Source organism: Lycium barbarum, chromosome 4 (genome assembly GCF_019175385.1).
Source record: "Lycium barbarum isolate Lr01 chromosome 4, ASM1917538v2, whole genome shotgun sequence".
NCBI classification, from domain to species: domain Eukaryota; kingdom Viridiplantae; phylum Streptophyta; class Magnoliopsida; order Solanales; family Solanaceae; genus Lycium; species Lycium barbarum.
The window spans coordinates 35,133,411-35,205,499 of record NC_083340.1 but is presented as its reverse complement, the minus strand read 5'-3'; the positions used below and the strand labels follow the sequence as shown (position 1 = coordinate 35,205,499).

Here is a 72,089-nt window from a genome sequence, read left to right as displayed (position 1 = left end):
TGATGGTAGGAGAGTCAATGCCTTTCTAAAAAAGAACATCTTTACTAGATTTGGCACTCCTAGAGCTATTATTAGTGATGGTGGTTCTCATTTCTGCAACAAACCATTTGCTGATCTTCTTGAAAAATATGATGTGCATCACAGGGTTGCCACTCCCATCATCCTCAGACGAGTGGTCAGGTTGAAGTCTCCAACAGAGAGATAAAAAACATCTTGGCAAAGAAGGTCAACGTGAATCGCACTGACTGGTCCAAAAAGTTGGATGATGCTCTATGGGCATATCGCACGGCGTTCAAAACGCCTATTAGGACTTCACCGTATAAGTTGGTATTTGGGAAGGCATGTCATTTGCTTATTGAACTTGAGCATAAGGCCCTTTGGGCATTGAAGAAGCTAAACAAGGATTGGCATGAAACAACAAAGCTGAGGTTGTTTCAAATCAACGAGATGGATGAATTTAAGTACAATGCCTATGAAAGTGCAACACTGTCCAAGGAAAAGATGAAATACTATCATGACTCGAAGATCCTCAAAAGGGATTTTCAGCCGAAGGACTTGGTCTTGTTGTACAATTCGCGCCTAAAGTTCTTTCCGGGCAAGTTAAAATGTCGATGGTCAGGTCCGTTTGAAATCACAAGTGTTTCCCCAAATGGAAGTGTCATTGAGGTGAAAACCGAGGATGACACTCGAACTTTTAAAGTGAATGCACAAAGAGTAAAGCATTACCATTGGTGTATTGATAATGGTAAGGTGGTTGATAGGTATCGTTTGAAATACGATTCCTGAGCTGGAAATGGAGTTATCACGTCGAGTCGTGACGTTAAACCAAGCGCTGTGTGGGAGGCAACCCACATTTAATGCTTTATAAGTAGTTTAAATTTTGTATTTCCTTTGTTTTCTGTTATGTTTTAATGTTTGTTGATGTGTTGCAGTACCTAAGTATTGAACCCAGAAATTGCCAGGACATCAGTTACACGACACATTCGACGGACCATCGATTTGATCGACGAAATGTCGAATGCACCGTCGAGTGGATCGCCTAAAATATTGGTCACTGGAAATAATGGAAATTCGACGACAAGTTTGACGCTCCGTCGAACTGATCGACGGTCAGTTCGACAGGCGTTCTTCTCTCTTTTTCATTTAAAAAAAAAACAGTCGACAGAGGGGGTGTTCACTCGACGGAACGTCGAATTAATCGACGCTCCATCTTTTAACCGCAAAGGTTCAAAGACGTGGGTTTATAACCCACGTCCGTTCCACTGCCCTCATAGTTTTTTTTAAAAACGTCTCTCTCTCTCTCTCTCTCTCTCTCTCTCTCTCTCTCTCTCCACCTCTCCCCATTTTAAAAATCGTTCCGCACCCACTTCTCCCTTTCCTTCACCACCCCACAACTGCCATTTCCCCCCTGCCTTACTACTCTGTCCCTCTTTGTGTGTGCTTCTTCGGGTGTTTTTCCATTCTAATAAGTTGAAACCATATTTATTCTACTTCAAGGTATGTGACTTACTAGATTGTGTGCTCCCTTGTGTTGTTTGTTTTTGCATTCCATGGCTTGTTTTGCTTATTTTTGATTGTTTTCCTTGTTTTTGCATCATTTTATTGCTTTATTTTCGCCTGGTATGCTCATAGTTTTTGCTGGGGGTGGTTTGTTGGTTTGTTTGTGGTTGTTGGGTCATTGATCTTTAGCCAAGTCGGAGGGCATTACGACAAACACACCTCATTCATGAGGTTGTTGTTGTTTTGCCCACCAACTGTTCGATGAAATGCCAAAGTAAGGCATTGTGGGTCACGATGGCTTGGAGGGCATTACGACCTTCGAGTTATTTTGCCCGCCAAATGTTTTCCCTATTCTAACCCAAGCCAACATGGGGTGATGTCTGAGTAACCCCAAAATACGTGACGATTGGCACATCGGCCAAAGAAGTGTATGAGATCTGTAGTTTTAGCATGCGAAAACATTCGACGCTCAGTTCGACGACCCTTCCATTCAATCGACGGACCGTCCTACTCAACGTCGAATGAGCCTTATCAAAAGTTCTTAACAAAAACACCATCGACGGTGGATTCGACGACCTGTCGAATCGATCGACGGGGCGTCTTTTCCACCGTCTTTCAGTTGAAATTTCTAGTGGCTAACTTGGTGCTGTAAAGAGATCGACGGCCCGTCGAATCGATCGACGGGGCGTCTTTCTCACCGTCTTTTGGTCGAAATTTCCAGTGCCTCACACGAGATTGACGATGAGATCGACGGCGCGATGATCAATTCGACGGGAACTTCGACGCTTCGTCGATCTGTTCGACGACTCTTTAGTATATCGACGGACCACTGGCAGCTTTAACAATTATCGCATGTCTTGTACTTTTGACTGATTCTGTTAGGTTTCTATGGTTGTCTTAACAATGAAGTGTGTTCTTTTCTCAGGTATGCCTCCAAAGAATCCAGTCAAGCGGGGTGGTGGTCCCAGAAAAGGCTGAGGTCGGGGTCAAACAGTCCTTACTCTTAGGGATGAACCCTCTGACTCTGACCGTCAAGCGGTAGTCCTAATGACTAGATCGAGGGCACAGACCACCGTACCCCAAGCAGAATCACCCAATTTACTCTCCTCTCAGTCTACAGAGGGGACTTCATTCTCTACATCCGCTGATTCTAGCGATGCAGCAACATAACAACCAGACGCTCCTGAGCGAAATTCAGATGAGGAGCACTAGCGGCTGCGGCTGCAAAAGATGGAGATAGCGGCAATCCGTTTTCCCTATGAAGGGTGCCGAAAGTACTATGTAAAAGGGGCCACTACAGTCGACGGGGGTAATCCGAGGAGAAATATTCAAAAAGAAGAAAAAATTAGTATGAGCGGCTTAGAGAGCTACCCTCGGATTATCGATCTCATCCAACACTACCATCTTGAGGCATTCACATAGCCTCCAGGGGATTATTGCCCGACCATGGTTCGGGAATTCTATCCTACTTACAGGGTAATGCTCGAGCAGCGCCACAAGAACAAGAGAGCTTTGAAAGCTGCCCCTCCATTGGACACAGTGTATGTTCGGGGTGTCCATGTTGACATCTCAGCCCGCATAATCAATCGGTTTTATTTTGGTGATGACTTCGTGGCACCGACCACAGTGGAATATGATGATAAATTTGAAAGAAGGGCTGAGCAATATGTACAAGAATGGTTTGCAACAGTGATGGCTAGAGGGCCGGCGGACCAGGCCCCATGGGTGAGAAACTTGGCTGCCAAAATCCATAAGGCAGATATCAGCTTGGAAGCAAAATTTTGGTAGAATTTCGTCATATATCGGGTTCTGCCCACGGGAGCAGATAACATAGTCACACCGGACAGAGCAGTGGTTGTGGCTGCTATGCTATCCAGGTACCCAATGAACTTGGGTGATCTGATCAGTAGAGCCATTCGGGCACGCGTACCACAGGAGGCGACAACCTTGATATTCCCGTGCCTTATCACGCAGTTGTGTAGGTTGGCCCAGGTGAGGCACATTGATACATTTGCAGCTACTCTTGAGGTAACAAAGGTGTGCGACATTACACGGAGTAGGGACGAGACCCTCCGTACATATCAGGCCATCAGTACTTCATTGCTAGAGCTCATGGGTGAGCAGGCTGAGCATGTCACGGATTCAGTACCACAGGGCACAGTAGATATAGGCACAGAAAGATTGTCCACCACAGAGGCCTCCACACTATCTATAGTTGATGCTACCCCTTCTTCTGAGGCACCACTTCGTCCTGCTGTTCTATCTGCATCTCCTATTCCTCCATCAGCCGCAACATTAGTTTCCGAGGATCTCTTTGTCCTCAACAGAGCCAACTTCAGAGAGTTTGCAATCAAGGCAGAGCGTGCTGATTAGCAGGTGACCCGAATATTACAGCAGTTGGGTAGGTTCGTCCGGAAAGAGATTGCACCGGAGTTGGAGCCTCTTCAGGAGGATATGGAGAGGCATCATGCTAGAGTCAATGCACGACTTGACAGTTTGGAGATGCGGATACTCACTATTGAGAAGAAGAGTGAGTCTGGTACTTCGGGAGATTTGAAGACCGAGCTTGACCAGCTTCGAGATGAGGTTGCGGCCCTTCGGACGAGAGAGCAGGTTATTATGGATGACCCGACACCACCTGCACCAGTCGCCAGCATTTCAGATTTGATCAGAGTAGTTGATTTGGTGACTGAGGATGAGCCTAGGGAAAGTTGCAAGAGAAAGAGACCTGTCACATTGGCTGATGATAATGATGAGGAGGAGGATAATGAGTATGAAGACCTCGAGCTTCAGGAGGGTATTCGGCGGTCACGCTTGGACATGAGGTTCACCGACGCATCTTCCAGCACTAGTGCTATCCCATCGCTAGTCAGGCCGATCACGATAGCTCATCAGGACCTGCAGCCACAGAGCCCGTCAGCTCCACTGCTTCAGTCCACCGAGCCAGCAGCAGAGAGGGCCCCCATTCAGACTGTTGCGGGGGAGACACCTCAGCAGCAAAAGCAAGATTAGAGTATTTCAGGTCGGCACTACCACCATGGGGTGATGGTATGATTTTTGATGCATTGGGGACAATGCATCCTCTTTTTGCTGGGGGTGGGGTAACCTGATGTACGTTTCAGTATTTATATTTGTTTTATGGATTAAAGTAATTGTGACTTTCATGGTTATTGCAGTTTGAACTTATGGCATGAATTTTGGATGAAAAAGGATATTTATGATGTGTTTTATGGATTGATTTGAAATTGACCCCTCCAAAAGTTTATTGCGTATCTTAGGTTATAATGAATTGACATGTATGGTTCTTTTTGTGACATCATAGATATTATAGTGTGTATGAATTGAGTGTTCAAATCCTTATGCCATTGTGAGTGTGAGAACATCTTGTGTTCATTATTAGCATATATGGATCCAGAACTTGCCTGGTAGGTCGTGCTATATTGCTTAGGATAGTCGGTTGTGAAGTGATCATAGGCTTTCCTTCTGAATAGTCACGTCAGCCTTAAAAATCCCAAAACCTGTTCTATATGAATATCACTAGTTCCCACGTTGAGCCTTTGACTTTTTCTCTTGATTAGCTGTAACAAACCTTTTCCCCATTTCATGAATTCATTCCATCTTTGCACCAATTCCCTCCTTGACACTACTAGAGAAAAGAGGCAAATCGCCTAAGCTGGGGGTGGTATACGTGTGAAGTAAAGGCCAAGAGCCTAAAGCTGGGGGTGTGTGAGTTGCATAGTCGAGAACTGGATGTGATAGTGGATTAAATTTGAGAAAATTATATATATATATATATATATTTCTCATGTACATATGTATATGTATATATATAGTTTTATAACAATAATAATATTGTCTCATAAAAAGATCGTAAATTCTAGTAAGAGTAAAATCACATCTTAGTGATGAGTTGAAGAATGAATAGATTGGGCATGAGAAGAAAGGTCGAAATCTGTAGTGTCGAGGAGGATGAGTCACTAATTCCCAAATGAGTATCCTACCCATCCCCGAGCCTACATTACAACCCAAGAACAAGTCCTATAGTGATCACAACTCAACCATCTGAAAGTGTTAGGCATTGAAATTAAAGGCAATCATATGGTATATGCACTTGTAAATCATGAAATTCTCTGTGAGCGTGAGTGCTTTCTATTCTCATTCATCCTTGTCCCGATTCTGATTGTAAAATTGTTTGTGGGACATTCTCCAAGCTAAGTGAGGGCATAATGGTGAATACTCGCACGCATAAATACTTCTAATAATGTGATGTCGTCAATTGAAGCGTCATGGTCAATTCTAATAAGTTTGTTTTGAAAGAACCCTGTTTGGGAATGAGGAAAGAGGGAGTTGATTTGAAAAATGCACATGCCGGTAGCGATGAGCAAGCACCATTGTAGTCACTTTTACTTTATTTTTAGCATAGTTGAAATTTCATTTTGTAGTCGTTTTGTCTGACTTGCTTGAGGACAAGCAAAGATCTTAAGTTGGGGGGTGTTGATGTGCCGTAGATTTTTGGCACATTCGACGCCTTTTTACTATGAAATTTGGTTGTTTTCAAGTAAGTCTGGTGCTCGTTAATATGTTTTGTTGTGTTTTAGGAAAACAATGGCTCAAAAGCAAAAAGCAAAGAACAAAGGAAAAATTGGCCAGAAATGAAGAATCGACATTCCGTCGATCAACCGACGAACAGTCCTTTGAAGCGTCGATAAGCTCGATTTTTCAGTGATGACAAAGTTGAAGACGACAAAGGACGGAGGCCTCGACGAAGCTTCGAACTGATTGACGTTTCGTCGTTTGTGTCGTCAAGCAGGATCTCTCAACAAGAGGAGAAAAAGACGGAATACTCGACGGAGCGTCGAACTGGTCAACGACACCGTCGAATGGAACACATTGCTGAAGGCACAAAGGACGGAGAAATAGAGGGATCGTCGAACGATCGACGGTCCGTCGATCTTGCTATCGGGGGCAATTTTGTCAGTTTCTGCTGTGCGTTTTTGGAGCCTATTTAAAGAACATTTTAGGTTTTTCTTTGCATCCATATTTTATTATAACCACTTAAAAAGTTCCTTTGGTGGGTGAGCATTGAATTCTCCCCTTTTGGAGCTTAGTGAAGACAACAAGATTCCATTTTCCATCATCTTTATTACACTTTGTAAGCTTTATGTGTCATTTATTGCTTCCTACTTTTGAGACCATAATGTGTGAGTAGTTTCTTTAATCAAAGTTGTGGACCCAAATGATGGGTGCTATGTAATGGGTATCTAACATTGCATATATATATATATATAATGGGTTGTGATGTGTTTTATTATTTCTCGTATTCATTGTTCTATAAGTGATTGCAAACACTTGTTCATGCACAAACCCTAGTTTATTTGGAAAGATGAACTAGGGTGTGATTTGAAATAATATAACAAGGACTCGGGGCGCTAACCCTCGTTTAATGAACTCGCTTAGGGATAAGATGAGTTCTACTTGGCATATTTAATCAACCTTATTTATAACTTTTCTGCATTTGGGAAAATCATGAAAAGAAATACTTTCTAACTATGGGAAAATATTAGAAAGTGTATTAGAGATTAAGTGCATACATAACCTTGACCCATTAGAAATATATCATATTGACACCCATAGCATAACATCTAATCATCAGGGACACAACTTTGGTTCTAAAAAATCTAAACAAATTCTAAACACTTCAAAATAGCTGTTCCAAATCAAATCTCTTTTTAAAACATTCGGAATAGGATTAAAGCCTTTAAAGACTAGTATCGCATACAATTAGTATCCTTTTCTCTTCATATTCCCTGTGGGATTCGACCCCAACCTTGTTTGGGTTACTATATTTGACAACGTCCGCTTTATGTCATTAATAGGTGTAATTTGAGCGTATCAAATTTTTCGCTCGAGCGGTCCAAGGCTTTTTGCCTTGACCGCTGAAGCGGCACCGCTTGGGCAGTCCCAGTGCCGCTGAAGCGGGTGACGGGCAGTTTGTAATATTAATAAAGTGTTAAAAGCCCTTAGACTCTCATTATTTCCCATCTCAATATTTGGCCCTGAGGGAACTGTTCTTAGGAATATTTGGAGGATATTCTTGGAGGTAAATCTTGCCCATTACTTTACTTTTCCTTAAATCATAATCATCTTAGATTCCCCTATTCCCTTTGATAAACCCTTAGTAATGGAAGTTGGCAGAGGGTTTATGATGAACACTTTCTCTAGGCTTGGTAATGATCAATTGATGATGTTTATCTTAGATTTTGATGAATCTAAGCTTATTAATCATATACTTTCCATTCCTAGCATTGAATTTCGGAATCAAGGAATTAGGGTTTATACCCAATTTGGGGATATTTGCTTGAAATAAGAAATTAGGCTAATCCTTGAGTTAAAGTAGCAATTAGTGGTTGAGTTATGATCACCTAGTGCTATTTTGGTAATTTGCTTTCGAATTTCCCGTTTTGCCCTTGTGGGCCCATTTCCCTAATTTCTAGGGCTAGCATTGACCTAATTTGAATAATAGCAATATTAGTATCATTCTTCATGATTTCTAATCTAGAATTCGATTATGATTTGATTACTTTGGTTCTAAGGTTCAGCGGAAAGGCAAGACAAAAGAGTGAGTTGTTAGTGTTGTGGTTCGGCCATCCAGGTAGGTTATCGCTTACCTTTGGTTAGACTTCGTGTAGCGAAGCACATATTTAGATTATATTGTTGGAGATTGCATGTGAACCTTCGGGTATGAAGTCGGGATGGATATTGCCTTAGGTTGGGCCCTGTTGTGTGTTGGGGCTAGCCACCCCGTTATGTGTGATTTGATTATTCGATTGTGCCGGCTTGATGCCATGAGTTGTTAGTCGATATTAGATTATGTTTTATCATTCGTGATCATGATATAGTTGACATACCCACTGTTGGTATTTGTACTCGGATATATTGTTGGTGTACCCACTGTTGGTACTTGTGATTCGGTTATATTATTGGCATACCCACTGTTGGTATTTGATTCAGATATATTGTTGGCGTACCCACTGTCGATACTTGTGATATTGAGCATAAATGTTGATGTGATTCATACATTGCACGCACTCTCATTTTCATGATACACTATTGAAATATTGATGATACTTGATGAGATACTTGATGAGTTGGGCTCAGTTTTACTTGAGTAACGTGAGAGTTCGATATCCGATGTTCGTCCCGGAATCATGGATTGAGTGAATTTATACTTGATGAAACTCTTTTACTTGAGTGACGTGAGAGTCTGATGTCCGATGTTCATTCCGGAATCGTGGATGGAGTGAGTGCATGGACTCTGCAGGTCCCCGAGAGTGGTGCCGGTGAGAACCCCCCGTGGGCAAAGATCTAGGGTCCCGTCTGTCTATTGGGCAAAGATCCGGGACGGGCGGCACTTAGACTTCGCAAGTCACACTGGGTGGTGTTACTGGGATGTCGATATTTCCGTCCGGAGCACATGTGTACACCACATTTGCATAGCATTGCATTGCATTCATACCGTTACTGCATTGCATTGCATCATGACTTGATTGTGATGTTTGGTGTTGTATTGGATTGGATACCTTCAGACTTGGCACATTTGAGATTAGATGCTCTACATAGGTGATGACGGATAATTGGAATTGATTGCATTGTCTTATACTTGCTGGTTTATTTGCTTATCTGCTTTATTATCTGAATTGTGTTAGTTATGCTTAGTCGGCCGATGATGCCTAGCAGTACTGTTGTTTGTACTGACCTGCACTTGCTGCATTCTTTTATGAATGCAGAGTATGAGGTTGGATCCACTTCCGTGACCCGTGGCTGATCGACGCTTCAGCTTTCTCTCGAGTTTCCAGGGTGAGCATGGTCATCCGCCGACCTTGAAGACTTTCCTATCACATGTCCTATTTTATTCAGAGACATAGACATTTTATGTATTAGTATTCCAGATTATATTATTCTCTTTAGATGCTCTTGTATTATTCAGACTAGACCCTGGGGTGTTTATTGTCATTCCGCACTTTATATATATATATATATATATATATATATATATATATATATATATATATAGGCCGTGACAATTTCGTTCCCTATATTCTATGATTAATGATTATTTAAGAAATACGTGTGACAAAACTTGCTAAAAATTCGAATATCAATATTATATCATTCTTTGAGAAGGACGAAACACAATTTTAAATGAGACTAGTTATTTCAGATGTCTATGTTAACCTACGACCCACAAACTCTTGTCGTGACATGTGAGTCCATACAAATATATACAGGGTTAGTAGAGAAATCAGAAATGTGGAAAAATGAGGAATTATTAAGTCTAATTGACTATGATCGATCAATTTGAATCACAAGAAAAATAATTGATCTTAGAGAATATTGATTTGATGTGCGATTGAAACTTTTGAAAAAGATGGAACCACTTCTGATTATATTTTCAATAAATCCACCAGAAACTTGATCCTTCGCCCTAAGGCAAAACTCAAGTATTATGGGGAAATTTTTTAAAATATACGATCCAACACAATAAACTGTATCTATGTAGTTATATTTTCAGTTTACACCCATATATTAACATCCTTTTTGCAACAACTTTTATATACTAGGTGTACAATATATTTAATATTTTATACTTACTGTAAACAATGTATCAACCTTATATAAAAGCGCATAAAAAGTGTTTTTACATACTTTTACTCTATTGTATAAGATCATACAAAAATTGATTTGGTCTCCTACAAACTTCAACCACGAACTTTCACTTCATCAAATAGTCTCAAATTTTAATCATAACTTCAAAATAACATATCCAATGAACTCCAATTACCTATTTGTCAAAAATCTTAACAAACCCAGTTGTGAGTTTTCAAGTTCTTTATAAACCCTCAACTATGGAGTTTTTAGTTATTCACTTTAATCCATTCAACAATGTTTTAATCTGCAATGATAAATATGAATATCACTCTCAATCAGTTTCTAAGTAAAAAAAATAAATGAAAAGTATCACAAATTAAAAAATTATTTATTTATCCTAAATATTTCAAATTATATATAAAATAGGCTAAATATAATAAGATCTTAAAATATGGACTCATTTGATTACGAATTTGAACGAAATGATATAAAGTGTAATTCTCTAAATTTTATATGGGGGTTAGTTCCCTCCGTGACTTATGCCAAAATTTAAGGTATAGTAGCATTTCTTTTATATAGATAAATCACCTCATGTTGTTTTATAATAACCAAACAAATAGAGGACACACAAGCCGCCTTCCAGAGTGGAGAATTCTCTATCATCTTCTCTAATCAATGCTTTAAATCTTTTGTCAGTTCTCTTCTCATCTTTTACTACTACTAACTTGTATGTACGTACCAAAAATAGAAGATGCTTCTTCGTAAAATTTGTCACCTTATGAGTGCGTTAAATTGGTTAAATTATAATGTAAGATGATAGAAACTAAGAGTTCACAATACAGTATAGAGAACCGGGTGTTCTTTGTCTGCTCCCTCAAGTAAACAAAACAGAAAGTAAATGCGACAAGATATTTACGTGGAAAACTCGTTGCTCAAGGGATTAAAAATCACGACCCACCGGAGTAGAATTTCACCTTTACTAACTGAGCAACTTTCAGATTACAACCTTTGCAATAGAACTAAAACTCTTAATCCCTCATCCCTTACAATAATTCTATTGTAAGCTACAATCCTTGACCAACTCTAGCCAAGTGACCAACTACCTTTGACTAACTCTAGCCAAGAAAACTACTGCCCTTGACTAACTCTAGCCAAGACAACAAAATAACAAAGGTTGAGAAACTTCCTACAATGACAATTCTCGAAAGTAGTGTAGGATTACAAATGAAGAATGAAATGACAAAAGACTTAATAAAACTAGGACTTAATTCATCTTCAATTGTTGGGATCTGGTCCTTGAATTTGATGAAGCGTTTGTTCTTGAGAGCACCTAGAGAGCAGTGACGGCTACACTTGAGAGAATATGAATTTATGATTTTACAAGTGATAGCTTGAGCAATGTAACATGTTGTATATGTATTAGGGGGAATGTGACCATGGATAGGACATTTCACCTTTTGATATTGGCCTTTAGCTACATGTTTGGCCTCTAGCAAACTGCACCTATGCTGCTGCGGTTCTGCCAATCGGCATACTAACAGTACCGCAGCTTTACAGTTGTAGCGCGTTGGTTGTACGACACTCAGGGAACCTGATCGAGTACCTGGTCCCTCGAGTGTTTGTCAAATTATCAAAACACAAAATGACATAACTTATCAATTTTTCCCTTTTTGATGATGACAAACACATAAATGAAATTCCTCCCGAGAACTAGGTTCCCCACTTTTCCCCCTGCGGATCAGACTTAGACAACATGTTAGCATCCATTTCATTTGAAATTTACCCCTTGAACTTTCAGCATCAGCATATCACTTTACTCCCTAGAAAACTTCCCCCTTTTGGCATATTGAAAAGAGTTATAAAAGCGGAACAAACACAAAGAAGTTCAGTAACATTAGCTCATGGCCACTGGGGCAACACAACATGAGCAAAAACAATAATCAACAGATGGAAAACATTGCATAAACCAGAGTAATTGCCCATGACATATAGTAAACATGATAATATTCAAGACATAACAGTCAAAACAATACAAATTAGGATACTTAAGATGTCAAAAAAACCAATGTCATCAAAAGGATAGGATTAAACAAAAAAAGAGTTTAACAGGGGTGGAATGGGCTAATGGGACATAGAGATTTTATCACATCTTTCACTGACAGCCCTTTGATCCTGGACCATTTGGTCACGAAGCACATCAAGCTTTTGCCTCAACTTAGCATTTTCAGCCCTTAACACAGCATTAGCAGTCTCCATTTCATTACTGGGACAAGGTTCCTATGCTCTTCTAGCCAGCTTTGCTTTCAGGATGGCATTCTCAGCTTGGAGCCTTTCAATTTCTGCAATGTCCTGCTCCCGAGCCTCAATCAGGATAGAAATGGTTGAATTGCAGCCAATACTCGCTTCTTTTCCAAACACTCACATTCTTCTAAAGTTCCCATGGTGAACATCTGCTTCCTAGTCCCCATAGTGTCCTTTTCAGTATTAACATGGAAGTGCTCAAAGACCTTAGTCAAGAAAAAGCCATATAGGAGACCATGCTTGCCCTCTCTGCATTAACCACTTTGATCATAGGCTCAATCATTAGAGAAGGCAGAATGATAGATTGAAAAATTTACTAGAGCTTCAAGAAGGACCTGGTCCGCAATAGAGGCAATGCATTTCTTCTTAGCCCTTGGAAGCAGCACTCTGTTGACAAGCTCAAAAAGGAGCTGATACTCAGGCTTAAACAACTTCTTATAGAGCCTCTCATCAGCTGCAGATACTCCCTTATTACAATCAGATGTTTGAAGGCTTGTGATGCTTTCCTTTCTACTATTTTTAATCCATCAGTTGGGACACAAAGAATTTCACCCAACTTTTCTTCATCCATTTTGAACTCCAACTCATTTACAGTCATGGCCAAAGTGGAGTCATCAGTGTACATTAAGGAGGCATAGATCTTTTCCACCTCAATCTCAAAGACACTAAGAGTAGGGGAGACAAACAGATGCTCCTACTTCTGAAATTTAACAATCTCCAGCAGCTCTTTTATTCAATTTTTCTCAGCAACTTCGGGGTCAAACACCCTATCAAGTAACACTTTTTGCTTTTTTAAATTTTCTTGCCTCTGGAATTTTAACTCCTTGATCTTTTTCCTTTTCTTTAAGGAACCAGGTTCCTCACTCACAATGCTTTTTCTTTTCTTAGAAGAGCCAAACACACTCTTCTCCTTTTCAACATTCTTATCAACCTCTGTTTCATCCCCCACAAATTTCTTTCCTTTTTTTTTCTTAGAGTTTTTCCTCACTAGTGGAGATTGTTCTACTTCCTCATCATTATCAGACACGGTTACCACATTCTCCTCAACTCTCAAACTATGCTTCACCAGCCTTCTTCTCTTCTTTCTAGCACTCTTTTCCTTACTAGCCTTTAGAACAACCTCACATTGAGCCTTGCTCCTTTGCCTGGCGGCTTAGCAGCAATATGCTTTCTCACACTTTCACCACTTTGGTTCACGCGACTAGATGACCTTTTGAAAACTATTCTTAAAATGACTTCATCAAAGTCAACCTCTTGAGAAGGATTGGGGGAACCAGGTTCCTTCTCAGAAGAGGGTTCCTTCCAGGGTACGATGATAGTAAACACAATACCAGGGTCAACAACATCCAAATTTTCCCTTGACGGACCAGGTCCCTCATTTACTTCCATTGTTTCCTGAACACTAACCCTTTCCCCCTGCCTCACTTTCCCTTGAGTCTTTTCCCCCTGACTCTCTGCACTAACGCCTTTGGCATGCATAACATCAACAAAACCAACAATAATTTCTACTTCAGTTTCCAAAATATTAGACATACCCAACCCCTTTTCAGAAAAATTTCCATCAAAATCTATGGTAAAGTCCTCTACCCTTTTATCACTATCCAAAGGGTTGGAGTTACCTGATTTTTTAGGGCTTTTCTCAGAATCTCCTTTATCAGCGGCCTTTTCTTGTCCCTCTACACCACCTACACTTGCAGACTCATGCATGACCACAGGACTCATCTGTTCTTCAACCCTGCTTGGTTCCTCTGTACCCATAACTTCAGCACCTACAGTTTGGCTAAAAACCTCAACTCCATCATCTTTTTCATCAAGCTCCTCAGTGTTTTGGAAGAATTTTGACACTAACAGAGTTTTACCACTTTCCTTTGAGTCGGGTTGTTCAGTTGGGCAGGGTTTAAGGAAGAAGGCACAAATTTCTTTGGGTTTTGATTTTTTTCGAGTCCTAAAAGGAGTTGAAACAGTTGGTTATGGTAGTGTTGCAAGTGGGTTTTGGTTAGTGGAGATTGGGGATTTTGGTTGTGAATCTTGTGATTTTGGGTCTGATGAATGTGGTTTTTGGAAAGTGAAGATGTGGGGTTCGTTTCTGGGATATTTGGAGAGGAAGAGTCGTTTAGAGACATGGTGATTTTTAGGCCAAGATTGGAAGAGAGACAATAGATGTTATGCGAGAGAGAGAGAGAGAGAGAGAGAGAGAGAGAAGATAAAATGTATTTTAAGTAAGGAGAGAGGAGAGAAGATGAAATATATTACCCGATATTCAGTTTCAACAGAAGTAATGAAGGGACATGATTCCTCTGTGCCTTCTGGAGATTTAACTGCATCTTCTTCATTGCCCTACTTGACTTGACTCATCAACTCAGTCTTTCCATTGGAGATTTCAATGGCTTCATCAGGAACCTTTGAAAACTCCCCATCTACAGCTTCATCATCGTGTGTTCCCTTGTCATCAAATTCATTTGATTCATCAAAGATCAAATGCACACTTTCTTCCACACACTGAGTTCTTTTGTTGTAGACCTTGTATGCCTTATTGTGAGAAGAATACCCAAGAAATATTCCTTCATCACTCTTTGCGTCAAATTTTCCCAAAGCTTCCTTTCCATAATTGAGAACAAAGCATTTGCATAAAAATGCTCTTAGGTAGGTCATCTTAGACTTTCTCCCATTTAGCCATTCATAGAGGGTTTTCACAAGCAAAGACCTGATCATGCACCTATTTATCACATGGCAAGCAGTGTTGACAGCCTCAGCCCAAAAACTTTTTGACACTCCACTTACTATCAACATTGTTCTGGCCATATCTTCAAGTGTTCTATTTTTTCTTTCCACAACACCATATTTCTGAGGTGTTTTGAGAGCAGAAAAATTGTGACTTATACTATTTTCAACACAGATTTCTTCAAACTTGATATTTCAAACTCAATACCATGATCAGATCTAATGCTCGTCTCTTGATTTCCCAACTTCACTTGAATCTATTTCACAAAGGCCACAAACACAGGGAATGTTTCATCCTGGGTTCTTAGAAACAGAGTCTAAGTGAACTTGGAATAGTTATCAACAATCAAAGATATACTTCTTTCTTCCTCAGCTTTGAATCCTCATTGGTCCACAAAGATCTATGTGAAGAAGATCTAGCAGCCTTGAGGTGCTCACTTTCTTCTTTGGTTTGAAGGAGGATCTCAATTGCTTTCCTATTATGCACACATCACACTCCTTGTGATCTTTGAAATTAACATTTGGCAGCCCACTGACCAGGTCCTTTGCAGCAAGTTGTTCAACAAATAGAAACTTGCATGTCCTAGTCATCTGTACCACAGCTCAACATCATCATCAACAACACTAAGGCATGTCAAATCACCGCCATTTAATGAATCAAAATCTGCAACATGATGTTCTTGAATCTCTTTTCTATAAGCACTACTTCACCAGTTTTGAGTTTGGTGACAGTGCAAGAACAGGACAAGAACTTCACTTCATTTCCCTTATCACAGATTTGGGATATATATTAAACAAACTGTACTTCAATCCATTTACATAATAAATATTTTCAATTGCATGGAAAAGTATCTTGCCAATTTTGTCAATGCCAAAAATATATCCTTTCTTGCCATTTTCAAAGGACACAATCCCATGTTGGAAGGCCTTAAGTGAAAGGAAATCATCCACTCTTCCAATCATATTAGGGGTGGGCATGGTACGGTATTTGAAACTTCGGTTCGGTAACTTCGGTATTCGGTTTTTGAAAATACGATACCATTACCATACCAAACTAATTCGGTATGGTTCGGTATTTTTAAGTTCGGTTTCGGTATTTCACGGTATGGTATTTCGGTAACCATAATTTATTTAACTTCGACTTACGTATATATCATCACCAACCGGACACTCACAAACCCAAAATCCAACAAGATCTAACAGATCCTGTCGCCATTGCAATTTGGATGCTTTTTGAGTTGCTTGAGTACCACTTGCTTACACTTGTATGCCATATACTGATCGCTGCCTTGGCAGTCCTTTTCCTTTGGTCCAATGCATCCACCTTTATAAACAAGTCTCCACCTCAAATTTCAGAAGTCATTCTGCCTAAGGGTGTTGCTGCTGCATTGAGGATTGAAATCAACAGAGCTCTTGAAATCCTTCGGGATATTGCCTCTGGGAAGGAGTTGTAAATATAGTCTATATATTTAGCAGTAGTAAATATAATATATATGGATTGTATAGATGTAGTATAAACTTCGGTACGGTATACGGTATTTCGGAATCAATTTTATAAATACCAAATACCGTACCGAATACCAAAGAAAATTTAAATTCATACCAAATACCGTAATACCAAAACCGCGGTATTAAAAATTTCGGTATCGGTATGGTATTCGGTATATACCGTACCGTGCCCACCCCTAAATCATATGCTTCGAACAACCACTATCTAGGTACCATTTTTTGCTACCTCCTCTCACTTCAACCTCATCTTTCACATTGTCATCATCATCTTTAGATTTGGCCATGAGTGTAAAGATTGACTCATATTCTGAACATTCACTATCAATAGCCAGCATGGATGTATCTCTTGCATCATCTCCATCTTCAGATTCACTGGACAAATCTCCCTAAGCAGCCAGAGCTTGCTTTACTAAGTTGTTAGCAACTTCTTTCTTGTCGAACTTCTTATCAGGGATCTAGTTCCTCTTAGCCGCCTTATCAGCATTTTTGTAATAATCCTGCTTGTGAAGAGGACACTCTTTAAGTTAGTGTCCAGGCTTCCCACACTTGTGACATCAATCATTTCCTTTGAAGTTCCTGCTGAAGTTTCCTCTCTTTGGGACCCCACCATTTCTTCGAATCGTCTTGTGAAATCTTCGAGTGAGGTACGCCATCTCAGATTCATCACTGCTTGTGTCACTTTTAGCAGCTTTGAGAACCAGGCTTTTCTCCTTCTTTGGCTCTCTTCTTTAAAGATCCTTATTTCTCTTCATCTCATACATATTAAGGTTACCAATAAGCGCGTCAATAGTCAGTATCTGCAGGTCCTTAGCTTCAGTGATGGCATTCACTTTGCTTTCCCATGAACCTGGTAGAACATAGAGTATTTTCTAGACTAGCCTGTTGGTTGAATTATTTCTCCAAGATTATGGAGCTCATTGATTATGGAGGTGAAACGAGTGTGCATATCACGAATGAACTCATATTATTTCATTTTAAACAGCTCATACTCAGTGGTAAGCAGATCTATTTTAGAATGCTTTACCTGAGTAGTTCCTTCACGGGATGTTAGAAGAGCTTCTCATATTTCCTTAGTAGATCCACAAGATGAAACACAATTGTATTCATCTGGCCCAATACCACAAATCAAGATCTTCTTTGCCTTGTAGTTCTTCTCCACAGATTTCCTGTCAGTTTCAGAGTATTATGTTCTTATTTTTAGAACTGACTTTGAGTTCTCCGAATCATTCTTCATAGGGATAAAAGGACCATCACAGATGATGTCCTAAAGCTCCGAGTCCTCAGTCATTATATAATCATGAATCCTTGTCTTACACCACCCATAATGCTTTCCGTTAAACCTTAGGGGTTTTGTAGTTGGCTGACATGATCCTAAAGAGCATAAATGGCACAAATGGTTCAAGGATGCTAAGAAGGACGTTGGAGCCTCTTGTGGACCCACATAAGATAGCATATGGTGCTAAGAAGATAGCTTGGCAAGTGGATGAGGATGCTACTACTCAAAGTGGTTAGGAGCGCAAAACGGCTAGAAGCGCAAATTAAGGCTAAAGGGTGCAAGCTTGGCTAAGAATTCAATTCAAGGCTAAGACTGAAAATGAGATCATAATTGCAAGTAACTCATTGAATTCAAATAGTTTAAGTTCCTTGGTTGAATTCCAATTAGGAGGGTTTAGGTCTAGAATACCTAAGTTTGCCTATAGAATTCATTACTAAGTGAGTCTAACTACTAATTTCTCATCCCCAATTCTTCATCTATCCTTTTATTTCCTTTTTTTTTTTTGAATTTCTTAGAGTTTCAATTAGGTTTCTATCATTTGGTATTAGAGCTTAGGTTAGGAGATTGTTCCTACAATTTCTAATCCTAGGTTCTTCTTAGTTGAACTAAAAAAAAATCCCAAAAAATTCAATAATCCAACAATTTGTTGTTGTTTGTTGATTTTGATGTTAGATATTAGTTTGTTGACGTGGAAACCCCTTGAATACGAAATTTGAAGGTGTTTGGAAGGGTTTTGAGGTTTTCACCATTGAAAGATCTTCAAAGCTTGAAACATTCGAAGTGGGTTTGTTGATTGAGGGTTTAATTGGTCCTAATTACTATTGGGCTTTGTTCTCCTACTCATTCAGAGTCTAGATCTACAATTTGAAAGAAAAATGAGTTGACTTAGAGTTGATTAAAAATTTGGGTGTTCTTGGTGTTCATAAGCATCTTCATATCTTCATAGTGAAGAAGAAAACCCAAAAAGTAGCTTTGATCCAAAAAAATTCCAAGTACAAGTGAAAATGGTGTTATACTAGCCCAAAAAAGGAAAATACTAAGTTTATAGGGGGCCCACATCATCAAAAGTCAGAATAATCAGCACAAAGTTCAAGAAATTCGGGTAGAGGAGCGCGTGCGTTGAAGGCGTGTCGCACCTCCAACTTGCGGTTGACGTCACGCGCTGCACCCGCGATGCGTGTGCGATGCGAGTGGGAATTTTTTCTGCATCTGATCAGGCAAGTGTTGCACAACTTCAGAAATTGTTTTTGCGGGCGTCGGGCCCGCGACGCACAAGCATCAGAAATTTTTTGAAAATTTTTCTAAGTGTCTAAAACGGTTTGGATCATTCCTAACTTTTTTTCTATGATTCTTCTAACTAATTAACAACTATTATTCAATCTTACTTTTTGTTAACTAGTTCTTGAGTCCATTAAATTTGTTCGTGCTGATTCTTCTTAAGTTTTTCCATTTATTTAGTTGAAACTTTATTAACTCTCGTGCGTTTGGTTTAAGTCATCATTCTTTCATTTAAACAAGAATACATTCTTCCACAAATGATAAGCGTCCGTGTGAATTTGATTGATTAAGTGATTCATCAACAACTTTGAAAGAGCACGGGAGTGTGGTAAGGATTGAGAGTTCAATACGAGTAGAGTGAGGCTTTTTGCTACTAACATCGTTTGCTAGTTTTGCAGGTTATAATGTCTAATAAAGGAGATCATACTCAAGAAGTAGATGACCCAAATACCTTGAATATGATCCTTAAGCAATTGATGGAGTTGTCATCGAAGGTAGTGGGGATAGAAGGGAAGATAGGGAGTTTGGAGAGTTCAAGTAGAGTGGGACCTCCCCGCTCTCAAGTTGAAGGAGATTTGGGTAAGAATACGGAGACTACCCCGACTCTTACACCCGGGGAAGCATATGCTGTGTGCTATCCCCTGATCACATCTTTACCTGCCCAAAGAGCTCCACAAAACCAACCACCCACCTTCCAAAACACCAATCGACAAACTTATCCCGAAGTCTACCAAACCAATCAAAATGAGCAAATACCGCAAAAAACCCCAAAAAATACACTACCACAAGTACCTCCCCAAAACCAACAATAAGATCCCTACAAAACTAATACAAGGACCCGTTGGATGATGTGGAGTATGAAGAGATGCAACTAAAGAGGTGGTGGGATTAGAATCGTCAAGGAGGAAGACGTGGAGAGATGAACAACCGGGGTAGAAGAAGGCAAGGTGTATTTGCTAGGTTCCAAGGCCATGTGGAACAAGGCAAGGCAATGAGGCTCGTGAAGACAATGATTGGAACTTGAATACCATCAAGGTCACCCTTTCCAAGTTCACGGGAGTAGTGATCCGGAGGAGTTTCTTGAATGGAAATTTCAAAGTCAGAGGATATTCCTCACCAATAATGTATCGGAGGCTTTGAAGAAAAGGTATGCTCTCACTCAATTTGAGGGGTACACATCAACTTGGTGGGAATCCAAGAAGCTAGAAAGTGCTCAACAACATATTTTTGATCTTCCCACATGGAATGACTTGATTGAGCTCATGGACACGATGTACTTACCTCTTACCTACTATTAAGAAGTCCTTAATAAGGTACACATGTTGAATCAAGGCTCCAAGAGTGTTGAGGAGTACTTTGATGAGTTTGAAAATTTGAGGATAAAGTCCAAAATAGAAGAGCACTTGAAATACACTCTCATAAGATTTGTGGCTAACTTAAATCAGGAGATCTCCAAACCTATGAGGCTACAAACTTATAGGAGTCTAGAGGTAGTGTTTTATTATGCTTCTAAAGTTGAAGCGGATTTAAAGGAAGAGAGAGATTACAAGGCAAAGAACACTACATCTTCAACATGGAACAAGGGTAAAGACAAGTGGAAAACTTCCACTTGGGAGAAGCCCAATACTACCACTCAAGCACCTCAAGACAAGTTTGACTACAAGGCCAAAGAAGATGATAAGGTCAAAGGAGGTAACAATGCTAAACCTAACTATCCTCGTCCATATACCATTCAATGTTTCAAATGTTAAGGCAGGGGACACATTGCAAGTGAATTCCCCGATAGAAGATCAATTATGGTTCTACATGATGGGTGCCGAACCAATGAGGAAGATGAGGGTGGGATTGGTAGTGATAATGAGGGAGAAAAGAGTGAGCATGAGGGTGAATTCGAATATGATGTTGAACAAAGGATGGAGGAGAGATGAACTTTGCCATTGTAACTAGGAGAGCCATGGGTGCATTAGATAGAGAGGAGAGTGATCAAAGGGGGAATCTATTTCATGCTATATTCAAAATAGTAGACAAGGTGTGTTCGTTGATTATTGATGGTGGAAGTTGTACCAATGCGGTAAGCTAATTTTTAGTTGAGAATATGAAATTCGCCACAAGGAAACACCCTAGTCCCTACAAGCTCCAATGCTTCAATAAGTGTGGTGAAATGAAGGTAAACAAGCAAGCCATTATCAAGTTAAGCATTGGTAGGTATCAACATGAAATCTTATGTGATATGGTACCAATGAAAACGTGTCATTTTTTTGCTTAGGAGACCGTGGTAATTTGAAAGAGATGCTCAACATCGTGGACAATCCAAAAAGTACTCGTTTGTGTTGGATGGTAAGAAATTCACCCTTGCTCCGTTGACTCTCTATGAAGTGAGTGAAGAGTATAGAATCATAAAGGAACTTTGTGAGAGGGTACAAAAAGAGAGGGGGGGGGGGGGGGGGGGGGGGGGAGGACGAAGGTGAGTGTAAACGAGACCTTGGTTGCTCAAGGAGGACAAGGTTCAATTCAAGAGAAGAGAAAAAGGTGTATGATTTCCAAACCAAACCTTTTGTTCGAAGGGCATGTTAGGTGAGAGGTTATGTGTAGTGATGTGAGGGAGTTGTCACCAACTCATGCTAACCCTTCTAACCTTTCAACTTCTTCTAGTTGTCTTGTTTCTTTTATAGGTACACATGAGGATGATCATCCAAAGGAAACCTCCTCCGAAGGTTACCAAGTTTCTTAGGAAAGTGAAGTTGTTCAAACCTCATCCAAAGAGGAAGGCCAGTGAAAGGGACTTGACTAAGGTGACAAAGGTTATGAACATGAGGAACAAGGTAACAAAGCTAATACTTACACTCTAATGAACTTGAGAGAACATGTTGTGATTAATAACCAATTGAGTAAGGATAAAGTTTTGTATTTTTTTGAACATGGTGGTTCGTTGCTAATTCATGAAGATGTCCTTGTTAAGGATGCTCACATATTAGTTGATCCTTATGATGATCGAATTGAGTCTTCTTGCAAGATCAATTTGCGTCCACCTAGTGTTGACACTTGTGCTTCTATTGTTCCTTTAGAGAGTGGATTTGCTTTCCTTAATTCCCATCTTTTAGTTGCATATTCTATGTTTAAGGATAATGTTTTGTTTGATAGTGACATGATTGTTTATAGTGATGTGCACAATTATATGTCTTGGGTTGGGAAGAATATAGTCACATTCGGACATCTCAAGTTCTATGGGAAACCGCCATGGGAAGATGACCCTTTTCCTTGTGATAGAAACCTCCTTTTGTGGGATTATAACACTATGGATGAGGAGGTTGTTTTATGTGGTTCAATTCTTTACTACCTTCGTTCACGTGAATCTTACTTTCTGCCACTACTTGAATTCATGATGGATTGAGTATACTTTATCCTCATTTCATGATCTTTGGAGGGACCAACTTCTTGGTACCTTATATGTGGAAATTTAATTGGTGATCCTTATTGATACTTGGTTGTACCACAAGTTTATGTGTCCTTGGCATGAAAATGAGATTATTTCTTTGTGTGTTAACCCTCATGCCTTGAGGAATATGTTTTTATCTATCTTTCCTTGGTTTTTGCAAGGTTTGGATTCGAGGACGAATTCTTTTCAAGAAGGGGAGGATGATATGATCCTAAAGGACATAAATGGTACAAATGGTTCAAGTATGCTAAAAAGGATGTTGGAGCCACTTGTGGACCCACATAAGAGAGCATATGACACTTGGAAGATAGCTTGACAATTGGACAAGGAGATTACTACTCAAAGTGTCTAGGAGCTAAGGGGTGCGAAACTTGGCTAAGAATTCAATTCAAGGCTAAGATTGCAAATGGAGGTCAGAATTGCAAGCATTAGACATTTGGAGCATTGAAGACCCATGTGGGGGTTATTTTCGCAAAGAGCCACTTTAGGGATTTTGTTGGAAGAACACTAGTATAAATAAGACACTTAGTCTTTCATTTGCACTTAGCTTGAATATTGATAAAAAAACTCATTTTGAGAGATTGTTTAGTTATTTTAATATAGATTGTTTGGTTGCTTCTAAGTGTGATTTCTTAGTTGCTAATTGAATTGTATTTTCATTGGGTTCATAGTGTGTTGCTCATTTGTGAATTTCATTTGGGTAATTCATTGAATTTAAATAGTTTAGGTTCCTTGGTTGAATTCCAATTAGGAGGGTATAGGTTTAAAATACCTAAGTTTGCCTGTAGAATTCATTACTAAGTGGGTCTAACTTCTATCTTCTAATTTCTCATCCCCAATTCTTAATCTATCCTTTTATTTCCTTTTGTTGTTTTTTGAATTTCTTAAGTTTCAATTAGATTTATATCGTTGACTTTCCTTCCTCGAGGTTTGGTGGAGCAACCATGATGAAGATCATTTCTAGGTGTTAATCTTTTAGAAACAACTGGCTCTGATACCAATTGATAGAAACTAAGAGTCCACCAAACAGTATAGAGAACCATGTTCTCTATATGTTCCCTTAAGTAAACAAAACAGAAAGTAAATGAGACAAGATATTTACGTGAAAAACTCCTTGCTCAAGGGATTAAAACCCATGACCCACCGGAGTAGGATTTCAACTTCACTAACTGAGAAACTTTCAAATTACAAGCTTTGCAACCCAGGAGTTAAAACTCTTAATCCCTCACCCCTTACAATAACTCTAATGTAGATGTTCCCTTGACTAACTCTAGCCAAGTAACTCTAGCCATGAAAACTACTGCCCTTGACTAACTCTAGCCAAGACAACAAAATAACAAAGGTTGAAAAACTTCTTACAATGACTTTTCTCGAAAGTAGTGTAGGATTACAAATGAAGAACGGCATGACAAAAGACTTAACAAACCTAGGACTTAAGACATCTTCAGTTGTTGGGATCTGGTCCTTGAGTTTGATGAAGCTTTTGTTCTTGAGAGCACCTAGAGAACAGTAGCGGCTACACTTGAGAGAATATGAATTTTTGATTTTACAAGTAATAGGTTAAGCAATGTAACATGTTGTATATATATTGGGGAGCATGCGAGAAGCATGTGACCATGGATAGGGACATTTCATCTTTTGATATTGGCCTTTAGCGCATTGACTGTACGATTCTCAGGGGGCCTGATCAAGTACCTGGTTCCTCGAGTGTTTGTCAAATCATCAAAAGACAAAATGGCATAACTTATCATATGAAATTTGGACCAACACGAGAAATATGTCAGGTGATTTGAAATACTATTAAGAAATTGAAAATTTTGTTTGTCAATTTTCGAAATTTGACTTGCGCAAAAAACTATAAATATTTTGTATAATTTGGACATCGATTTCTCTGTTAGTTTAATTTAAAATGAAAATATCACTTAAAGAAGATCAAAACGCACATTTGGATTATACATTGATTTTTATTTAATAACTAAAAATGCTTGGAAAACGTTAGCGTTGACAAAGAAATTAAGAGTTTAACATTTATATGACATAATCTCTACAATATTTCTTGAAGTTTCCACTTGAATATTTCAACAATATTAATAAACTGTTTCTTCCTTCCATTTTCCTTTAGTTTTTCTTCCTATTGACATTTGATGTAGAATATTCGACTCTCTTTAAGGCACAGAGGATATTGTTCTTATACTGCTCTAATTTACCTCTTTCATCACGAAAACTACGCACTTCTCTAGTTCATCAGTTGGATCTTAACAAGCTACTGCTTTGTAATTAACCAATACTCCATTAATAATAACAGGTCATAACAGTAGTATATGCATTATTTAGCTTAATCCCGTATGTGCACTACAATACTAACTTATTATTACTCAACATCAACACAACATGTAAATGAGGAGTTGATATTAGTCCAATAATAATGTCTTGGAATATATTTTAATCTAGGACGTACAAACTTGGTCCCACATTCTAAGACAAATTCAATGTTGTTTTAAGTTAAAGACTAACAATCAGGACATCTTACTAGCTAGCATTATTATTATTATAGGTAAATCTTCACGTCTTTGTTAATGTTTGTATTTTTAGTGCTTACAACGAAAAAATAAAAGAAAAAGAGGACAAAACTGTTGGCATAAAGAAATCTGTCGGGTTTTGATGATTGACAAAGCGAACACAAATTGAATCTACGATGTAAAGAAAACTAGGTCTAGAAATGTGATAATTGAGAAAGTAATTGAACAAAGCTAGACAACTGGTTGAGATAAAACAGAGGTTCTAGACAATGAAAAAGGTCTGAAAACACAAGCACGGGATGGGTAGAACAGGTCCATAGACATGTTCTAAGTTAAAGAAGCTACCAAAGTCAGTATACACATGTTTTATGTTGCAAACATGTGTGTCAATACAAAGACAAGTGCAAGGATCAGATCAAAGAGAGTGAACCAATACATGATCAACAATGACATATGCAGAACAAAGGAGATGAAGGTGACTCAGTCACATGAGCAGTTCAGGGAAAGAATAGAACAAGTCTAAAAACATGTTCTATCTCAGAAGTCTTCAGGTACAGTTGGTGAATGAATCAGACAAGAAGAGATTAATGCAGAAAAGGTGAAGATGACTCAGAAGTTTTCTGTTCGAATAAAGATAGTTACAGACAAAGCAAATGAACCAGGTCTGCATATATGTTCCAACACAGAGCAAGAACATGGTTGGAGTCACAGAGTTGATACAAGACTGAAGACGTGATTTTTTCCAGCAATGAATAAATCTAAGTAAAGAAATACAGACACAGAGCAAAGAGCATGATGCATGAAACAGGTCTGTCAACGTGTTCTATCATTCATCACAAAATGAGGCTCAAGATAAAGTCACAGGATAGAGTCACAAGAATGAACGAGAAGGGGATGATGAAACAGGTTAGTGAACATGTTCCATCTCAGACAGTGCAGGGATTCAGAGGTAGACGAATCTGGTGAATGGAACAAGTTCATGAACATGTTTCAGCGCAAGTCCTGCAATAACTAGGATTTGCGGAGTTATGGTAAGTGTTGTAGGCTGTGTGCTCACCAAACAGTATATGAGAAACCTGGTTGAGTACCAGTTTCCTTATGCAATGCAGTATGTAAAGGACACAGGATGTTACCATGGAAAAGTCCTTGCTCAAGAGATTAAAAATCACGGCCTACCCCAGTAGGATTTCAACTCCACAACACGAGCAACTTTAGGTTACAACTCTATCGCAAGCTAAGAATTAACTCCCATAATCCCTTACCCTTACAATAATGCTTATGCAGTATAGGAAATAACCCCTGTAGTCCCTCCACACTTGCAATACTCCGATTGCAAGCCACTCCACTTAGTTAACTCAAGCTAAAGACCACTAAGGTTGACTACCTCTAACTAAACCCAACTAATACACCTCAGCTACACCTAGCCGAGGGTACCACTTAATAGATTGAAAGGTAAACTACCTAACAAGTACTAAGAATTTGATATACCTACAATAGCTTCCTTTTTGGGAAGAGTAGGTTTACAATCTAAAGCACATGAACAAAGACTTACGACAACCTAAAAAACATAGACTAAACTCATATCAGGATCTGGTTCTTCAGCTTGGAATTAACTTTGTTCTTGAGAGATCTTGAGAACTTGTGTCGACAGCTTTGCAAGATTTAGATTTGGTTCTCAAGTCTGTCATCATATTATATATATATATAGTGGGAGCGTGTGGGGGTGAAAAGAGACCATTCTTCAATTTTGACCTAAAGCATGGGCTAGCTTACTGCTGTACTTGTGTGTAGCTAGTGGCTCGGCTTTGCACTTGTCTGTGCCGATAGTGCAAGGTGCACAGAGAGCATATTACAGACCAGGTCTCTATCTGGTTCTGAAACAGTTTGACAATTATCAAAACACGAATCTACTTGGAACTATCAATTTTCCTCTTTTTGATAATGACAAACTTATAGACTGATATTCCCCCTGAGAACCAGCTTCCCACTTGTTCCTCCTGCGAAGCAGACCATTATTTTTAAAGCACCTGTAACATGTTAGCGACAACGCAACACATTTCTACAACATATCTTCTAGCACATCCAGTGTACTCTCTCTCGTAACACAACATGTGTTCTAGCACATCCACTATACTCTTTCTCACAACACAGCTTGGTGATCCCATCACAAATATTCATTATTCCCCTTTTGGCATCATTAGAAAAGTAACCATAGTGCAGCTAGTAAGAGGTACAAGTAGAGAATATTACAGGCAGAATCAACATGAGCAAGCAAGCAAAAATGCATAAAAATATAAAAGGCCAAGAATAGGAAGTAGTTCAAACAGTACAAGTATATGTCAGAGTAAACTACTAATGTGCCAGTCAAAAGAGAAAGATAGAGGGTATGGGGGTTAAGACATCAGCCAAGGGAGGACAAGAGAAGGAAGCAGAGACTAAAGGAATATGATGGGAGCTGATTACTGGGGGTGATCCAAGGCCTGAAGAAAATTGTCAATTTTCTCAATATAAACGCCCTGATCTTAGAGCATCTGGTTCCTAAGATCTTCCACTTTGATCATCAACTGATCCCTCAGAAGAGCATTCTCACCTTTCATCTGCTTGATTTCTGCATATGCTGCCTTCAGGGCTTTGGTAAGAACATAGAAGGTGGAGCCTGCTCCTTTAGGTGCACACTCATAATCTTCTAGAGTAGCCATGGAGATCACATTCTCTTCTGTTCCCAAGGTAGTTGGGACAGTCTGCACATTAAAATACCCAAGGACCTTTGTCAGAAAAAGCCATAAGGAAGACCAGGATCATTTTCACTAGTGCTCACTACATTAATCATGTGATTGATCATGATTGCTGGTAGATTGATCAGTTCAAAAGTTGACAGAACTTCCATGAGTACCATATGTTCTAAACTGACACTACCAACCCTTCCACTTCTTCGTATGAGCACCTGGTTCACAAACTAGAAAACTAGTTGACAAGGGGGCTCGAGATCCTATATGATAAGCTTTCCTGGACGGACTGACCTTCCTTCCTTAATAATCACATTTTTTAAGAAGGCGGAAGCCCTTCGGTTGATACTCCCAGGATCTCAGCTAATACTGCTTCAGCCAGCATAAAGTTTGTCATATTCACAATTAGGGCCATAGCACTATCATCAAGATGAAGTAGGTTTGTATACAGTTCCATTACTTCAGCTTCTTACACACAAGGAGCCGGTAGAGCAAGAAGATGAGTACACTTTTGAAATTCCACCATCTTCCACAGTTCTTTCATCCCTGTCTCTTTCTTTAGGTCTACATCAATCATCATCCCAAAGATAATATTTTGCGTTTGGAGATGATCCTTTCTTAGTTCAATTTCATGTCTCTCAACGACACTCGGCCTCCGTTTATTTTGTAAGGCAGATTTAGTATCACTTTCTTCTCCTCCTGTGTCCACCTCTCCTCCTATCATTTCCTTTGATTTCCTTTTCTTTTTTTCCTTCATATCCCCAGAGATCTGATTGCGCACGGAGCGAAGTATGATATCACCATCGGAGTCAACATTTTCTCCTGAGTTTTCTTTTGAGGCACCAGGTGCTTTAGCGCAGATGGGACACCAAGTTTTCTGCTCAGGATGAGATGTTACATCTCGCCCTTCGAGAAACTAAGTACATTACGAATTCCTCGACAAAAGCCTGAAGAGGCAATGGAACTCTCAAGAGGTCAAGGAAATTTTTTAACAAGTGTTAAACAAGTATCCAAAGGCTCCCGGATCAAGCGACTCGAAGAAACTAAGTTTGTCGAAACTTGGGGAAGATTTGGCAGAATTCTGGATAGAAATTTTAGTTCAAATTTGGAGAGGTATATCTCCTAGTATATAACGAGCTATGGAAAGGATAACCTATGTAAATTGTAGTTCAAAGAGTCTTCTTTCCAATGCAATTGACAGATCACAAATCCGAGATGTATCGTGGAAGATACGGCTCGTACAAAATTGTTCGATTATTCTTGCAATTCGATGGCTGTACATTGACGAACCGTCGACATGTTGATGGTCCGTCGATGTGCATGTCGATTTGAGTCGGTGCCCATCGACTTTCACAAGTATAAATAGACCCTCCCTTGTTTTTTCATTATATTTCAAGGTCTCGAAGCTTACCATAGATACATACATTCTCCCACAGTTTCTACATCAATCTTTGCGATACTTGTTGAAATCTAGCGTCAATTAGGCTCCGGAAGTGCGTATAACCTCGTAGGCTTCAATTCCATCTTGGTATCGCTGTGGTAAGGTGGAAACCTTGGATCCAAATTGGTACTAAGAGTCAACTAGGTCAATTGAGGTAAAGATTCTTTCTCTTTTACCAATAAATTAAGTTAATTCGAAGTTATATTTGTTAGATTGTCGCGTGCTAAGCCTAGTTGGGCGAAAGACGGTATAAACCTCTCGTGGGATGTTGTTAATGGAATTATATAGATATTGGATTAGATCAAATGCCTTTGATGTTGGTTTTGGTTGTTGTGGAGATCATGGGAATGTAGTAAAAACAAAAGAGATGCTGCCTGAATTCCCTTAACTTCAAATTAAATAGTCTCAAAGACACAACACATATGCATTAGTATCACACCCCAATCCTGATAGGGTATGATTGATAACGTCCAAATACACTCCTCAAAGAGAAAGTGTACACGGTCGTATGCAATATATTTACCCAACTATGAGTCGGGGTCGATCCCACAGGGAACAATATGCTAGGCGATTAAGAAAGTAAGGAACTTTCACCAACTAAGCTAAAGCCAAACGATAAATGGTATTTTGGTTTTTGTTTGAGAAAATTATAACTAATGCGGAAATGTAAACTAACCTAGAAAGCGAGTAAAATGATCAATGGCCACAAGCATGGATAATAGGAGATTACACTCAAGTAACGATCCAACGTATTTTACGATTTTACAACTAAGAGCGGATTTGTGTTGATAGATAATGATATCTAAAATCTCATTGAAAGTCTTCCAACCAAATCAATGAATTTCACTCTAAGCTTTTCCAAGCCTTAGAGTGTGATATTAGGTACAATCAATTTAACCTCAAGTAACTATCCTCTTCCGAGCTCAAGTTATTAGATGAGTTTAATGACCCAAATTCTTGTTAATTAATCTTTCCCAACCTAGATTTCCTCTTCCAAACTCAATCTAAGTAAATGGGTGAGTCCTAGGGTTAGCTACTCCCTTTGGAAACATTCAAGAATGAGATTAATTAAATCAACAAAAACCCACTTCAATAGCAATAAAAATCATTCAATACATAAGCAAAACAAGAGTTTCAATCCAAACTTTAATCAAGAATAGTTTCACAATCAAGATTCAAGTAATGGAATAAATACTACACACTTAGATATGCAATACAAAACAAGGAATTGAAGAAAGGATTAAGAAATATCTCATTGAAGTGCTTCCAATCTTCTCCTCCAATATTGTAGAAAAACCCTAGCCTCCAAAACTTGCAAAATGACCAAAGATGGAAAATGTTTTGCCCTAGCCTCTCTTTTGTAGCTCCTCTAATTCTTCCAAGTTCAAAAGAATGTCAAAATCTGCCCCCATATTTCTGTTTTTGCAATTCTACCCGTTTTTGCAAAACTGTCCACTTTTGACAGTTTTGCAAATCTATCCCGTTTTTGCAAAACTGTCCAGTTTTGACAGTTTTGCAAAAATGTCCAGTTTGACCTCTTTTTGACTTTCTTTTCACTTGGTTTCTTCCGATCACTCATTTCAGCTACTTGGCTTGTTTTGCTCTATTTTGTTCTATTTTGGTCCATTTTGATCCATTTTGCTCTTTTATGCTCTCCGGGCATCTTTTCCTACAAAACAACATAAAAAACACAAAAAGTAACAACAAAAGTACTTAAGGAGTCACAAAAGCTTAAGGAATTAGCGTCGAATATCGTGTAATTTCACGACTCATCAACACCCCCAACTTAAAGTCTTGCTTGTCCTCAAGCAAACTAAAACAAAAATCTCAATGAGAATCCATTTTAAGCACAAAAAAATGACTTTGGTTGGTACCAACAATTAGGCTACAAGCATGTGAAGCTTCAACCAAATAACTCCCTCATTCAAAATACAATTTCAAGAATGCAATAGAGATATAAAACTATCAAGCAACAACACTCAAGTCTCAATAAGTGACTCAAAACCACTAGTTTACTAGATATGCTCAATGATGGGCACCCGACCCCTTCCTCAGAGCCGAGCGAACCCACTGGTTCTCGTTATGTTCATAATCTCACTGGACTCTTAAATCACAAAATGAAATGCATAATGAAAGTTTTTTTTTTCAAAAACATTCTTTTCGTCGTTCTCAAATCAAGTAAAATCTGTAATTATATGAAATTTGTAACATAATGCATAGTGATACATCGGCTTGCAGAGCCGTTTACAAGACTGACATGCTATATACGTGACTCTGTCTGCAAAAGTCTCTAACATAAATCAATATACCATAACACAGATACTCTGACTCGGCAACACTCCGGAAGGAAATGGAGCTCGCCAATCCCGCTGGAACATCTTCTAGCAATATCCTCTACTCACTGTATACACCTGCGTGGCATGAAACGCAGCGTCCACAAGAAGGGACGTCAGTACGAGCAATGTACAGAGTATGTAAGGCATGAACAGTGACATAGTAAGAGATACCGAACATGGAAAATAATATAATGGACGTATGGGGATAAAGTAATATAAAAGAGATCAACCTGTGCCACTGAATGCCCTTTTAAGGCGAATGTCGTGCGTGCTTAACTTTTTAATAACTTTTCCATACATATCCATAGATAACATACATACATATGCATTCACATACACTTACACTTACTATACATACAACTGTCATATCCGTACCCGGCCCTTTCGGGACTCGGTGTTATCCCCAACTGATCAGTGGGATGCAATGCATACATACATACATACATAAAGATACATAAATGAAACCAACATCATCATTAACATTACCATTGTCACTATATCATTCCTTAAAAGATCAACCATCGCGAGATGAAATCAACGATATCACGGGAGTCTCGAGAATCATGAACTTAGGTGGCACTGGAAATAGAATCGTTATCATCGCTATATCTCACCTCGAAGAAATGAGTAACATGAGGTGAGACCATCAACAATAAGTACGGTTAAGGGATTCATGGAATGGCTCAACAATCTCATATCGTCATTGAAATCATAACTTGGAACCTTTAAGCATGAAATCATTCTCATCATAGTCATTATAGAAAACTATTCTCACCTTTGGCGTCATTGTCATCATGATAAAAACATGCCCATCACTGTTGTCATAAGAGTTTACAAAATCATAACCCGCAGTTTTGGAAAAATACGGATATTTTGGAAAACATTTATGGGTTATCGGGAAAAGAAATCAGGCCTTGGAATCATAAACATCTAACTTTGGAAGTAAAGAGACTATGAAAACATTTATGGAATTATAATCATAGGAATCATTCCTTTGAAAGAAAGGGACGAGCCTTAACATACCTGTTCGACCTCCTATTAGCTACGCTTATTTGTCCAAGCTCGCAAGTCTACATTTAAGAGGATTTACACAATCATTAGACTCATCGTTATACGCTTGTCTTGGTCCTTCAAATATATTCATTTATAATCTGCCGAAATTTCGACAGCATCTCCCCTGTTTATATGCCTAGCCCAGAATTACAATTCAGCAACCAATCAACAACAACAACAATACCAACATCAACAACACTATTATCCATACCAATATATTCCATAAACATCCCACACAATGTTTTTCAACATACAACAACAACATACATTTTCTTCCATCCCAATCAAGGAGTATAATCTCATCAACACACCAACAATGTTAGATACCATTTTTATACGCATAAATCATCCCATCCACACGGCCACAACATGCTCAAAACATGCCATAAACACAACAACTACAACATAACACTTTATGACCTTTCCTCCATAACTATTTTCATTTTTAAGGCTTGCTAGACCTTCAAATAAACTCAACATAAGAGATGGAATGAATAACATACCTTATACTTGAAGAAACTCAGCCACATCAATTTTATCCAACGCCACACTTAAGTAGAAGCAAGAACAAGCACCTTTCACGGACTGATTTGGTGTAATCATGTTAAATTCTTGATTTATCGGACTATAATGTTTGGGGGAGGTGTGGAGAATTTTCCAGGACCTTTGAGAATGTTATTTTCTGAAGAAAAAAAAACGGGTTGATGGGGTATTTATACCCCCCTAGGTCAGTTCCACCGACTTACTCATGTGGGGCCCGCGGAGCCATTTTGGCAGCTTAGAGTCTCGATCTTAAAATGGTCATATCTTTTGATCCCGATGTTGTGTGAGGGCACACGACCTACGGTTGGAAATATCTTTCAATTATCTACAACTTTCATTCTTTGTATTTTTCCAAATTCCAAACTTATAATAGCGTTTTGGCCCCTCCAAGTGAGGTCATCCGAAAACGTATCTTTAAATCATCCTTTTGGAGGGCTTATGCCCATATTTGACTTAAGGGTCCTTCTTAGGACTTGCTCAACTTCACATGTACTACTCATATATCTCTTCATATGTCCTTTATAAAATCCCGACATGTGGGCCCCACCTTAACTTATGGTTACGAGGGCTATCATCGAGTAACGTGTTAACTGATTTATTCCATAATCTCTAAATGTCATATATATATATATATATATATATATATATATATATATATATATATATATATATATATATATATTCTTATGCTCAGATAATAGAATTTTCATCCCTAATCCTTGTATAACTTTGCTCTCCCTTGAGCTCATACTAAGCCGTCCACAGTCTTGGTAACGCAAAATTTTCCGGGGTGTAACAATTTGTTGTATGAACAATTAAGGCCTAACTAAGTTCATATATTGCCATGTAGGGGAAAAGGACAAGCGGGCCTCGGAATAAGGAATTCCTTCAAGTAGTGGATCGGCAATTTAAGGTATGTAAGGTGTTCGTTTACCTCTTTCTTTGGCACGAATCCAACTAGAACATAAACACGAGCGGTCCATAACAATTCACTCCATTCCTATGCTTTGTGTTTCAATTTTAATTCCTCAATTATCTGATTGATTCTTGAAATATTATCATGTCTATCATCATTAAGTTATTTCTGTGAATTCGATACGAATTTCATAATTCATTCAGAGGTTACCAACTTTACGTCATTCCGAAAGGTCCGATGTTAATTCATTGGCTCCTCATGCATTCTATATATATGTATTGCACTATTTTACTATATCGCACCGCGCTATAGTCGGCCAGGCAGACACTTAGATGCGCACACCACTGCAATTGACAAATTATGATGATACCTCGGACGCGGGATGATGATGATGATGTATTATGTGTGTGTGTGTGTGTGTGTGTGTGCATATATATATACATACATACATACATACTTGCATATGATTTTTAAACTCACGCATTGCATATTGTACTTCTCAGATGCCTTGGGTTACTTTTATTCGCTGTATATTTCTGTTTTACTCTTGTTATTGATTCCCGCCTTACATACTTAGTACTTTTTTCCGTCCTGATGTCCCATTGCACAGGACGCTGCATTTTATGTTGTAGGTCCTGATATATTTATTAGAGAGCAACTGTAATAGGACTTCCAACTTCAGCAGTATCAACAAGTGCCACTACACCGGATTTGCTATCTTTTGGTACATTTATGTGAGCATGATATATGTTCATATGTACACTCTTAGAGGCTCATAGACACAATGGAGTATGTAGATGTTATGTTTGGCCTTGTCGGCCTTGTTTTGGTTTTGATATTCTCCTGATAGCCTCACCGGCTTTATGACACTTATGATGTCGTAACATCCTTGCCGGCTCACTTATGTGTGTGTGTGTGTGTGTGTGTGTGTGTGTGTGTGTGTTTGTGTGTATGTGTGTGTGTGTGTGTGTGTGTGTATATGCATATTTCTGTATTTCGGCCTTTTCTGCGTGCAGGTGTCCTTCGAGTCATATTATATGATAATTATAGTAACTGTTACGTTAGGCAATTTTCGGACTATAGGTCAGAGCCCGTAATGCTTCTCGTCGGGGTGTGACAAACTTGCTATCAGAGCAGTTCAGTCTTAAGGACGTCTATGAGCCATGGCTAGTAGAGTCCTGGTTATCGGTATGTCGTGCACCATATCTATAGCCAGGAGGCTACAGGGCATTTAAAAAGTCACTTTTCTTCGTAATCTAGATCGTGCGATAGAGCCAAGTTAAGAATGCAACTATCTAATTTTTTTTATCTTGTTTAATTTTCAGCAATGCCTCTGAGAAAGAAGAAAGTTACCAAAATACTGGGCACTGCCGAGGAAGGCCCGAGCCGAGTAGCCCCAGCTGAGTTAAGACATAGCGAGAGTACCACTCCCTCACGTGCAACCTCTACTCCATCAGTTGCAGAAGAGCATGATAGGCCTCCAGTCCCTCCGGATCCTTAGCCTCCACCTCCTCACCCTGTTGTTTCAGATCAGGATTTGCGAGATGCAGTCCCGCTATTGACCAGATTGGTAGCTGCTCAGACTGAGCAGCAGGCTGGCCTTTTAGATGGGGTTGTCAGTTCCCGCATACGTGATTTTCTTAATTTGGATTCTCTGGTCTTCACGGGGTCAAACCCGAAGGATAATCCCCAGAACTTTGTAGATCGAATGGCGCTTTGAGGGTAATGCATGCCTCTGATACAGAATCAGTAGAGTTAGCTTCTTATAGGTTGTGGGATATGGCAGCAGTATGGTATGAATCCTGGCGACGGTCGAGAGGGCAGAATGCACCTCCAGCAGTATGGTTCGAGTTCACCAGAGCCTTTTTAGCTCATTATTTGCCCGCCGAGATCCGTAGGGCCAGGGTTGATGAGTTTCTATTGCTTCGCCAAAATAATATGAGTATTCGGGAATATAGTTTGAAGTTTAACTCTTTGGCCAGATATGCTCAGGCAATTGTGGCTGAAATGGAAGATAGAGTACATCGTTTCGTGACTGGGCTTGGGCCCCACCTGATTAAGGCTTGCATGACGGCCTCACTTCAGGACGGCATGGATATTGCTCGTATTCAGGGATATGCTCAGAATCTGGAGGAACTTCAACGTCAGGCCAAGCAAGACCCGGATAGGGGTCGTCATAAGCAGGCAAGGTCTGCAGGTTATTCAGGCGATTATCAGGGAGGTTATAGGCCTCATTATTCCAAACGACCAGCCTCTTCAGTAGTTAGTGTGCCTTCTCATTTTCAGGGGCAACGGTATGACCGATCCATTTACTCTAGACTAGGTCAGAGGTCAAGGGCGCCCGCTACTTCCTATAGGAGAGAGACTAATCAGGCAAGGCCTCCATTGCCCCGTTATGACCAGTGTGGTAAGGGCCATTCTGGCTAGTGCTGTTAGAGTATGGGGATGTGATACTCTAGTGGGCATCCTAGTCATGTTATGTGGGACTATCCGACTCGCGATAGAGGTGGCCCAGCTCAGCCGACAGGTTCGGTCGCAGGCTCTTCATCTTCTGTTCGCCTCTCTGGGCAAGGTTCTTCTTCATCCCCAGCAGGTAAAGGTAGGGGAAGAGGTCAGACATCTGGTTCTGGAAGCAGCCAGAACCGTATTTATGCACTCACAAGGCAGCAGGATCTTGAGTATTCCCCCATGAATTGCCAGGTCTTCCTCCCGAAAGAAAATAGAATTTTCGATTGATGTGTATCCGAGCACTCAACCCATCTCTATTCCTCTCTATCGTATGTCCCACGCTGAATTGCAAGAGTTGAAGGTGCAGTTACAGGACTTGCTAGATAAAGGCTTTATTAGGCCTAGTACTTCTCCGTAGGGAGCGCCGGTATTATTTGTTCCTAAGAAGGATGGCTCACTAAGAATGTGTATTGCCTACCGACAACTAAATAAGGTGACTATCAAGAATAAATATCTATTGCCCAGAATTAAGATTTGTTTGATCAGCTACAAGGTGCCAGGTGTATCTCGAAGATTGACTTGAGGTCAGGGTATCATCAACTACGTGTAAAAGGGGAAGACATTCCAAAGACAGTTTTCCGAACAAGATATGGGCATTTTGAATTCTTCATTATGTCCTTAGGATTGACAAATGCTCCAGCAGCATTCATGGCACTAATGAATACTGTATTTCGGCCTTTCCTGGATGTATTTATTATTGTATTCATTGACGATATCCTGGTATATTCTCATTCTGAAGCAGAACATGTTGAACACCTTCAGAAGGTGTTGCAAACATTGCGAGATCGAAAGTTGTGCTCAAAATTCTCCAAATATGAATTTTGGCTAACTTCAGTAGCTTTTATAGGCTAGATTATGTCTGACGAGGGTATTAAAGTTGCTAATCGGAAGATCGAAGCAGTTAAGAATTGGCCCAGGCCAACAAAACCCTCAGAAGTTTGAAGTTTCTTGGGCCTTGCGAGATATTATCGGAGATTTGTAGCAGGATTCTCTTCTATAGCAGCTCCCCTTACAAAATTGACTCAAAAGGCAACTAAGTTTCAATAGTTAAAAGCTTGTGAGAAGAGTTTCCAGAAATTGAAAGACAAGTTGACATCCGCTCCTGTTCTCACCCTTCCTGAAGGCACTGAGGGTTACACTGTATATTGTGACGCTTCACGCACAAGTATAGAATGTGTATTAATGCAAAATGGTAAGGTAATCGCTTATGCCTCTAGACAGTTGTGGAAACATGGGCAAAACTATCCAACCCATGATCTTGAATTGGCGGCAGTAATTTATGCTCTAAAGATATGGCGGCATTACTTATATGGAGTTCATGTTGATATTTATACAGATCATAAAAGTCTTCAATATATATAAAAGTCTTCAATATATATTCAAGCAGAAAGAGTTAAACTTAAGGCAACGAAGATGGCTCAAATTGGTGAAGGATTATGATACCGATATCTTATATCATCCTAGCAAAGCTAATGTTGTCACGGATGCGCTAAGTAGCAAGTCGATAGGTAGTCTATTGTATGTGCCAACTGAAAAGTTGGAGATGACTAGAGAACTTCATCGCCTAGCAAATCTAGGAGTTCGCTTATTAGATTTCGAAGATACTTGTGTTGCCTTATAGAATATTTCACAATCGACTCTTGCCTCGGAAGTAAGGGCTCAACAGTATGAAGATCCAGTTCTAGTCACTATCAAGGAGAGAATTCAACAGAATTGGATTTTCGCTTTTGAACTCGATTCAGATGGGGTTCTTAAACATCAAGGTCGGTTGTGTGTTCCAAATGTAACCGGACATGGGGACAAAATTATGTCAGAATTCTATTATTCCCTGTATTCCATTCATCCTGCCTCCACAAAGATGTATCACGACCTTAAGGGTTTTTATTGGTGGAACGATATGAAGAAAGATATCGCGAGCTTTGTAGCTTAATGCCCCACTTGTCAACAAGTGAAGATTGAATACCAAAAACCTAGTGGTCTATTACAGGAAATGGAGATTCTGGCTTGGAAATGGGGGGTGATCAATATGGATTTCATTATGGGATTGCGCCATTCTTATCGTAAGTTTGATTCTATTTGGGTGATCATCGATAGGCTAACCAGATCAACCCATTTCTTACCAGTAAGGACTACCTATACTGCTAAGGATTATGCCAATTTGTACATTAAGGAGATTGTGTGTCTCCATAGTATTCCTGTGTCTATTATTTCTGACAAAGGTGCTCAGTTTACGGCAAATTTCTGGAAATATTTTCAGAAAAGTCTTGGTACTCAAGTAAATCTTAGCACAGCCTTTCATCCGCAGATAGAAGGACAAACTGAGTAGACTATTCAGACTTTGGAAGATATGTTACGGGCTTGTGTACTGGATTTCCAAGGAAGCTGGGATGATCATTTGCGTCTTATAGAGTTTGCCTATAATAATAGCTATCATGTCAGTATCAAAATGGATCTGTGTGAGGCTCTATATGGTATGAAGTGCAAGTCCCCTGCCAGGGATTAAAAATCACGACCTACCCTAGTAGGATTTCAACTCCACTACACGAGCAACTTCATGTTACAACTCTATCGTAAGCTAGGAATTAACTCTCATAATCCCTTACCCTTACAATAATGCTTATGCAACCTAGGAACTAACTCCCGTAGTCCCTCCACACTTGCAATACTCCGATTACAAGCCACTCCACTTAGCTAACTCTAGCTAAGGACCACTAAGGTTGACTACCTCTAGCCAAACCCACCTAATACACCTAAGTTACACTTAGTCGAGGGTACCACTTAATAGATTAAAAGGTAAAATTCCTAACAACTACTAAGAATTTGATATACCTACAACAGTTTCCTTTTTGGGAAGAGTTAGGTTTACAATTTAAAGCACATGAAAAAATACTTGGAACAACCTAAAGAACATAGACTAAACTCATATCAGGATCTGGTTCTTCAGCTTGAAAGTAACTTTGTTCTTGAGAGATCTTGAGAACCTGCGTCAGCAGCTTTGCACGATTTAGATTTGGTTCTCAAGTCTGTCAGATATGTTGCCATCACGTTGTATATATAGTGGGAGCATGTGGGGTGAAAAAAGACCATTCTTCAAATTTGACCTAAAGCATGGGCCAGCTCACTGCTATACTTATGTCTAGCAAGTGGCCAGCTTTACAACTGTCTCTGCTGATAGTGCAAGGTGCATAGAGAGCAGATTATAGACCAGGTCTATATCTGGTTCTGAAACAATTTGACAATCATCAAAACACGAATGTACTTGGAACTATCATGAAGACTTGGCGGTCAAGTTGTAGGATTCCTTGCCCTAATTAAACAAGGTTCTTCAGACTCCTACAAGCATAATGAAGTCGATTCAAAAGGCAAGAATCCCTATTCAACACTAACCCTAATATATCTCATGGGCCTACTCAAAGAGCGTTTTGTGTTTGCCGACCTGTTGTGCGCGCAATTTTATAAATATCCAAGTTTTACTAAGAAGAAGGTTTGCACACCTACAAAGAGAGATTTCAGAATATTGACCGATCAAAGAAGACATCAAGAATATTCAGAATCAATGTGTATGTCCCTAGTACAAGAAGATAGATTAAAGGAGTTGTTCTATTGTGTAATGTTTTGAAGTTCTTAAGTCTAGAAAATTGCATTAGGTTGTTTGTCGAGTTGTACTTTATTTGCTTTATTAGAATTGCAGTCAAGTTAGTACAAAAACGTTGTAAATTCAACTTCAAGTTGGAGATCAACTTGGAGGTTGCTTACTAGCCTAGGGAGATTAGCGAGATAGGAATTAGAGGTTAGTTCCTATATTACAAAGTTTGTAACTTGAATTTACAGAGGCTCGTCATTGTAATGGAGTTTGGGGAAAATTCTACAGAAGTGTAGGTCGTGGTTTTTATCGCCCTTGTGAGCCGGGCAGGTAAAGCAATGTGTTCTGTCCTATAAGCGAAAATTGGATACGATATAGGATAGGAAGTAGATCATGCAACCTAACAAAAACTGACGAAATTGTTAAAGAGTTGATTAGAAATTAACGTCGATGGAATTTCTCTAGCACAGTACGAGGCAGCTTGTTCCCCCAATTTCTTGTGAAATGCTTCTTCTAAAGTTAAGTTTCTCATTCCACATATAAGAGTTACTACTCACATATTTTCTAGGTTATCAAATAGTTGGGGCTGCAGCAGAGCCAGAAAGTCGTATAAGGGGATAAACAACATAATGCTAAAATGTCAATATTAAGATTTATGTGAACCCCTCTTTATTATTACATTAGAATTTTCTATTATACTAAGAAAATTCAATAGTTTATATATAATTTAAAATTTTATTTTAACATTATTTAGAAAATATCATTTTAAACGAAGATGGTACAATCGAACCTAACCTACCTACTTAATTGGGGGAGGGAAAGCTATATTTTCCCTTTGTATTAATGAGATCAAAAGGGGTGTTAAGCAGAGGCGATTTTAGGCTCTATTTTTGGAGCACGTGAACATATGGTCTCGTCGTAAAACTAGGTATTTTATGTATATATTTTCTAAAATCAGTATAATACTACCTACTGGAACACATATTACAAAAGACCAAATGATGCACTTGGTTGAAAGTTGAGTCATTTACCTAAGGGACTAGGGATCAATTTCTTTTTAATATATATTTTTTTTTTTTTTAGTGATGAACTCATGCTTTAGAAATTCTAGATTCGTCTTCGGTGTCGAGCTGAAACTATCAAATTCACGTCATTTGACACACTTTCTCGAGGATTGCGAGAAAAATAACAAAAACAACTAGCAGTATGGCATACAAATACATGATAGAAAATGGAGTGGGGGGTTGTTTCAAATCTTGATTTGGAAGAAGGTGGAAAAGTGAAAAGAAAAGGAAAAGAGGGCACACGGGATTCAAGAAACTCCCACTAGCAAACACTATTATAAGGAAATAAAAGTGGCAACTTTTTAGGTGTTTATCTTTGTCTTATTTATGTTTGGTTTGCTTCGATTAGGTACTTCAAAACTAATCCAATTCCCTCAACCCTTTTTGTCGGCCTTTAGTTTTGTGATTCTCTTTTCTTTAATCATCAATGACTTCCTCCACCAAGGTTGAGGGATCTAGAATTTAAAACTTATAAATTTTGATTTTTAATTTTTTAAATTATTAGATTTTAAATTAATAATCTGTACATATTTCTATAAATTTTCAAGACAAATAAAATATTTAAACCAAAGTTTTGGGGGTCGACTAAATCTGTAGCTGACATGCTAGGCCCGCCACCGCACAAAGGCTAGCTAATAGGTTCTTTGCACCTTGTTTAGATCAATAAAAAGAGCAATACATGAATATTATTTGAAAAGGTATCAAATGAATATGTAAAAATAGGTTAGGTGAAGGAATTTTTACACTACACAACGACCTAATAAAGGTCATAACAAAATTATCTCTAATTTTTATCTTTTAGAAGTTTTAGTTACTCCATATGCAGTGTATAATCAACATAATTATTATATATGTGTATAATCAATGTACACATTAGTTATACACCTATTAATTATTTTATATATACAAGAATACACCAACGATGATCGTAAACTATTAGACTATGCGGGTGAAATTACTATTAGCCAGTTAACTAAAAAATATTAAGATCTCTTAAATCAATATAAGGTTGGATAACTCCCCAATGTGTGATTGGGTCCGTTCACAAATAATAAGTCATAGTACAAAAATTTTCATTTATCTTTTTAGCTAGTGCATTCATGACATATACATGTTTTTTCAGGTACGCTGCGAAAAAAACTTTTACGTATATATACTTTTTAGCGAAACATAACAGACTCTCCAAATTCTCTATAGTGAAGATATTTGTGTGGAAAAATATGCAGAGATTTGTTGGTGTCCTATATATAAGCGTCACAACTCATGTACATGATAGTGTAACAAAATGAGAGTTATAATAATAGTGGAGCCTGTTAGGGGAAACTCAACATACAGGCAGCTCAAGTAAAATAACCATCAAGGTGTATGGAGCTAAATTAATCGGATGAACAAATTGTGAATATCAAGTAATATAATATAAATTAAAAAAATAACTCAATTAGAATAACTAGGACGATAACCCATTGTCAGCTAGGAATAATGAAGAACCACTATCACAGTATCACCTACCTATAGCTTGATTGACCAAGTTTTGAGGAATTCAAATATATCTTCTTCTTTTTTTTAAATATGTTTATTTTAAAGATTTAAAGTATTTGGCTTAAAGTATTTGGCCAAATCTTTAGAAAAAATAAGTGTTTTTGAATAATAACAAAAACTATCTTTCAAAAGCTGGAAAAAAACATAAGTTGCTACGTTGTCTAGGTTGAGTTACTTTGTATTGTTTATCTACATTATTTGTTTAGATTGTACATGTTGATACACAATTTGAAACCAAACCTCGCCACTACTTTGATAGGGTCGGTCAAAGATACTTATTGAGTAGACATGGATTTATGTATTCATGCTACACTTGCTGTATTTTTTGTGCGTATATCAATCTGTGTGCCAATGTAATTCGTGACGGGACACAAAGCTTAACTTGGAGATTTCAGGATGAGTTCTTTGGCTAGTTTGTACCATCGCAGACTTCTTCTCTATCTTATTTATTACTGTTCTATCTTATTCAGTTTAAGACTCATGTACTGATAATGTTATAGAAGCTCCTGAGCCATATTGCTAGTTCTTGGGGGTTATTACATGTTCTTTCGCACTTTCTGCATTAGGGTTTCATTTATGACTTAATGAGTGCTTTCAAAACCTTATTATTGTTTCTTGCTACTGAAATTGATTTATGTATGCTATCGGTTCGCCTGGAATTGGGGAGTGGCTTAGGTAAATTGGGTGACAACGTGGTATCAAAGCTCTAAATTCACCGGTCTTATGAGTCATGAATAATGACAAGTAGAGTCTTGTGGTTCGGTACGGAGACGCCTATACTTATCTTCAAGAGGTTATCGGATATCTTAGGAGATTTTCTTTCTTTCCTTATCGTCTGTTCTTTATTCGACTTGAGTTCTACATATCTTTATTTCACTCTTTCATAGATGTCGAGCACACGTGTATCTACTACTGGAGAGCGCGAGAGCCCACAACTGGGCCAGTGTAGCTACTAAAGGTAGAGCCAAAGGTAAGGAATGGGCTGGAGCACATACTAGGACTTGCACAATAGCACGTACTAGAGGCCGAGTACCAATTGTTGCTTGAGATCGTGCTAAAGCTGCATCAATTAACCCACCATCAGTTCACGAGGATGAGCCTATTCTGACAGTTCGGACAGGGCCAACTAAGGCCTAAAGGGTTTTATTGCCACAACTGTACTTCACACCATGTGTTTCTTTAAGATCATTGAATACGCCAGGGTTTATACTCATCATACCAGATAGTTCACAAACCAGAGGGGAGCACGAACCCTAGTTCAACAATTTTCTCCAGTTACCAAATTCTAGTCGTTCAGCTAGCTGTGAGGTTTTCACGGATCATCATAGCTATCAGTATATAATCAAGAAAAAGGATCTTAATTTGAGGCAGGAGAAGTGACTGGAGTTGTTGAAAGATTATAATGTTACACCATCCGGACAAGGCAAACATAGTAGCGAATGCCTTGAATCAAAGTCAACATCCTTTGGCTATGGACGTCTGGTCTTTGGCCAACGACTTTGTGGGACTAGACATTTCTGAACCTAGCAAGGTTCTAGCTTATATTGTGGCACAGTCATCTCTGATGGAGCGAATCAAGGCTCATCATTTGAAGGATAAGGTGCACTGAGACTTGAGACAACATTACTGATGGCGTCGGATGAAGAGGGACATAGTTGGCATGTATCACGATATTTGCATTGCCAACAAGTTAAATATGAACATAAGAAACTGAACGATTTAACTCATAGGATGTCTATAAACTGAAAGTGGGAAAGAATTACTATGGAATTTGTGGTACGTTTGACACGTACTTGGAGATATTTGATGCGATTTGGATCATTATTGATAGATTGACCAAGTTCACGTACTTTATACAGGTCTAGACTAACTACAATTCAAAGAAGTTGGCTCGGATTTACATCTGTAAGATAGTTCGATTGCAGACATAATTTCAGATCAGGAAAATAGTTCACATCTCATTTCTAGAAGTTTGTGCAAAAGGAGTTGGATAAATAGGTTGAGTACAACATAGTGTTTCATCTATAGAGTGATGGCTATCTCGAGCAGACTATTCATATTCTTGAGGACATGTTGGGAGCATGCGTGATTGATTTTGGTGGTCATTGGATCAGGTCCAGTTCTTGCCTTTGGCAGAGTTTGCTTATAATAATAAATACCAATCCAGCATTCAAATGCCGCAATTTGAGGCCTTGTATTGTAGGCAGTGTAGTTTGTCCATTGATTGGTTTGAGTCTTTTGAGGTTAGGTCATGGGGTACGAATTACGTGACATAGGTCTTGGAAATGGTGAAGTTAATTTAGGAGCGGCTTCTTAAATCCAAAGTAGGAAAAAAAAAAAACTATGTGAACTGGAAGGATCGATGTAGAGATCATGGAGGGTGACAGAATACTATTGGAAGTCTAATCTTTTAAGAGTGTAATGCGTTTTGAGAAGAAGGGCATTTAAGCCAGAAATTCTTAGGTTCATTTGAGATTTTGCAGTGTATTGGAAAGGTAGCCTACAAACTTGCCTTGCCACCAGACTTGATAGTGTTCATTCGGTGTTTCATGTATCTATCTTGCAGAAATACCATGAGGATAAGTCCCACGCCTACTGTTGGATACGGTTCTGCTTGATCGAAATTTGACCCTTGAGGAGGAGCCTTTGGCTAGTTTGGACAGACGGGTGCGGAAGCTAAGGCCAAAGAGATAGCTTCAATGAAAGTGCAATAGAAACATCATCCGCTTGAGGAGGCTACTTGGGAGACGAAGTCGGACATGTGGAGCATATATCCATGGCTATTTGACAGCTCAGGTACAATTCTAAACTCGTGCGGGGACGAACGGTTGTCCAAGTGGGGAAATATGTAACAACTCAACCCCCTTATTTTGATTAAATCGCTCAATTTCATGTTTCGGACTTTTTTGAAGTCATATTGATCACTTAAGACTTATTTGGGCGGTCGTGATTGGGACCCAAGGAATTCAGATGAAATTTGGGGAGTTCACTATTTAAATCAAGTATTAGAAAGCTATGTTATTACATACTTTGGTGCAAATGTAGTGTAATATTGTTGGAAGAATTATATGTATTTCACAATGATAAATTAAATCAATAGTATTGGGATCAAGGATAGAATGGTCATATTTCCAGAGCGCATATATGACATGCACTATATATATTAGATAACAATTTATAACGGGGGATGATTGTTCGCTATTTTTTTCCTCACGATAAAAAGATTCATTAGAACTTAAAACACCAATATATAGAATCGGATAACAATTTATAACGGGGGGCGATTTTTCGCTTTTTTTTTTTCCTCACGATAAAAAGATTCATTAGAACTTAAAACACCTCATACATGTTCACAACTCCCTGCCCATAGAACTTGCAAGTGAAGCTCCAGGGAAAAGCAGTGGAGATGGACAGATATTATTTTAGTAAAAGGGCCACAAGGAATAGGTCAAGTGGCCTCATATTGACCAAATAAAACTATAATTATTACAAGCAGTATTCTTTTCTTCAACACAAGTTAAAGATTTCCTCCCCATCTTCAAGATTTCAAAGGGATAACAATAAAAAAGTAGCAAGTACAATCTTTTTAGTGGTAACTAGAGAGGACGTGATAATCAAGGATATAAAAAAAATATAATGACACCAAGATGTGATAGCTAAACAAAGGATAAGGTCGGCTTTGTCACTTCTGGCATCCACGTCACCCTCGTAATCTCTCCTTTGATAAATAAAGGGTTAATGCACATGTAACCTCCTGAAATTGTCTTTTTTTTCATTTTGATATTTTAATTAAGTTTTATTTTTATTTAATTTCTGAACTTGTCTTTAAATATATTTATTAAATACAATCTGACTTACATAATATTCTATCTTTAATATAGTAATATGTTAATATATATTATAATTTAATTATGTCATATTTTAGCTAAGATTAGCAGCAATTGAGAGGAAAAAAAAGAACAAACTCTTAATTAAGCTGACAGTGGAAGAGAAGAACCAGCAGAAAATGAAACATCCATGACGTAAAGAATAGCTAACCACACGTCTAAAATATTACTTCACCTTCATTACCATAATTTAATCTTTGCTTCTAATAAAAATCAGATTTAAAGAGTTTGATAGACACACTTAAAAATGAGTTCAGAAATTCAATAGAAACAACACTTAACTGAGGTGTTAAATTAAAAAAAATGACAAGTTTAGAAGGCCGCATATGCATTGAAGCCATAGATAAATATGTACACCTCTCTTAAATTTGCTAAATTTACGTTTTTCTTTATGGCTTCACTAGGATAAGGATTTACTTAAGTACTAGCTTAGCTCTTATTTCAATTAGGGGGAGAATAACCAAGTTCAGTTAAGCTTTTGAAATCTGTTTGTATTTGAAAAAAACATTTTTTGGTCAAAAATATTTTTCAAAAAAATATTTTGAAAAAGCAGTAGTTTATATTTAACTAATCAACTTGAAAAACATTTTTATCAAGATTGAAGCGTTATTTTGTGCCTAAAAGCTTGACGGAACACTTTAATTTACTAGAATAAACACTTTTAATTTACTAGAAATTTTACCAAATAGACTATTAAGTCATCTCCATTAACAAGTAGATACAATCACATCTGGAATGGATCTCGAGAACAAAGAATTTCTTGGTAGAAAATACTTTTTAGGGGTAAATTTAATTTTGTTAGGCCAGTAACATAACACAGAATGCTTAAAGTTTTCAAAAATACAACACAACCAAATTTTCTTGAAGCTATAACTTGTGGTACACTTGTGTGAGACGTCATAACTAGTAACTTTGGCTTAATCGCCCTAATTATTAACAAAGGTAGAAAATAACAATGGGGGGCCAAAAAAGAAAATCCTCATAAAGAATCAATTTCAACACCACGATAAAGACGTTGATATAAACAAGCAAACTTAAAGAAAGGAAATGTTCGCTCATGACAAAATACCAATCACATCAACGTTATCCCTTCTTATGAATTATCATATCCCCCCCAAAAATTGACACAAAGCATTGAGAACTAGTATAGCCTTGCCTCTTCAAAACAAGCCACCACTGCAAGTGATACACAAAATCATGAACCAAAATACAAGCAACTTTACCTAGTTGGATAAAGATTTTTATAGTCTTATATAAAGAAAAATACATCAATCAAGTTGGCATTGTGGTCCATATATAAGAACAAAACACTACTTTTCAATTCCATGATTGGATACACATTTGATTCAAGATTATCTCAACACATATGGAAGTTCAAGATTTATGCAAACATGGTATTCCCTTTTGTAATTAAAGCTAGAAACCGCACCAACAATAAAAAACAAACATTATTAAAATCAAGAAACTTTAGCACTTAGTAAAAAGCTTTAAAACATTGGGAAAAATAGCAGAGATGAGATACAAATCGATAAAATCTTATACATCTGAAGCCCCTGCAATTAAAGAAAGATCCATTGTTCTAGATCTTTTTTTCTCATGTACAAAATATTCAAAACTCCACCAATTTTCCTCTTTTTTTTTTTTTTTTTACCCCCGTTATCAAAATACCCAAAATAAGCAAAAACACAAAATAGAGATTACAAGGCTAATCTTAATCTCTCCATCTCGGACTATATTTACACCAATAATCTTCAGTAAATGACCATGTCTTTACAAAAGTCAAAGAGGCCTCAGATCCGACCCGAATCACTTCACTAATTCGGATACCCATCCAACATCCGGAGCACCCGAATCAAGAGAGTTTTCCATACTGAGTTTTGCATAAATCCTGGCCCTTAGATCCCTCCCAGATTCCACCCTTTCCATTGCTGGCTCTTCTTCGTAATTCTTCTCCCACTGATCAAACACCGCAACCCCAGATCGGGTCGGGTTCCGGGTCGGAGTTGTTGGTAGGCTCATAAACCCGGGTCGGAGCATGGATGGGCTCCTTGGTGAACCAAAGCCGGCCCATGTAGGGTTAGGACTGCTATTCATACTCATACCCCTCGCCATCCCAATCTGCATATTACGCATCGACTCAGCCAGTCCGTTAACGCCGCGTGGCGTCACCGGAGGGGAGTCAAACGGAGAGTCAAACCCTAGTCGAGTAGGAGAGCCGTCAGATGACTCGGCAGCATGGCCACGTGGACTGTTGTTCTGTGGGAGGACGCGCAGCTGCTCAGGCGTGTGAGCGAAGAAGCACACGCGCCGGCGACAGTGGGTCCCATCCTTACAAGGCTGCGTACGATAGCGAGCAGGGTGCAGCCAACACTCGAATACGCCGTGTGCGTACTCACATGCATCACCTTTCTTACAGTTCCCTTTACGGAAATCAGGACAAGAAGTGCCAGAATAATGATACTTACGTGGGTCCCTCCGACGAGCCTTCTCACCGGGATGTGCATACGGACATTCCGTCCAGTCATGTGACCTTCCACGTGCGCATTTCCTCACTTTAAACTCATACATACGGAAATTATCACATGAGAACGCGTCCACTGGAATGTCTAAACCATCAGAATCGAACATAACGTCGTTTGCATTTGACGGAAGGTAACGCTGCAACGCCGTTAAAGCGTCGTAACCAGAATCAGGACTAGTGGATATGTTGGAAAATGGGGAGTGAATATCAACTGTTGGATCATCCATGATGTCCCAAGGAGGGACTTGGACGGTCGGATGTGAGTGATGGGGTGATCGTCCGATCATCATCATTTTTAGAAGCTTTGGGTGTATACGCCTCTCTCTCTCTCTCTCTCTCTACTGCTTCTCCTTGGAAGCTGATGGATGCAGCAATATAAACTACTTTATTAACCATGGTTTAGGAGTTTGGGTTAAACTATGGTTAGGTTAAAATATCTACAGTTTACCACTATCTACTTACTCTACTAGGGTAAAATATTTAGATATCTTCCCACTTGACGCGGATTACGAGGTCCACTAAGGTGTTTCCCGGTATACAAGGCCACGTCGCATTGTATTTTTGTCTATTTATCCAATTAAATTCAGTACATACATCTTTCCCTTTTTCGGCAGGGAGTTTTATTTTATTGAGGCCTAACTCCTTTGATTATTAGAGTAACATAGTAGAACATTGAAAGGGTACATCTGTTATCTTAATTATTACGAGAGTATGTCTTTTCATGAGAAAATCATAAAAATGAGGTATTTTTGGAAAGTTTTTAAAATATATTAATGAGTAATTATTAATCTTTAAGTTCGTATGCATTTTTGGTCTCTTCCATTACTGATTTAACTAACTTTTACAAGAATTGTGGGAGAAAAAAGGATCTTGTATAGCTTTTGTACAATTGCTATTTTGGTCTATTTCTGAAATTTGATGTAATGTTTTGAGGTACAGTTAGTTTCTGCTATTTTTATTTTTTTTGACATTCGATATAATTTTTGATGTTGCAATTATTAAAATTTGACGAGATCTTCCTGGTGGTTTATGTTAAATTCTTTTTTTCACAATTATTGTTAAATCTAATAACTTGAATGTGTTAAATATTTGATGAAAACTAACGGTGTTCACTTTTGGCAAATTTAGAATATTAAAACAGTTTAAGAGTATATTTAAGGCTCCGTTTTTGTACTTCTCCGAAACACAAGGGACTATTTTCGTCATTTTTTGTGTCTTTTCATCGGCAAAGTGGTCGCATGTATAAAAGAAGAAGAGGATAGGACAATCATTAAATTAGAAGAATGGGAGTAACATTTACGATAAAATTCTACCCCATGTTGAGCTTGAGTATTACTCTAATTAGTCTAATTATATGATATCATCAGAAAACTCAAGAAAACTATCATGCATACAACTTGATTAATTGAGGAGGAGGGGAGAGGGAAGATGGGATCAATTGTCAACCTACACAAGTGGACGTGCTTGGGGTTGAAGTGATAGGTGCCTAAATTAAATGGCCTTTGCTACCAAAAGAAAGTGAAATTGACAATTACAAGCTACCATACCTGAATCCTTATCCGATTTTAAGATTGTCCATTTTCGCATTTATCTTTTGCAGCATATAGCGCAACACTTGTGCCTCGTTTCACTTTGGGAGACAGATGCCCCCTAAATCCTAATTGTGATGGAATATGTCTATAAGTAGAGAAAGTATTCTTAGACCAAATTTGCATATTAGGATAGATAATTATAGCACATTTTAATCAAGCATAAAATTCAAAAACTACATTCTAAAGCATGATGGCAATCAGTGTTTTAAAAGGCGTTTTCGGGGCGAGCCCTGGGGCGGGGCGTACCAAAAATGCCCCGGGGCGATAGGTTGGGGTGAAAGTCTCCAAAGGCGTACGCCCAGCAATTCGGGGCGTACGCCCAGGCGTTTGGGGCGTGTTGGGGCGTAAGCCCAGAAAACTTCTTCGAACTAAAATGAAATTTGTTAAATAAGTCCTTAATATAATGCCCAAATTCTAAAAAAAGTCAACATGTAACTACTCAAATGTTTTAAAAAGGAACTGAAACATTAAATTAAAAGTCAAGACCTTTTTTTATTGTTAGAATGTCTAATATATATTCTTTTCCAATTATTTATCTTGTCTTCTATTATCTCAAAAAAATAACGAGCAGTCACTTGTACTTGTAAGTAGCGTATAATAGATTGTTCTAATTAGTTTTTTTGTGGGGGTGGAGCATATATATATATATATATATATATATATATATATATATATTCTTTTTCAATTATTTATCTTGTATTCTACTATCTCAAAAAAGTAACGAGCAGTCACTTGTACTTGTAAGTAGCACATAATAGATTGTTCTAATTAGTTTTTTTAGGGGTGGGGTGGGGGGTGGGGGGTGTGGAGCGCATATATATATATATATATATATATATATCACTTATTTATAATTTTCTTCAATTTTTTACACTATTTCACATATTTAAAAGTATTTATTATAATTATATCATTTTATAAATTACTAAAAATTAAAACTCCATGGGGCTTACGCCCCGTGCCTCGGGGCTTACGCCTCACTGAGCCAGACGTAAAACGCCCCGCCTTACGCCCTCGCCTTTTAAAACACTGATGTCAATCACATGAACCTTCATATCCATCTTATGTTGTGTGATTCAAGAAATATTCAAATTTTAATATTTGTATGAGCAAGTGTTACTCCAAATACATTTCTTTCTATAGTGGAAGATTTTTTATTAACCACGTTCTTTTAGGTAGAAATCTGCCATGACTCAAACTCAGAGAATTCATGATGGCACCTAAAGAACAACTAACACATAGGCAAACTAACTCAATTTCAAGAACAAAGACAGAATTTCCACATATATATAGAATCAAAGCTATTACATTGTGGAAGCAGAAAAAATGGATACAAGTTTGAAATAATTCCTAAATTCTACAACCGGTTAAGAAGCATCTAGTGTGAAACTGAATACAAGAGTTCAAGAGACGCAACCCGAAAATGAAACATAAAGATAGGGTTGAAGCAACTAGACAAACCAATAATGGATAGCTTACCTCTACAGAATATCTCAACGCCTCGAGCAAGATCATTGTTACTCAGCAACCACACTAGTAGATGAATCCACACAATTACACAGTTAGTGATGAGTCAAATGAATCATAGTTGACCTATTCTTCTATTATACCCCTGGAGCGAATCTCGAAAATATATGCATGAGCAACAACAGGGTATAGCATAACAGTTAAGATAATCCAAAATCGGACTGGATAAAAATAAACAATAAAAAACTGTCAGTATGACATGAGTCCTCCTGGTCCTGGACAAGGCCCTAGACCTAACCCGTGGGCCCACACAGATAAGGCTGTTACACCAAATCTATAGGAACTTAAAAATAAGACTGCTAGACCAAATCGATGTGTCCATGCATGAAAAGATTGTTGGACATCAATACAGTATAACGGTTATATCACCTCGATAATAAAGCTCACACAATAGGGAGAGAAATTCAATAATATTAAATGAAACACATAAATATGTAATCGTCAACAGCATACTATATAATTTGAAATCATTTATGCAAGTTCTAAATCATGTTTTGAAAAATTATCTAGAAGTTGAAGTCCCACTTATCTTGAAATCAACAAACTTTCAAAACCTGAAACGTGTAAATCTCCATCAAAACAATTTTTCAAGGCCTCAATCTATGCACAATATCAAACAAAGTTGAAATTAGGCTAGGTAAATCATTTTCATAATTTTAGGACAAGCCAAGTTCAATGGAAAGTCAAATAAGTTCTAAATCATGTTTTGAAAAATTATCTAGAAGTTCGAGTCTCACTTATCTTGAAATCAATAAACTTTAAAAACTAGAAACGTGCAAATCTCCATGAAAACAATCTTTCAAGGCCTCAATCTATGCACAATATCGAACAAAGCGTTGAAATTAGGCTAGGTAAATCATTTTCATAATTTTAGGACAAGCCAAGCTCAATGGAAAGTCAACAAAAAAGTCTGCCCTGAGTCAACGGTCCAAATCTCAAAATAAATTTCATAATAGAATTAACCATAATCCCACGACTTCAAATACATTCTTAGATTTTCATTTAGAGTTTGTTTGCCAACTTGTCTACCATGTACCCACTTCCACATTCCATTTCACCACCTGAAACCACTTGTTTAATTTTACAAAATCTAAAAAAAGATGTAAATTGGAGAAAGCCTATGCACGAGATAATATAATGCCCTCATCCAAAATGGTACTTGGGCCATTGTACCTACACCCAAGTAGTAAAAGGCCTCATTCGTTTGCACTTAGTGGAGGTCGGAATTTGAATGGATCAAACCTTAAATGATTAAGTGTACTTGTTTGTATTAAGATTTAAATACATATTTGGTCTAAATAGGTCTTAATTGTTAAGATCTAGAAGAAAGTATTAAAATTATTAAGGTTTTCACCATCAATCTGTCCACAACCACTAGCCACTAGTGAAACATAATAATGAACAAATCATCTCGACCACTCCAATATATGTCTATGTATGTATCATTTTGTGTTAAAAAATTATATCAGTCCATGCACTCTCCTACTCAAGCTCATTTTCAAGCGTTGAAGTATGTATTGTCTTATTTGAAAGGTACATTCTATCTTGGCTTAAATCGTCACTGCTTCCATAAACTTCTCATTAATGGGTTCTCTAACACTGACTGGGTCAGCTCTCCGAATGATAAATGGTCTACACATGGTTATTGTATCTTTCTTGGTCCTCTCTTGGTGCTCCAAGAAATAGATAGTTGTTGCCCATTCTAGCACCGAGTGTGAACAAAGAAGTTTGGATGCCCTTACTGCTGAAATAACTTGGATTCAGACACCGTCTTCAAGATTTACAAGTATCTTTCTACCTGTTGCTTCGAAGCTTTGGTGCGATAATCTGTCAGCTACTTATATTATTGCCAATCTGGTTTTTCTTTCTAGCACGAAGCAAATGGAATTTGCTTTTCACTTTGTCAGAGAAAAGGTTGTCTCCAAGGATCTTGAAGTTATCTATATTAGGCAAGAGCAAAGGTTGCTGATAACTTACAAAGAGTTTGCCGGTTAGGCAATTTCTATTTCTCAGAGACAAGCTTCTTGTTGTTGACTAACAACTTCACTAGCGAGGGGATGTTTGGCTATCTAAATATAAGGTATAATAATCGTATGGTTATTATCACAATCTTCTTCCTTTTCAAACCTTTGTTGTGGTAATTTAAAAAGAGTCCTTGTAATTCAGGACTTCATATTCCCTCAGTAAAATCTCATATATAACCATGTGTATCAACATAATATTATCATCAATAGAGAATCGTTTAATCTTCAACTCTTACCGAAAGAACTTGTGGAAGCATCGACGATGCTTAACACAATTAACTAGGTTGAAACTTCAGATGATCATAACTACTTTAGCTGATTGTATCAGAGAAGGATCCAAGATTTGAAGTTTGAAGGTTTTGGCCATCTCAAATTAATAAATAAAAAGAGGCAAAATAAAAGCCTAATGATGACCAAGGGGGTTTGAACCCTCAGCCAAAAGGATACAAAGCTTAACAGGTTCCTTGTATGCCACTAAACCAACAACATAGTTTGTTAAGGGGTTCCCAGCTCGTAATTCTTATATATTTACTGAATTTCTCAATATAAATACAAAATGTGCACAAAAGATACTAGGTTCCTGGGAAACCTTACTCAACACCCTGAATCCGCCCCTGGGTTGTAAACTATATGATTTTTGTTTACCCGAAAATCGATTTAGTTGAATTTGTTCGTGTGGTGAAGGACACGTGGACCAAAATGACCAGGAAAAGCAATATAATTGATAAATAAATCGATATGAATGAAATATAAGTAAATTAAATAGTTAAGAATAACCTGAGCCTTGATATAGCTTCGGACTTGGCTGCTCCAGACCAGCTACTAACTTAGTCCAGGTTGGATCTGAGAATAGTAAAGAAACTTAATAACAATGCAAGTGTGAAATGTATGTTCGGTATATATCTTGTATCTCGTCCTTTTTATAATGGAATGATAAGTCCTATTTATACTTGGGACCAGGGTACGCATTCCATTAATTGCTCCCCTACTAATAATGTGTATTAATTTCACAATAATGGTAGCCAAAAAGAGGACAATAAAGCTTATTAATGCCCCTTGGAAGGTGAAAGGCCTGCTTGTAACGGTTGACTGTTGCCTACCAACCGGTGCTATCTCATTACTACGAGTAACCGATCCCTTCAGTTTCTTCAGTATCATTAAAACTGTACCGGAGGCTCGGAGTGTTGTTTACATCTGAGTCATGTCTATTAACAAGTGTCATCATGGCATTCGTCCAGTTGTATTCTACGAATTTAGCCCAATACTGATAGTCCCCTCCACTTTCCAGTAACCCAAACAGGTGTGACCGGGAAGTGCAAGTGGCCATTGAAAATTTGTGACTAAAACGTTTCTGACGGTTGATAAGACGCATCCTGATGTGTTCTGACGACTCTATGCACGTGCTTCTCCTTGAATGGGTATCGATTCGAACTCTCTTTTGTGGAGTCCTGAGGCTCATGATTTCTCATAATGGCCTTTGTCATCACCATTCGTCTATAAGAATAAGCAACAAAACTCCAACTTGCTTCACTTCTCTTTTCCTTTAAACAAAATTTTCCCTTTGCAAAAAATGTTTCTCTTCAAAAGCAAATTTCAATCATCAGAAAAAGAAAACTCCACCTCTTAATCTGTCTCTTCTCAGAAAATGCTGATCACATCAGTTGTTTCCTCTGATATCGTCGCTTATGATATTTTCGGTACTTTCACTGCCGCAACTCCGTTGCCCTCTACTGCCGTAGGAAAACGTCTCCGCGGCGGCGAGAATCCCTCTAGGCGGAACCCTCTTGCTAAATCTGTTATGCCTAAAAACTTGCATTGGGAGAATGATTTTACTGTAAAGACGGTCATACTGGATGATCTCGGCGTTCAGGGCTCCTATGCCGGAGATTACCATACCCGAATAACTGCCAGCATCCTCCCTAAAGTAAAGAAGGACTACCGTAGGAGGAACGTTGAAATCCTCATCCCTGATCTGAATGAAAGTATGAGCTCTTTCCAGCCAGGATATTCATTCGTTTACCCATACCCTTTCTCGATGAAAATAAAAAATTATGTTAACGAAGTAATCCTCGATATGTCTAGGTGCTACAAAGTTTGCATAGCTCAGATAAGACCTTTAGTGTGGAGAACCGTAGCGAGCATCATGTACTTTGCTGACCCAGCCAAAGTGGGGTTTACCCTAGCCCACTTAATCTGGGTGTACTCTCGGAGGATATTTCGGGGAGGGGTGATAAAGCTTGCAAAAAGAGGCACCCAGCCTTAATGATGACCATGGCAGAGGCTGGTCGGAGTATTTCGTGATTATTGCTAATGTCGACCTTCTTCCTCCCGGTGGAAGGCCTATTACGAAAAGGTGGAATCCTACTCATAAGTTTTCATCCTTTGCCTGAACTTGAATGCTTTTGTTTTTTGATCCATAAGATCCTTCGTTTTCTTTCTATTTTGCAGTTATAGCCTGGGAACCCCCATAAATCGATAACCTTGAAGACTAGATCCAAAGTATATTGGACGTCTCTACCCCTAAGATTCGAACATGGAAAATTATGTCTGAAGGCTGAAACTGGCTTCTAAATAGTCATGGTAAGGGTGTTTCCATTGACACCTTCTTACCACCGTTCTTCTTTAACATTTCTTACGATTCAACTGCTCTTTTCAGATTTTCCCAAGTTAACCCCTTATGTTCAGTTAAGTGATATTTTGGATGATGCCGAGGCAGCCCTCCGAATTTTTTACCAAGCTCGAGAGCCAGTGCGCTCGTAAAACCTCCTCATCAAGCTGCCATTTTGGGGTTAAACGGACTGAAGAAAATAAGGCAAAGGCCCAAAAAAAGCCAATCGAATTCCTCCATGAAGAACTGAAGGGTCATCCCCTACTCCTGCTGCCGTCGGTATTTCATTGATCGTGGACTTCGATGGTATGGAGGACGAAAAAGATGGACAGCTCGTCTCGAGAAGCCTTCGGAGGACTGATAATCCTGATGTTGCCACAGGATGTGAACCTCTTCTCTAAGTAGAGAGATGGATATCGTCGAGCATTAGGCCTTAACGACCCAAGCTTCTTTTGCCCCTGTCAGCTAGGGAGTCGTAGCTTTGAACGTGTCACCTTCAACATTTTCCTCCATGTTTGCCTCACGTATTCCATCGAATCCTGAATCAGCTCCTTCCACAGTTGCTACACTAGCTTTTTCGATTCTTAACACTCACCGAGGGGATTCTCCTTCTAGAGAATGCTGCCCTTCTACCCAGCGGGAGGGACTGGTGAATGAATATCCTGCTCCGACAGATGAGCCGAATGAGTTTAGGATGGTAAATTTTCAGGTCCCTGCCAAGTGCCATCGTTTATCCAAACCTGTGGTGGTGACCAACTACATGAAATAAGTGGCTTCGGAGAGAGACCAAAGGAAGACACGCGAGGTTTCCACCGACTGCATGATCAATGCTGGCAACCATGCAACCTGGGTAACTTTCTTTTCTACTGTAGGACTTTCATCTTTACCCTTCGCATTCAGAACATAACTTCAATTCTGTTTCTTGTATAGGCCAACTTTCTTTTCAATGAAGGCCTCCAGAAAATGATTGAAGAAAACGCTGCCCTGGCCAGAGAGAGTGATTCAGCAGAGGAGCGGATGTTGGTTGCAAAATCTAAGCTGGATTAGATCTAGGAATTAGAAGCCAGACTTGGCCAGTACAAAGCTAACAAAGAAGCCTTCAGCCAATAGGCCACTATTCTACAGAACCGTGTCGAGGACTGAAGGAAAATGCGAGGCCTAGCTAATGATACTGTGGCAGAGATGATGGAGCGTATTTTCTATTTGGAGGTGGATGTGCTACTTGGATGAACTTCTCGAGGTGAAGAAAATAAGGTCGTGGCGATCCATAAGGATACTGAGGAGCTAAAAAACTGGATAGCCATAACTGCTGCTCAAAATCAACAACACCGGGATGCCAACCTGGAGCAGTCAAACTCCATGGCGGCTCTTCGGAGTGAAAATGTCGATCTTATCCTTGCCGCCGAGATTGCTTAGGATAGGTTCTAGTCCTCCGTTGTCAGCCACAACTTAGCCCTGATCCGGAGCGACTATCAGATTATGAGAAAAACCCTTAAGGCAGTTAGAGTTGGGAGCATCAATGATCTCGACGCTGAAATTAAAAAATCTCTCTGTCTTGAGCAGAGGTGGGTAGAGTCCCCTGAAGAGGAGCACCAGCCCGAGCATGATAGGGACAACTCCTCTAGTGAAGATGAAGACATTGAGGAAGAAGCTCCGGCCATAGGCCAAATCCCTCAACCGAAGGTGCATCCCGACCAATCTGCTGGTGCTGCTCTGGAAGCCTCGGAATCTCCTCAGCTCCCAACTTCAGTCCCTTCTCAATAGTGTTTATTTTTCAAGACCTCTTTTGTAAAAGCCTTGGCGGACCATGGAACCGAGCGTGTCAGTTGCTTCGCAGGCCGATGACTTTTTGCCTTTAAGTCCTTATAGGCCTAGAGAGTTTTTATCATATAATAGCGAACGTTTTTAATGTTTTCAAAGCTTTGTTCTTTACGTTAAGTTTTCTCTGCATGACTCATTTATTTACAATGGCAATTTACATTTTCCTTTCAAATATAAGGAGAACGAACTTGTGACTTAAAGGCTTGCAATTTCGAATCGGAGGGTTTTAAATTTAACCCATCGGAAAGTAGCTTATTTGGTTCTTTTTCCAAACTTTAACTCCCTTTAATGGAGCCTAAACGGTCTCTCGTTTAATATGCCCGATTATCATACTGGTAGCATTTTGTTCGATCGCTAGAACAATTGAACAACCTTTTCCTTAGTAAGGTTTTAACTTGATTTTATATAATAGAGGGCCCTTATTTTGCGGTGCTTTAGAAAAGGACATCTCCCATTCATTTTGGCACAAGTTTTCAGTATGTCATAAATAGCATGCGTTAACATTTTCTGCTTTCAAGTGGCAAGAATTTTCCAAAAAGAAAGGGAGTCTTTATTGCTTCCTCAATCTCATAAGTGTAATACAAAGAGTAACAATCCGCCTTCCATCTAGTGTGGTCAGTACGACTACATGTGTTGAAGCTTCTACAGCCCGAGCAGTCCCAGTGATAGCATGCAGCTTGTGTTTTGAATTTTGGCTCGAAGTTTAGTTTTTATATGAGTGTATATAGTCTCCCCCCCCCCCCCCCCCCCCCCGCCCCAGTGTTTAGGAGTAAAAAATGAAGGTCCAAGCATTAGATTATTGCTCCGGGTAAAGACATCAAAAAAGAACCAAACAACACTATCTCATTAAAAACGTTGTCGGAAAAACCTAATTGGGACAAAAACCAGTCCAAAGGAAAAAGAGTAAAGTCCTACTGGCCGCGTCATCCCCAGCTAAGCATAATATCATTTTAGGAAATTGACATTCCAATTATTTGGAAGCTTATGGCCGTCTTCATCCTCTAGTTGATATGATCGTTTGTCGGCTATACTGATAACCTTATATAAGGACCTTCCAAATTTGAGCCCAACTATCCTGCATTTATTTCTCTAGTATTATGTTTACCTATCAATAAAGACCAAAAAATAAAATGGCAAGAGAAATTAGATATCTATGGAAAAAATAACTCTGAAGTAACAAGTCCTCGATCTTAAAATGTCGGAGGTTGGTAAGAAGTTTGTAACAACTCTCCATCCGTTTCTTCTGCGGGATGATTATGATATATGCAAGATCTCTATACTCTTCAAGCAAGTCCTGTTAAACCAACATTGCGTCTGAATTGGATTGATCGTCAGCCGAGAGGTATCATAAACTCGGGGTACCAACTTCTACCGGGATTAATGCCTTTTCCCCATATACTAAGGAGAAAGGGGTTTCACCGATACTAGATTTTGTCGTTGTTATTGATCCTCTGGGTGCATCCTATCTGATTATACCCCGAGTATGCATCAAGAAAACTCATTACCTCGTGGCCGATCATAGCATCGATTATTTTATCTATCGAAAGCAGAAATAAGTCCTTTGGATATTCCTTATTAAGATCTTTAAAATTAATACACATCCTAAATGTATTTCTTTTCTTCGGTACCAAGACTAAATTAGCTAACCAATCCAAGTATTTGACTTCTCGGATGGATCCTATGTTTAGCAAACGAGATACCTCTTCCTTGACAAACCAATTGCGGACCTCAGCAATGGGTTGCTTCTTCTAGCGTACATGTGGGAAGCTGAGGTCCAGTCTAAGCTTGTGGGTCGCCACCTCTGGGGATATACCTGTCATATCTTTATGAGACCAAGGAAAACAATCACTGTTATCTTTTAAATAATTAAGAAATAGTTCCCTGAGCTCCAAAGTCAGCCCCGTGCCCAGGTATACCTTTCTTTCCTGTAGATCCAGATGCAAGACGATCTACTCGAGTTCTTCGACCATAGATTAGGTGGCATCAGAGTCGTCAGGTGGCTGAAAATATCCCGGAACTCTGTACTCGTCCTCAAGTTCATCTTCCAGATCCGTCTAGCTTTTCTCTTCTAGAGGAGTTTTCTGAAGCGCCTTCGGGATGGGCTTTGGCTCTTGTGATTTCTATTTGTTATATATGGCTATAGGATCCTCAATTACAAATGCCAGTTGTTCCCCTCGGTTCTACATGATTCCTTCCGTAGTAGGGAACTTCAGCAACAAATGCAGAGTTGATAGTACCGCCTTCATATTATGGAGCCACGAACTAGCGAAGATTACGTTATAGTGCATGTTATTGTCAATCACATAGAACTTCTTTGCTTTGACAACTCCTTCAGCTTCCATAGGCAAATCGATCTCCCTCTTAGTAGTTTCACTGGACATGTTGAAACTAGCAAGGGTCCTTGCGGCTGGTATGATTTTCTCTAGCAGTCTAATCTCTTCCACTACTTTCCAGCAGATGATATTAGCTAGACTTCCCGGGTCGACCATCACACACTTTCTTTGGAAGCATTCAATGAACACAGTGATAACCAAGGCATTGTTATGTGACAAAGTGATGCATGTTGTATCCTCGTTAGAGAAAGTAATCATGCCTTCATCCGGGAGTTCCCAAGTCCTATTTTCTAGTGCTACCGAGATCTTCATCTTCTTGGAAACGGTGAAACTGGTACCGGCGATCATAGATCCGCTAAAATCATGTTTATCACATGCAGCGGGGCGTCCGGAGTGATCGCCACCTCTGCAGGTCCAGCTCTCGCGTAACTATTTCTCGCTCTTTCGCTTAAGAATTCCCGGAGATGCCTATGTTGAGCATATTGGCCACCTCCTCCCCGAAATGTCTGCAATCTGTTGTCTTATGCCTATGTGTCACGTGGAAGTTGCATCACACTATCTGATCCCTAGTGTTAGGATCCAATAGCAGAGGTTTAGGGGGGTGCGATGCTGGATGTGTCCTTAGTACTGCATTTGTGATTCATCAATGGTAAAGTTATAATATGCTAGTTTTGGATATTCTGACCCCTTTGAAGAGGATCCGGAAGACTTGTTCTTGTTTTGCCTCTGCAACTGTGGTTGTTCTTACCTTAGTACTTTTTCTTATTCGCGTTCGGTTTCTTCAGCGATCGGTAGCCCTGACCGCCACCAGCTGCTTCTGGGGAATGATGAGGTTAGAAATGATTCTGTGAAGAACTCCGATCAGGTCCAAAACCCTTGTTTGTCTTACTCGGGAGTTCTCTAGCGGGAGTCCCCAGCAAGTCGTCATCCACTCAGGTTTTTAACTCATACATATTGTTTAATTCTTCCCAGGTAGTAGCCTGAAACTCTAAAAGATTTTATTTGAATTCGGGATGCATATGAACTCAAGGGATTCAGTCCCTTGGTGAAAGCTTCAATGGCCCACTCATCCAGTACCGTAGGCAGAAGCAAGCGTTCCTTCTAGAACCGAGTAACGAAATCTCGAAGACATACTGACTCTCTATGTGAGATGCGGAAGATATCCGCCTTTTTGGTCTTGCCTTTCTTGCCCCTGCGTGCGCCTTGATGAACATCTCAACCAATATGGCGAACGAGGTGATTGAATGCTCCGGCAGCAGGTAATACCGTGTTAAAGCACCTCGGGCGAGAGTCTCTCCAAACTTCTTGATCAAGACCGACTCAATTGTTTTTTCCTTCAAGTCATTCCTTTTGACCGCCATAGTATAGGCCATGACATGCTCCTACGGGTCCGTCATCAAGTCATATTTGGAGATGTCTGGCATCTTAAATCTCTTTGGGACCAACTCTAGTGCGGCCTCGGGCTTGTACGCCAACTGGATATACCTCTTGGAGTCCGGACCTTCCACGACCAGGGGAGCACTAGGAATTTGAATTAAGTTCCTTTGAAACACTTTTGCATTCTTCTCAGCTTCTTTTCCTGTCTGATCCACTTTGTCGGTGATTTCTCGCATGAACTGTCGGACTTGTACTTGGAAAGGATCTTCTAGGGCGGATTCACTTCCTAATACATCTCCATTTCTCGCCACTGTATGTCCGTTATGGCAGCATTCCTATTGGTTGGAATCACAGGTGTTGTATCGAGATCCGCAACTCTAGCTGGAGGATTAGACATAAGCGAAGTAATGACCTACCTCATGTGCTCAATTTTCGCCCTCATGACTTTATTCTCTCAAGATCGGCATCGCCTTCATGGGAGTTTCGTTGTGAGGGTTTCTTCCTCTATTGCTGGATGTACTCGCCTATCTCTAAATGTTACCTCGTCTACATTTTGGGGTTAGATCTGCTGCACGATCACGAAGAGGCAGGCAGTCCGAATCGAGCTGATTGGTGCCGAAACGTTTCCAACATTCGTGTTGTCGTTAAATCCTGACATACATGATATTGATGCTAAGGTAAAAAACAGAGTTTATGAAGAGTTAGTAAGAAAAAAATGTGGTCACCATAACTGTCCTGGCCCCACGATGGCGCCAAATTGTTTACCCGGAAATCAGTTTAGTTGAAGGACACGTGGACCAAAGTGACCAGGAAAAGCAATATAATGATAACTAAATTGAGATGAACGAAATATAAGCAAAGTAAATAGTTAAGAATAGCCTGAGCCTTGATATAGCTTCGGACTTGGCTGCTCCGAACAAGCTACTAACTTGGTCCTTGTTGGATCTGAGAATAGTAAAGAAACTTAAGAACAATGTAAGTGTGAAATGTATGTTGTATAATCTCTTAGATCTCGTCCCCTTTACAATGGAATGATAATTCCTATTTATACTTAGGACCAGGGGTACACATTCCACGAATTGTTCTCTTGCTAATAATGTGTATTAATGTCACAAATAATGGTAGACAATAAAGAGAGCAATAAAGCCTATATATTAATACCCCGTAGAAGGTGGAAGGCTTGCTTGTAATGGTTGACAGTTGCCTACCAACCGGTGCTATCTCATTGCTACGAGTAACCGGTCCCTTCAGTTTCTTCGGTATGATTAAAACTATACTGGAGGCTCCAAATGCTAATTTTTGCATCTGAATCATGGCTATTGACACATGTCATCATGTCATTCGTCCAGCTGTATTCTACGAATTTAGCCCAAGACAATTTTTATAATATATATATATATATATATCTTTTAATCAGGAACATGCACCTTAATCATGCATCGCCTTATGAACATTAAGTAAAATCTCTTAAATTTATGTAAAATATACTTTTTTTTCTCCTTTCCTTTACTTCTTGAATAACATTTGATTGACGACGTCTTACTTTTCTATGGCAAAGGAAGAACTCATTTTTTCCTAAAGTCATAGTAGTATATGCTACTTTTCACATTCCATCACGTGAAAAATGAAAAGTTATATCATAATAAGTGTATATCATAAGATAACGTAACTTCCAAAATTATCTCGTAGGAATTTAAAAACGTTACCCTAAATGAATGATGTGCCATGATTGATTAGATCAGTTCTACAATAACTATTTAAGGTTGACCGCATCTTAGCTAGAGTTAACGATCCAAGTTAAAAGCAAAAAAAGTATAGATAAGATGTGTGATCATTATGCTTTTGAAAATAATGGTGATTGGTGACTAGCAGCAGCATCAAACTATGTTATGGCTGTGCTTGAAGAACTTAATGTGGATCAAAGAGTGGGCTTTAAACAGATTATTGTGGAGTTTAATCGGAAAAAGTAACAAAACATAGTAGGAGTAATTGCATATCCTATATTTAGATCAGTATAAACGTTTTATATTTTTCAATTAAAAAACAAGAAATTGAGTTGTAAAAGTTAATAATTTTCTTAAATATTTTACTATCATATCACTCAACGCCTTAGGAATTACTACATTTCTGTTTACTAGTGTAGTTGCCAAGTAGGCTGAGCCACTAATTGGTAATAGTAATTAGAAGTTACTATAGACACATCTTTTTTTAAACCGGCCTACTAAAGTTAGGCTGCGGGGCAATTTAATTTGACATTGATATGCACTTGTATTTTACATAATAATAGTCTATTAAGACCAAAGGACAATAATTAAAAGATCACTTAAATACCCCTCATTCCATTCTATGTGAAATCATACAGCTCAATTCAATACAAAATTAAAGGCATTAAGTTGGTTTATATGTTATATGAAAATTAGAAAATGAAATATTAAAATTATAAATTCACATCAATAATTGAATTCCATTAACTAAGCGATTGTAAATTTGTAAGGATATGCAATACTTTTCCAGCACATTTTTGCTTATCATTGTCTTGGGGAATCAAATAAATTTATTTTATTATCTAATTGTTGATTTTCTCAAAAAATATATAAAATTAATATTAGATTCGCAATAAAATTAGATGTAACGGCCTTATAACTCCAACAAGAAAATGTATGAGTATATGATTAGGGTAACAATGATCTCTCTATCCTTAACTAAAGTCTTTAAGTTTGTGTTCTTACTATAAAAAATAAAAAAATAAAATAAAATAAGTAAACAAAATAAAAAACGGAAAAGGGTCAAATATACACTCCTGTACTATTAGAAAAAGATTAAATATACCCCTCATTATATTTTAAGTCCAAAATATACGCCTATTGTTATACTTTGAGTCTAAATATATCTCCTGTTATATTTTGAATCCAAATGTAGCCCTCCTCTGTTAAAATTATTAAAGGTGAACATGAACTCTGACGTAACACTGAAAACTCAGTAAGGTGGATCTCACATGGCATGCCACTTCACTACTCCAACTCATTTACCCACCTCTTCCCCTTCTTCTTCCACTACTATCATTTCCTCTGCCTCTACAACCTTTGTCAGAATTAGCACCACCACACCACCATCTCCACCTTCACCGAGAGGACCATAGTATTGTACTTATCTTTATGATAATCCTAATTCCTTTAGTCAAATCCTCATCTTGGAGATTTTATCCATCTGCAAACGAATACTATCAGGATACGAAATTCTCCACAATCCGGAAAATAAAAGAATATACTTTATTTTTTTTTTATGAGAAAGAAACTCATGATGATTATGAAGAGTACTCACTGAATCAAACCATTAGGATTTAAATATTAAAAACTGAAATCCATATATGGGCAAAGCTCCCAAACAGCTCTACATTTAATTGTTGTTTAATCAACTTTCCCTTCGTAAATGGGTTGGGGGATGAGGTGGCATGTCATGTGATGTCCATATCATCGAGTTATCAGTGTCATGTTAGATTTCAGGTCCATTCTGAACAATTTTAACAAAGAAAGAATATATTTAGATCTAAGTATAATAGAGAGATATATTTAGATCTAAAATATGATGAAAAGGGTATATTTTTCTGATAGTACAGGATATATTTGAACTTTTTCTCAATAAAAAATTAGAGTGAGAAGAGAAGAATCAAAGTTGTAACTAGTTGACTCCAAAACTCTGACCAATGAAGGACACCAACACAAGTTGAACAAAATGCTTTCTATATTTTATATTAGATTAAAAAAATTATATATATATATATATAGTTCAAATGCTTTCTATATTTTATATTAGATTAAAAAAATTATATATATATATATATATATATATATATATATATATATAATTCAGTAACAATATTGCACATTATTATTATTATTATTAATTTGGTACAAATATGAATACAAATAAATTTTTGCCACAAAAACAATGTTTGTTACCTCCATAAGGATGAAGAGAAAAAATCTATCTTGATGTAATCCAAAACTGAAAAGATTTTACTTTGTACCTCACATAACTAACACCAAGTTATGTGAGGTATTTATGTTACATAACGGATGAATCCAAAAGTGACGTGGACTCATTGTAAAGCACAAGTAAACAGCACACAATTGTTATTATGTGAGGGTATACATAAAATTGTATCCAAAATAGTACATTCAAAATAAGGCAGAATCCGTACGAGTGCAGTGACACGTGTCGAAAGGGAAAAGAAAATCACGTGATGAGAGTAATTGGAGATTGGCAAAATACGTGTGCGGTGCATATTTCAACTCTCCCTGTTTCCCTCAAGTGGCAACCTTATTTCTTTGGATTCGCTAAAATGATGCGAGGCGTTTACTGGTCAAATATTTTATCTATATCACACCTTCCTAATTTACGTGACATCATTTAATTTAGCATAAAATTAAAGAATAAAAAGAAAGACCATTCAGATTTATTAGTTAAATAGATCTTAGATATTTGTGATTATAAATCATTTTATTAATGATTAAAGGATAATTTTAAAGTTAAGTAGTTCTAAATATAAAAACGCAATATTCTTTTGAGAGAGACTAAAAAAGAAAGGGTATTATAATTTTTTACGGAGGCCGTATATAAATTTGACTAGGCATAACTTATTAGAAATTTTTAAAAAGCATTATTATGTAAAATAAATCTTGAAATTTATATAGCTATAAATTACTCCTATATCACTAAGAATAGATAATTTTATAGATATAAAGGTATACTCCTTCTGTCCCAATTTAAGTTTCACTTTGAGTCTCTATAAAAAAGAATGTTATTTTTTTATACTTAAAAATAATTTAACTTTATGAGATGATTTAAAACCACATAAATATCTAAAGTTTATTTTGAACAACAAATTTCGAAAGTTTTTTTTAAAATTTTTTTATATCTAATCAAATAGTGACACATAAATTGAGACGGAAAAAGTATATATTTTTTTGGAATAAACTAAAATAAAAATATGTCACATATACGGCAAAGAAAAAGTACTATTTATAATACTAGTATACTTTAAGATTTAGATATGGTTTAGCTGTTGGAATAGGGGACGTCCAAAGAGCCTTGCTTTTTAGATATTATCTACCCCCTTGAGATCCGCATGATTTTGACTAGCCTTTCATCTTTTCCTTTGCCTCTCCCTTTGCTTTTAATTCCATTCTGCACGTCCTCATGTCTATCCACAGACAGGCAATGTTGTTGTGTTCTCACTCATAAGTTATGTCGTCAGTGACCGAGCTAAAAAAAAAAAATTAAGCGTGTTCAGATTTAGACAAATAGAGTTTTACTCATGCTTCGTTGTTTGTCACTAGGGGTGTTCATGGTTCGATTTGACTAGATTTTTGATTAAAATCAAACCAAACCAAATAAGTTAATTTTTTTTAATATTCAAACTAAACTAAATCATTATAGTATAAATTCTATCGGTTTCGGTTTTATCGGTTTGGTTCGATTTTTGCGGTTTTTTCAAATTTTAAGAATGTGTTAATACAAAGAACCTTTGAATTAAATGGTAACTAAATACGGCTTTGACCGTGATCCATTCAAATCTTAGAATCTTCTTAATTAATTCATTAACTTTCTTAATTAATTCATTAACTTTATTTAGGTATAGGCCTATGGTTATGGGTATAGGAATTACAGAAACATAACATCTGCTTTTCATGGTTCTAGTTACCTCCCTACATGTAGCCCTTTGATATTACGCAACCCTTCAGAATTTTTGTTATCTAGATTCATCGTGTTTATGAAGCATTGAGAAGAAAGCATAGAAGTTGAAACGGAAAATGATAAATAGAAAGATAAAGTCATCTCCCTAATCATTTTAAATTCTAATTGTCATTTTCTTCCCTTTAATTTGTTACGGATAAAATGCTAGCTTATAAGTAGTAATTCAGATGGCATGTAAAAGAGGGAACCGTAAAACTGGATGAGGGGAAATTTTTTATTTTACCTTTAGCAAATTTCTTTTTATTTTATCTTAAACTTAAATGGGCTACACTTTTCTTTCCAATTATCTGAATTTGCATTGGACTTGGAATGAGCCAAAATTTTGAAGAATATATATATATGTATCTATCGGTTCGGTTTTGGTTCGGGTTTTTTTGGTTTAACACCAAACCAAATATTATCGGTTTTTTAAAATTTAAAACCAAATCAAGTCAAACCAAGCCGGTTTTCGATTTATTAAGTCGGTTTGATTCGATTTACCGGTTCGGATCGATTTTTTCGGTCTCATTTGAACACCCCTATTTGTCACTCAATATTGAAAAAAAAAATGTGGCTTCATATTAAAAACACCAAGCAATATAAAAAATAAAAAGAAAAAAAAAATGGACTCCACCATCTCCAAACTCATGTAAAAAAATGGATCCCATATTACAAAAATCAAGCAATATAAAAAAAATAAAAAATAAAAAAGTGAACCCCATATTAAAAAATCAAACAATATTCATATAATTCTCAAAGTATCCCCATTAAGTCAATAATGGTGGATTTATTGCCACATGCGTATCAACCCATTAGTGGGAGCAAATGAAATTATTGTACAGCAAAAAACATGAACCCCATATTATTGCTTTTCTTCAAAAGATTAAGTAATCAAACCATACAATTTCCTTTCTTTTCTTATATTAGCCTGAGATCTAATCTAGTTATTTAACTATTGTATTTGCTATTCCGCCATGTCATTTATTTGTTATGTTTATTTATTTATATTTTAAAATAAGATAGAATTTAATTATTTTTTCATTTTTTTCCTTACTCTAATAAATTTGAAAAGAGATTAATGTCGTAAAAGAAAAAATAATATTAAATGGAGATCAAATAATTAATAAGGTAAATTATTCAAATTATAATTCTAATTGATGTTTCCTTAAAAAATCGTGCAAAAGACAACATGACAAGTAAAATGAGCTAAACCAAGAATATTTACCAAAAATTAAAAAATAGTAGGTCTTCGTTTAAATAGAAATCAAATTTATATTTTGTTTCGTTTCAAACATGTAAAATTAATTTAATAATTTGAATTAGAATTATCCAAATCAAAATTTGATAAAAAATAATAAGTATTGTTTAGGTCCAATTTACATACATTAACAATAGAATATTTTACACCTTTAAATTAATCGAATTAAAATTCAAAGTATCAACTTATGCTTAAATATTGCTATTGTTTTGTCTAAAATAAAGGAAAATAATTTCCTTTTAAACAAGTCTTCTCTTTTAAAAAGTATTAATAAATTTTTGCAAACTTTGTATTCGTAGTAAACACTAATATACTAAAGTTTTGGATACGGAGCACAAAATATAATGTTATATTAATCGTATTTTGAACATAGTATATATATATATATATAGTGCAAACTTATGTGTGTTTATTAGCAATATAAAATATATATATATATATATATATTATCACTACTCAAACACAATTACATACGCATAAATATACTATAATCCAAAGTGTTGAGCTCGTGCGCAGTACGGACATACGCCGTCTAGTTTTTTAATGAATGAGCGCACCAATTTTTTTAAATTAAACTATATAATATTTTAGCTAAATAATGACTTTTAAGATTTATTTATTTAAAATAAGATTAATTAAAAGGGAAAGAAAGTCAAACATAGACCAGGCTAAAAAGTTGGCTCTGGGTCTGTTGTATGGTTGTATGGTTTCTTTCCAAAAAAATAAATAAAAAATAGCCTTTAACATGTTGTTGTTCATATTCGAACCTATGCTCCACCAAACTTTCTGTGCATTCTTTACCGCTGAACTACCTTCTCTAATTGTGTGAAGGCTATTCAAAACTTGATATATGTCCGTATAAGATAGTAAGTACATTGTAAAATTTCGATGAAGGATGTTTGCTTGACCACCCTTGATAGGCTGTAGCTCAGCCCCTGTATGTCGTCCTTGTGAATGCCATACTAATTATGTTTTGTTTTTGAAGGTCAATGGTTAGACTTGATAATCAACAATAAGAATATTGTTGATTATCCATATAAATAATAAGACAGTCTGTTACTGGGTATCCATATAATAAGACAGTATGTTACTCTATTCGTCTCAAATTAGCAGTCACTTTATCCATTATATTCTTGACATTGAAGATATAGTTCTTGATACTGTTCAATTCACAAAAAGACATATATTTTAATGAATAGGGACAACTTAATAAACCATACCTTATATTTATTATTTTGTTAATGAACGTGAAAAGAGCTAAAGCTACAGTTAAAACTTAAAATGGAATGAAAGGAATAATTAACCTAAAAACTTTCCCGTTTATCCTTAATGAAATGATTTATAGCCACACAAATATCTATGGCTTATTTTGGACCACAAGTTCCAAAAATTTTCCTTTCTTTCTTAAACTTCCTGTCTAGTCAAACTATATCACATAAATTGTGACGGAGGGAGTAATAAGTTCGGATTGAATTGATGTTCTCATGTATTATTTTAGATAAATCGATTTGGTTATTTCGGATTTTGATTTGAGTCTATATGTTGAGCTTCTTCTTCCTAAAAAAATAAACATCCTAGTAAGATATTCATACCAAATTGTCTTAATAATTTCCCATTCACACCACAATCAGCCAAAAAAGTGCTCAATATTCAAGCAATTGTCAAGGAAATTCCTAATCAAACAAAATAAAGTCATGTCTAAATATAATCGTATTACTCATAGTTCGTATTCAAGTTAATCACTACTTAATCCTTATAAATTCTCTGCAATTTAAACATCAATTCAATTAGTATGCTTCCTTAAGGAACCAGTGCCGCGACTCCTCAAATAACAAATGAAAAATATAGTCACATTGAATGCATTTCAGTTTGCACTATTCATTAGCCTGACATGGTGCATTGACTCATTTAGTGAGGTATTGGATTTAGTATTGGGTATATAGCCTCATGTCTATATAAATACTAGACGGCCTATGCTCATTCTGCGCACGGGCTCAAGAAAGAGAATTTTCTATTTAAATGGAATTGGAATTTCTTACACTATAGATTATAATGCATTTATGTGTATGTAGTTGTCTTTGAATAGTGATTATATATATATTATGTTCAAAACTCGATTAATATAACATTGTACTTTGTGCTCCGTATCTAAAATTTTATTATATTAATGTTTGCTACGAATACAAAATCGGCAAATTTATTAATATTTTTTAAAAGAGAAGACTTGTTTAAAAGGAAACTATTTTCCTCTCTTTGAGATAAAACAATAGCAATATTTAAGCATCAGTTGCTACTTTCAATTTTAATTCGATTAATTTAAAGGTGTAAAATACTTATTATTTTTTATCAAATTTTGATTTGGATAATTCTAATTCAAATTATTAAATTAATTTTACATGTTTAAAACGAAACAAAGTAGAAATTGATTTTCTATTTAAACGAAGAAATACTATTTTTTAATTTTTGGTAAATATTCTCGGTTTAGCTCATTTTACTTGTCATGTTGT

At 37.7% G+C, this 72,089-nt stretch overlaps 3 protein-coding genes across 3 annotated transcripts; 1 reads left to right on the top strand and 2 right to left on the bottom strand.

Moving 5' to 3' along the window:
• Positions 1–35,929: 35,929 nt before the first annotated feature.
• On the top strand, positions 35,930–36,631 carry LOC132637409 (uncharacterized). Its single transcript, XM_060354498.1, has one exon. It carries the CDS (start codon positions 35,930–35,932, stop codon positions 36,629–36,631), a length of 702 nt encoding a protein of 233 aa, XP_060210481.1.
• An 11,668-nt stretch (positions 36,632–48,299) lies between these two features.
• LOC132635858 (zinc finger CCCH domain-containing protein 20-like) lies at positions 48,300–49,640 on the bottom strand. Its single transcript, XM_060352438.1, has one exon. The coding sequence runs from the start codon at positions 49,597–49,599 to the stop codon at positions 48,592–48,594; it is 1,008 nt and encodes a 335-aa protein (XP_060208421.1). The 5' UTR covers positions 49,600–49,640; the 3' UTR covers positions 48,300–48,591.
• Positions 49,641–61,058: 11,418 nt separating this feature from the next.
• On the bottom strand, positions 61,059–61,559 carry LOC132637408 (uncharacterized). Its single transcript, XM_060354497.1, has one exon. The coding sequence runs from the start codon at positions 61,557–61,559 to the stop codon at positions 61,059–61,061; it is 501 nt and encodes a 166-aa protein (XP_060210480.1).
• Positions 61,560–72,089: the final 10,530 nt, after the last annotated feature.

Excerpts from the sequence above, each read along its gene's own strand:
- LOC132637409 (XM_060354498.1), top strand. The coding sequence starts at position 35,930 with ATGCATGCCTCTGATACAGAATCAGTAGAGTTAGCTTCTTATAGGTTG.
- LOC132637408 (XM_060354497.1), bottom strand. The coding sequence starts at position 61,559 with ATGATCGCCGGTACCAGTTTCACCGTTTCCAAGAAGATGAAGATCTCG.
- LOC132635858 (XM_060352438.1), bottom strand. The coding sequence starts at position 49,599 with ATGATGATGATCGGACGATCACCCCATCACTCACATCCGACCGTCCAA.